Source organism: Gossypium arboreum, chromosome 5 (genome assembly GCF_025698485.1).
Source record: "Gossypium arboreum isolate Shixiya-1 chromosome 5, ASM2569848v2, whole genome shotgun sequence".
NCBI lineage: Eukaryota > Viridiplantae > Streptophyta > Magnoliopsida > Malvales > Malvaceae > Gossypium > Gossypium arboreum.
Window position 1 is genome coordinate 92,250,169 of NC_069074.1, and position 68,491 is coordinate 92,318,659.

The following is a 68,491-nucleotide window of genomic DNA, read 5'->3' on the forward strand; positions in this document are numbered from 1 at the left end:
TTGGGAGTCTACTCAACCCATCAACCACTACACTCCACCGTACCAGCCATACACTCCATGTGGGGAATAGCTAAACCCACCCAATCCAACACTCCACGATTGCGGCCTTTTGTGCTCAATTATCAAAGAATTGAGGCAAAGCCTCCAAGACGTGGACAAGCCACTTTCAGACTTCCTCCGTCAATATCCCAATCCCATGCATCGATAATAACAACATGGCATGCATAAATAACAACAATCAAACATGCATTTAGGTCAATTTAACCCTGGGGTAATTCGGTAATTTATCTACTAGGGGTAAAAGCGTAAATTTTCAACTTTTAAAGGTATTTCAGTAATTTATCTATTTTAGGGTTTTTCATGCATATTCCTACCTTTCACGTACTAATGTAATCACTACCGAAGGTTCTTACCGAATTGGGCCGTTGGCCCATCATTCCAATTTTGGCCCATTAAGCCCAAAAATATCGAGGGCACGTAAATCATGCACTTTGGTCCAAACATTGCAGCTTACCAAAAACATTAATCGATTTACCTCACGAGCATTCAGACACTCAAAATCTACAAAATACCGATTTTCGGCATTTCGCTTTTCGCTTTTGCCGATCCGGACTAAGAAAGAGGGTGTTAGTTACACACTGTTTGCAAGCGGTATCTTGTGAGATCCACATATGAACTGCCTACAATTGGATTACTAACACATTAATCTAACTATTCAAATACGAACTACGTATTAACCCCTTGCAATATTCAGCCAACCACATCTACAGATCATAGTAAGCTTATAAGAAAACAATAAGCAACTCATTAACAAATTTTTGTCAATGTTTACCACATAATCAAAATTTCACTGCAAGCTGTCTTCCTGAGCAACAATCACTAAATCATTTATAACTAGAGCTACGAAACTCCAAATCAAGTTCTGTTAATTTTCCCTGAAAATATACTCATATATCTTCTATGCATAAAATTTTCAAAATTTTTGGTTTGGCAATCAATACCAGATTTTTCTCAAAGTTTCCCATGTTTCACTGTTTGACTAATCTGACCACTCTTCATTACGAATCAAATTTCTCATTCTACAGAATTCAAAATATGTTCTAGTTTATTCCATTTGAAACTAGACTCATTAAGCTTTAATTATATAATTTATGCAGCTTCTAACTCATCTCCCACAATATATGGTGATTTTCTAAAGTCACGTTACTGCTGCTGTCCCAAGCAGATTTATTACCAAATCACTCTTTCACACCTAACTTGCGTGCTTGTTATTTAAACATGTATATCACCAATCAATCATCACATATCTATGATTTTACTTAAGTATAATCTCCATTTCATCATTTTAAAGCACAACATGTTAGTTGATTTTTCCCTTTAACATCTAAGGCACATGCATGCTCATTTGTTTGGCTTAACTTCACCTATCTTCCATTTTTTCATCAAAAGAACATGAAAGAAACAACAACCATTTCCTTCGTTTTAATTCATGACCAAATACTCACAACACAACCAAAAACCAAAATATGCTTCAAGAGTTAAGGTAGAATCAAGAAGAACTCATGAACCTCAAAATAGAAGCAAGGTACCAAGAACTTACCTTCAATTTCCCTCCTCCTAATGACCGAATACTCAAGAGCTTTCTCCTCTCCTTTCTCTTCTCTAACTTTCAGCTATGATGAACAAAGATGGACAAAACTTTGTTCTTTTCACCCCTTTTTCTTTTAATAAAACTTCATATTTCATCCATTTAATTCTTTAATACAAAAGACATGAAATTCTTATCATGAAACATTTACCTAACCCATTATCATGAAACATTTACCTAACCCATTATCATGGAACATTTACCTAACCTATTATCATGGAACATTTACCTAACCTATTATCATGGAACATTTACCTAACCTATTATCAATTTGTATCAATTTGTACCATAAATTATGGATATCAAGTGCTCATATTGTCTACAACAACATGATGGCTGGCCACTTCATGTAAAATGGGAGGTTTGTCATGCAAATCCTCCTATTTTGCACTCCTATTTATTTAGTCACTTCAATTTAGCCTATAACATTTTCAAACATTTTCACATAGGTTCTATTTCATAATTTCACCCCCTTTTTCTTATGGAACAAAAATTAACTAAAATTGTCGGGTTCTATCTTAAGTTTGGGCTTTCTAGAGGCCCATTAACATAATTAAACCTATGCCAACATTCACAGGATTCCCGAAAATTGGGGCGTTACATAAATGCATGTTTGACTATTGTTATTTACTGCATGCCATGTTGTTATTATCTGATGCATGGGATTGGGATATTGACGGAGGGAGGCTTTGCCTCAATTTACTGTTAACTGAGCAGCAAGGCTGCAACTGTGGAGTGTTGGGCTAGGTGGGTTGAGCTATTCCCCACATGGAGTGTAGGGCTGGTATGGGTGGAGTGTAGTGGTTGGTGGGTTGAGTAGTCTCCCCAAATAGGCTTGCATATGTTATTGATGTTGCATGTATTTTGAAATGGGCCTATGGGCCATACTATTATCTGAATAAGGGGCTAAGGCCCAATTTATTGTAATCTGAAAAGGGCTCTGGTCCAATACCACTGTTACCTAGATGGGCTTAGGCCCAATAGGCTTGAGCTGACTTGGGCTTTGAATGGGTTTTCCTTATACACTGAGTTTCCCCAAACTCACCCTTTTTATTTTCATCCACGCAGGTAATCCCCAACCATAGTGGGCTTGGAGCTGTGAGGGAATTCGAAGTGGCCACCCGTTCTGAAAGTTTGATTTTCTTCTGGTGAACTGGACATCCTTTTAATTAAGTTTGAGGTTTTAGGCTTTTAAATGTAATAAGGCCGCTTATTTATTTTTGATGGTTTTTATATGTTTTATTAAGATAGGTAATATTTATATTTAACTGTTGAAATTGGATAGCTTTAGGCGCGTTTTCAAAAACAAGAATTGATTTCAAAATAACACGAAAACAAGCAAAGCTTCCGCAATGAAAGTATTTTACAAAATTAATCACTTTTCCTAAAAATGACTTAATCAAATTGGTTTCCTAAAAATATCCATGACTTTAAGGTGTGGCAATGGCGGTTTGCATGTCTAGGATTGGATCCGAAGGGAGCTTGGTACTTAAGCAGTCCGATGGACTCACCACCTCTTTACCGGTTTCCTACCTGGTGCACAGCTTCCATTCACTTTAACCTATAATGAAATTATCTTTTAAAACACTAAGTAAGTTTTTCTGGATCAATAATATAAAATGTTTTGAACGCTTTGATGTGGCATGTTAGATCCGGCCATAACGTCTGGGCCGGGTTTGGGGTGTTACATATCATGTTGCATCTCGCCACACTGCAGCTAAAATGATGTTTAGCGGCAATCCCTTGCGGTGTTTACAAAAAAAAGGCCATCATATGAGCATGATATAGTGGTGTTTTCCCAGAAAACACCGTTAATTCACTCACATCACCAAATAATTTCAACATTACAGTAGGTAAAATATTATATATGTCTTTGTTTCTAACAATCGCTGGACATATGGTGGCGACCAAGTCTCAAACGCTGTAATTTATACAATTGAAAAATATAATTAACTTTTAAATTTTAATTTGTATATATTAGGGGTGTTTTAGTGAATGAATTGTGACTAATTTTGTTGCTACCGCTGTTTTTAATGTGATGGGAGACAATCTCATCACCTATAAAAAAGGAGCCTAGGTGTAGTCGAATAAAATATATTAAGCTCTAATTACATATTTTATTGTTATGAGAGAGAGATTAAATGCTAACTATAGACTAATTAAAATAGATTAAAATGGTTTCCCAAAATAAAATGGTACATTTTGAATATAGAAACAAGCACAAAAAAGTAATCAGAAATTATAGTATTTTAATAAGAGTTAAATATAAAATTGGTACCTGAACTTATTCATTTCTGGCAAATTAGTACTTACGGTTTTTTTTGTCCTAGATTGGTGCTCAAATTTTTCCGGTTAACTAAATTGATACCTGGATCTAATACTGTTAAATTTAAGACATGTGATAGAATAAAATTATGACATGTGACATAAATAACATCATGATGATGACATAATTTAAAAAATATTTTTTTTATCCCCCTTTTTTTATGTTCCTTTTTTTCCCCTTTCTTTCTTCTTCTCTTTCTCCTCCTTCTTCTACTTCCCTCAACCCAAGTTTCTTCTTGTTTGGCACAGTGACAATCAACAATTTTTTTCCACTAGTCTTTTCCTTCTTCAAACTTAAAACCCTTCTCTTCTATTTTTGTTATTGGTTTCTCGAGAAAAAAAAAACCAGATTTTTTATTTTTATTTTTGCATATACACTTGAAGAGATTGGAGGGAAGTTTTTTGTTGGTTCTAATAACTAATTGTGAAGATTTCTTTTTATTTTGTTGAAGTTTTGAGAATCTGTAAGAAAAATGGTGAACAAAGTTCAAGATATTTTGAACTACTGTTATGTTTTGATTCTTTTTTGGAAATAATTTTGTCTTTCTTCAAAATTTCTTATATGAAATACATTTGGAAGACAAAAGAGCTATGCAAGAAATTTTAATTGGTCAACTTTTTCCTCCACTTTTTCATTTGCTCTGATTTGTTTTCACAAACATTAATGCCTAATATTCACCTCTCTTTTCTCTCCCTATTATACCCTCAAACCCCAACACCAAAACCCCCAAATTCACCCATTAGCTTCCATTACAGCACCCTGCAACAACCTTCAAAACCAAACTTAGTCCCCACTCAACTATTCAATTTAAACCCTCAAAACCCTTTTGTGAAACAAGTTCCATGTTTGCCCAAAACAAAACCTATCGTCGTTCTCTATAAACCCAAAATGCCTCTTTTTCCAAACATATATTGAAAAGGGTTTTGATTAAACAGAAGGAACAAACAGAGAATAATTAGGAAGAAGAAACAAAGAAGATTTTGATTAAAAAAATTCAAAGTTTTTTAAATTTGAAAATCCAAGAAAAAGAGAAATGAAAGGAAATGAAGGAGATGAAGTTGGAGAAGCCAAAAAATTGTTGACTGCCACTCTAGTGCCATTTTTAGGCCAAAAAGGAGGCCAACCACTGGCGACGACGGAGGCAGCAACTTGGGTTGAAGGAGAAAAGTCAAAAGAAAAAAAGTTTTTTTTTAATTTTTTAAAATTATGACATCACCATGATGTCATTTATGTCACGTATCATAATCTTATTCTGCCACATGTCCTAAACTTAACGATATTAGACTCAAGTACCGATTTAGTTGACAGAAAAAAAAACCCATAAGTACTAATCAGAGAGAAATAGAGAAATTCAAGTACCAATTTTATATTTAACCATTTTAATATATTTACTTCTTTATCTAAGACACTCATTTAACTAATAAAAATCATTGCATATTTTATTGTGTAGTTAAATAATGAAAAATATTATTTATTTTTCTCATAAAATGTTATAGTAAAAATAGAGGCAAATTCATATTTTTTTTCTTAAAAATGACGGATTGTGTGTCCACAAAGAAACTAGGGAGCATTTTGATATAATCCCAATACAACTCTCGCTTAATTGCCAAAAGTTTTTAGAAGGCTTCCAAGTTGGCAAAAGAGTAAAATTTGTTTTAGTCTTGTCAAACTACACAGGGAAGAGTCTACATGTGTCACGGGTTGCAGTTCAAAGCCCGTGACCATCACACCAAATGCATCCAATGGAAGTCTATTGGTTAAGCGGGGATCATTTGACGCACAAGAACTAGCCCGATTCAGCAAGCTATTGGAGAAGCCTGTTAGATTGAAGCTTGGATAGCCCAATGATGTAAATATGACAACATAGGCTATCTTGGTAAATATGGGAACTAATCTTAGAAGATTGATAGGAATCATATCTTGTAAAGCTTAGATTAGATTTGATATTATGTAATCCTGTAAATCCCTAAATTTAAGGGATAGGCCAATCTCGTCCATCAATGTAATTTGATCTAGACCGTTAGTTTTGGAGGAGGTGAACTATAAATAGAGAGCCTCCCCCTCACTTGTAGGCTTTCGGTTATTCTTTTGTGGCTTCTTTTGGCATAATTGCTTTCGCTATACAAATTGGTGTCTTAGAGGAATTCTAAAGGAATCCTCACTTGTGGTTAGGCTGACTTAAGTGAGTTTGGAACGAATGGATCGCCTAAGGCTGCATAGATGTTAAGACGAAAGATATAGCCCCATGACACATGCACCTTGCTCCGGGTGTACCTTGAAAATGATGGCTTGCACCCAAGGTCATTCGTTGAGCATGATGGCCAACCAAAGTTTCTCAAAGGGCCATCCCCAAGCGCAATTGTTACCCAAAGTCGTTAGAAGGCCTCCAAGGGCCATGTCTCTGGCCTTTGAGTATCCGATGACAAATTTACCTAAGTTGTCAAGCTACGTTAGGAAGAGGCTAGACAACCTTTGCTCCTAGTGTAATAAAATCATTTCTTTTTTTTGTGTTTGGTTTCCATTGCTTGAGCCCACACTCGGCACAATTTGAAGGTACGAGGATAGTACAGAACGTCGTTAGGATGAAATTCTTGAACGATTCAAATCCGTCTCCCTTAAAGCACATATACTTTTCAGAAAAAGTTAATTGCTATATCTCAGTCTAGATCGAAAAAGAACCATTATGTTGTTTACTATTCTTCCAAAATACTAGATCCAACCCAATGCAATTAATGCACCAAATAAAAAAACACTTTTGTGAATTTTGTTTGCTTCAGATAAATTTCATTCATGTTTATTGGGCACTAAATATATTGCTTTTTCCGATCTTGCAACCTTGAAATTTTTACTAAGCAAAATCGAGACTAATCAGATGGATCCTTCTTCTTTAAGAAATTGATCTCGAAATTAGAGATAAAAGTGGTTGTGAAAACTCAATGGCTAACCACCTGCGATTGCCAATTTTGAAAGATCGTTCACCTTTAAAGGACAAATTCCTGGATGAAAACCTCTTCTCCGTTCACAAAATCTATCCGTCGTTTGCAGAAATGATAAATTGCCTAGTAACAGGTACACTCCTCACTAAATTAATTCGATCTGAAAAAGATAAAATTAAGTGAGAGGCTAGATATTATATCTGAGATGATCTATTCTTGTGGAAACACTATTCAGATAAGGTAATTAGAAGGTTTGTGCCTGAAACTAAGCTAAACTCCATATTATCATTCTGTGATTCTTATGCATGCGGCGACCATTTTAGTCCTAAACGAACTACTCATAAAATTTTAGAATGTGGTTTATTTTGGTCTGTGTTATTTCATGATGCTTATACATTCTACAAAACTTGCAAGAAATGCCGAAGGTTAGGTCACTTAAGTTGAAGAAATCTAATTCCATTAACCTCGATTTATTTTTGGAAAATCTTTAACGTATGGGGAATAGAATATTTCATGAGCCCTTTTATGTCCCATTCTCCTCCTTAATAGCCTCTACTCGTCTACATGGGAGTATTCTTAACTCTCTTACTTTTCAATATTTTCATTTCTACTTACATTGAGGACAATGTGGGCTAAGTAAGGGGGATGTGGTTGCTTATTTTTTACTGTCAATTTTTTCATTTTTGCTGCTATTCTTGCATATCTACCATTGAATGGGCTGGGTTTTTTTAATCATTTCGTGCCGATCAACCATTTCGTGCCCATGACTAGGCCTATAATCGTTACATGCCTTATATTCCACTTCTTCGTTCATGTTTATATCATTTGACATTGGTTTGAATTTCTACTATCTTTACTTCTTAGTCATATAGATGTATTGTAAATGAATACTCTTGTTTTGCACTTGAAATTTGGTGATTGATGGAATGAAGTTTAGATACTTTTTGTGTGCTAATGATCACTCCATGGATATTGGTGTTTATTAAAACTATTTTGGACACTGCTATGTGACAAATGTTGCTCAACTTTCTTTCTTCTTGAAACAAAAAGAAAAAAAATTGAGAAAGAGAGGTTAAATAATGATGTTGGTGTCTTAACAAGTTTGGTAATTGTTGATTTTCATGGAAATTAATTAAACATTGGATGAAACGATTGTGTGTGCTTAATGTTGGGTATGGGTCCCACTATGTAGGAACCCATATTTTCTGCCACAATCTTTTGCCTTTTTTTTTGTTTTGTCAAAAGCCATTATTTTGGGGGGCTTTTACGTTGGTGTGGGCAGAAATTTTTTGAGAGCCAAAAATCTCAAATTAAGACAGAGAGATAGAGAGAAGAAAATTTCAGTTTTTCAAGTTTAGTGCAGCAATGATCAACTCTTCGATCGAAGGTCCATCCGTGGTTCAATTGAGCTGATTTTTGGACAGCAGCTAGGCGATAAGGTGTTCTTGACTTTGTACGGTCGGATTTTTCATTCGAGTCTTGTAGCGTCGGAAATACCCGTTTTTCAGTAGCTGCATTTTTGGTGATGTTCTCTCATTTTTCTCTCTTTTGCTAAAGATTACATATTGTTAGCCTTGTTGGAGTTGAATGCTTGTTGTAGGCTTGATATTTTGATCTTGTAGTCGAACATTTGATGATAATGGAGCTCTTGATCAGACTCTAAAGTCCCGTGGTTTTTACCCTTAATTTAGAGGGGTTTTCCATGTAAAAATACCGGTGTCTCTATTTATTTTTGTTGTGGTTGCATTAGTTGATTTGTGGTTGATTAAGGCTGCTAGAGAACATATCTTGTGCTATTGTGCTTGCCATAATTTTTGACAGGAGTTATAGGGAGAGAAAGGATACCGGTTGTGCTTTCGCTTTGTTTTGGTTTTTCGGTTTCTTCCCAACACTTAATTGGAAAATATTCACATCTATTGCTTGGATTGGAAGTCTTAAGGGCTATAATTTTATATACATTCCTATTCTAACGAAATGGCTTTTGACTGGCAATAGCAGCGGTTAAGCATTCGGATACCTTTAAAGTATGGTGGTGAGAGTGTTGAAGAGAACGAGAGTATTGGCCTTTATTTGATTAGTTGTTTTATTTCTGCTGTTATGTATTCAGTTAAAAGGGATTTTGCAGAGTTAATTTTATTGACTTTGGTAGAGTTTATTGTATGCTGCAAGTTTTTGAAACTGAAATAGCTTGGATTCTCCATGGCCTTTTTCTGTAATTGTTAATGATTGAGAGAAAAATACTAAGTGTTAATTTCATTTTAAAAAGGTCGAAAACGTGGATCATAGACGGCTTGAATTTCAATTTCAGAATAGACTCTTTGGTTTTCTTCTTCATCTTGCGCCATTGACCTTGCTACTATTCTGCCAACTTTCTTTTTGTTTATTAAATCCTATTTATTTTTATTTCCTATATTTACTTAAGGTTGATCAATTCCGGTGATAGAGTTGTGAGATACGAATTTATATTTAATCCTTTTTGCTTTAGCATTCGGGTTTTTTTTTTTTTTTTTGCATTAAAGATAGATAGGATCATCTCACAATATTCTTTTTGGCATTATTTCGAGAAGGGCCCTTGTACGGTGTTGAAAATAATAGGTAATTGGTAAAAATTAGTTTGATTTGTAATTGTCGAATTAATTTATCAAAGAACAAGTTGAAGTGATTCAATTAAGAGTGTAGTTTGGTGACACCACGGGATTTAGTAATCTTATTTAAATGATTCACACAATTTAGATAATTAATTATAGTTGAGTTCTTCTAATTTGTAAGGCTACCAAGGAATTAAATCCTGGAAGATAATTTCTGGGTTATTTACTCAATAAAAGTTAATTATCGGGTTGTTCTCATCATTAATTTACAATTAAAATTAAATTGATGATTTAATATGTGAGAAGACATTGGTAGTATGTGATCCATTTTGAAACCCAAGTTTATTTTATTTAATTCCATGTTCACTCTTTATTTACTATTTTATTTCTAGAGATATTAATTATATCAAACAAACATTTGTTTGCAGACGATGAAATAATTTATAAAATCAACACATCAATCACATGTAATATATAATATCAAATAAATTGATATTAAAGTCAATGGTCAATATTCACACGAAAACAGAAACGCTGGGGGAGGAAACTTCCAATCTTAAATAATTAGACCAAGATTCTGTTGCGTGATCAAGATTTGTGTTCTTTTTAATATTACCACGGAGAAATCAATCATGTATTGGGACAATAAATTATTTCCAAGTCTGCGGGATTTCTCAGTATAAATGTTTGTGTTTTGATAATGAAAATGAAGCAACAATTCTGCTAGCTTTCATCTACATTTCGCCCCAGAAATTATAGTAAAGCAGAGACAATGAGAGGAACATCGGTGTTGAGTTGGATTCTGATCATTTGCCTCTCCCAAGTAGCAGTGCGGAGCCAATACTACTCATATACACTACCATATCATCCCAGGCCACCTAAGGTCACCAATCTTCACTTCTTTATGCACGAACATACGGGTGTTACAGCAGTCGTGCTAACCCAAGCTAACATCACAAGCAATAATTCATCAGTGCCATTTGCCACCCTAGTTGCCGTTAATGATCCCCTCAGGACTGGTCCTGAGCCTGACTCAGAGGTGATTGGAAATGTTCAGGGTATTTCCCTCTTAGCCGGATCAAATGCATCGAGCACGCAGTACATAGAATTTGGATTTAATACCGGTAAGTTTAACGGCAGCTCTCTAAGCGTATTTTCAAGGGGAGAACCAGGGCTTGCGGTGGTCGGAGGAAGAGGACGATTCATGATGGCAACAGGGACTGCACTATTTAACCCTATCCTTATAAATGCCACCAATGTCATTATGGAATTTAACTTTACTGTAGTTCATTACTAAGATGTTATTTACAGACTCAGTTCTCTTGGATTGTGAAAAAGTCATATGATTCTGCTCTACTTGGATAGAATAAATGTATGAGATTAACATTCTCATACTTCATCATTGTACTTTATTATTTTATTACAAATCAAGTTTAAATTCTTAGCTACAAAAAGAGACATGCAAATATAGTTATTCAGTATTTATCTTCATCTCTGATAGAGGTTGGTTTACGCAAAAGATGAGAAAACTTAACTTTGCTCAATATATCAACCAAACAATTATGAAATGGTGTCGAAGTCAAATATTACAAGGAAGCAGCAAGTTTACTTTGCTCATGAGTTGAGATGAATAAATCTTGAGACGTTGGAATGACTTCAATTCCCAAGAAATGATTCAAATCACCAACACCTTTACTGGAAAATCTCTCCACCAAAGTTTGAGCAAAGTTAAAAAGAAAACTTCTATTATTTATATTGATACAAAATTTTGTTTGAATCAATAAATTTGGATTTAACTATACTTAAGCCTCTAATTATCAATATATCCAAGCATAATGTCAAATTTAACTCTTAATATTTATATTTTTTTTACTCATTTTGGTTTTTATTCTTTTTTTTAAGTTAAATTTTAGCCTCAACATTATTAAAAGGGTCAAATTTGACCACCAACATTTAAAAAGAGTTGAATTTTTATTTTTTAATAGAAATACTTATTAAAACATTAAACTTTTAAACATGACACCCGCTTAGCAATCTACATGTAGTTCATGCTAATTTTATGAATTTTGATGAGCTCTTTTTATAATTTATAATTTATATTTTATACTTTGAATATTTTATAAATTTTAAATCATTTGGTGAGGTGACATACAAAACAAATTGTCATGTTTGTATAAAGTAAACATCATTAAAAAAATTAATGATCTTACCTGCACCAGTATATGGGACACTATTTGTCACACTGAAAGCATCCCGAGTGAGATGAGAAGTGGCCCTTGAATCAAGAAACCTGACATGCTTTCCAACAATAGCAGCATTCACAGAAGCAGAAGAACCATTAGTAGAAACAAAAGCACCTGCTACATTCTATTTGTTGTCATCATCAACATCACCCATTGAGCAAAGATTAGCACTTGTACCTCTATGGCCTGCATTAGGCTCAAGAAAACCAATAAAAGAAGTATCAAAACAATAATAGCACTTTTGTATACTGTGCCTAATTTTTCCACACAAATGGCATTAACATCTGTTTGAAAAATGGCCTCTGCCTCGACCTCGATGAAATGAACCTCTTCTGCCTTGATATCCAACTGAATCAGACACACCTTCTGTGGGTTGCTGATAACCCTGTGCACCATGAGAATTGGACTGACTTGTGACAAGATTAACAGTGAAGAGTCTAGCCATAGCACCTGACTTCTGCCTAGCTTCATGATCAATCAGCATCAAAGACAAAGCAGGTACATCATAGGCTTGCCTGCTACTGGTGATTAAGGTGACCATCGAATCAAATTCACTAGGTAAACCATTAAGAATAGCTGCAATATGCTTTGCATCAGATATCTTTTCTCCACATATACCAAGATTACCCTTAATCAATTTAAGTTGTCTCAAATAATCACGCATGTTTTGATCCCCCTTCTTTTGAAAGTATAAAGAATACCAAAGATTCATAACCTTGGTAATTGTTTTAGCAGAATACAACTGACCAATGACTTCCCAAATTTCAGCAACCAATTAACACATGACCAAATCTGGTAAAATCTCAAGACTGACAACAGAAAGTAATGAAGATGCTATGACTTTATCTTGTTTATTAAATGAAACTCTTTCAGGATTTTTAACTAGATTACCAGACTCATCAGAAACAAACTCAAGAGGTATAGCCTGAGTACCATCAATGTAAGACTCCAAACCATAACTCTCCAAAGCAAAAGATACCTACTATTTCCACAAAGGATAATTGATTTCATCAAGCTGAATATTGATATTCTTGTTAGTGAAGTTCTTGGAAACATTGGTGGAACTGCTACAAGAAACTTCTCGATCTTCTGCCATCACGAATTTCAAGGAAAAAAACTTTGTTGAAGTTGGCCAGTATGTCGCACTAGGATCAACAAGTAGCAGGCCATGCAGCCCTAGCCTAGCAGATCCAGTTGAAGAAACTGTTTCATTTTGTTTATTTTATTACTCTCAGTTGCTGATATGTAATTTAGTTCAATTTTAACTTGTTGCTGATGTATTTGATGTAATTAGGTAGTATTGAGCTGATAAATCAGCTTGTCAAAGCTTACGAGCAATGTTTAACAAGTTTCAATGTAACTTAATGGTGTTAGATGATAGTTTAGGTGAAATTTGTTCATTTTGACTAGCTTATGTCTAGTATATGTATTGGCATTACGCTAACTTCAATTGTTAATGAAATCATCAGCATTTTCATTCATATATACTCTCTTTTCTGTTCAAAAATTTCTTAAGTTTCTTAAGCAAATTTAGTTGTTTACTGTGCAAGCCTCGAGCCTTGAAGCTCAAGCTTCTGTCAGCTTTGTTACTTCTTCCGAATAAGTTGCTCTCAACACCAAAAATTGGTATCTAAAGCTATATTCTCAGTGGACCTGTCTTATTTCAACTTTTAGAACAATTGCTTCATCAGACTTCTCACCAGCTGCACCACCTGTCTTCAATAGAGAGGGATATCACATATGGGTGGTCAAAATGAAGACCTACCTGTTGGCATTCGACCTATGGAAGGTGGTCAACTCAGATGTTGAACCAGCACTACTCAGAGCCAACGCAACAGTGGCTCAAATTAGGTAGCATGCTATGAAAGGACTAAGAGGCACAAGACCATGTCCTGTATTCAAAATTGTGTGTCAAATGTGATTTTCACAAGGATCATGGCATGTGAGACACCAAAACAAGCCTAGGACAGATTGAAGGAAGAGTTTCAAAAGGTAGAGAGGACAAGGCAGCAACAGTTACTGAATTTGAGAAGGGATTTTGAGAATTTGAGCAGTATTCAAATAGAATCATGGCTATGGTTAACAGTATAAGGCTCCTTGAAAAGCAATTTATTGAAGCAATGATAGTGGAGAAAGTAATTTCAACCTTACCTGAAAGGTATGAGGTAAAAATATCCTTCCTCGAAGACTCAAGGGACTTGGCGAGCATCACATTAACAGAGTTGATTAATGCTCTTTATGCACAAGAGCAAAGAAGAGCCAGTAGACTGGAGAAGCACCAAGAAGGTGCCTTCCAAGCCAAAACTAAAACTGCCTCGAGCACCACTGCTTATAAAGGCAAAAAGACTTGGAGAGACAAGTCTAAGTCAGAAGCTTCAAGATAATGGGACCAGCCTTGCAGACATTACAAAAGACCTGGTCATCCAGAAGCTAATTGCTGGTTTAAACTAGATGTACAGTGCAAACACTGTAAAAAGATGGGCCATGTTGAAAGGGTTTGCAAAAACAAAAGCAAACCAAGGCACCACCATCCACAACCGCCAAAGGCTAAGGCTCGAATAGCTGAAGAAGACAGTGATCATGAGGAGCAAGTCTTTGCAGTCTTTTGCTCAGCTGCTCAGGAGAAAGTTTTAAATGGATGGCTCCTAGACAGTGGATGCACCAACCATATGTCACCAGATGTTGCCATTTTGAAGTCATTAGATAGAAGCTATAAAACCAAAGTAAAAGAGGCAATGGGCACTTTATCAAAGCAGAAGGTAAAGGGGATGTGTTGATATGCACTTCCATAGGTAACAAGCTCATTTCAAATGTGTTGTTTGTGCCTGATATTGACAGAAACTTACTCAGCATAGCTCAGTTGCTTGAAAAGGGCTATACTGTTATGTTTAAAGGTAAGCAGTGCCAAATTAGTGATCCAAGTGGATCTATGCTTATGACAGTTACTATAGCTGATAAAAGCTTTATTGTTAATTAGAATGAAGCCTCAAACTCATCATATGCAGCTTCTCTAGATGAATCCAAGCTTTGGCACCAAAGGCTTGGTCATGCCGACAATAGATCATTGGACTAGTTAATCAAAAGCGATCTTGTTGAGAACTTCATCAACTCATTTGAGAAGGAGGATGTTTGTGAAGTATGCCAGCTAGGAAAACAAGCCAGGCTTCCATTTCCTTCAAACAAAGCCTAGAGAGTTTCAGAAAGGCTGCAGCTTTTACACACTGATATGTATGGCCCCATGAAGATTCAATCATTAAATAGCAGTAAGTATTTCATCTTCTTTATTGATGATCATTCCAGATTTTGCTGGATTTTCTTCTTGAAGCATAAATCAAAGGTGGCCTCAATGTTTTGGAAGTTTAAGGCTGCTGTTGAAACTGAGACATGCTGCAAATTTAAGACCATAAGGTTTGATAATGGAATTGAGTACACTTCAACTCAGTTTCAAGCCTTTTGTGATGAAACAAGTCTCAAACATCAGCTCACACCAACACTTACACATCTCAACAGAATGGTGTAAGTGAAAGAAAAAACAGAAGCTTGATAGATATGGCCAGATGCCCCATGTTTAAGAAGAATTTGCCAAAAACCCTGTAGGCTGAGGCAGTCAACACTACTGTGTACATTCGAAATAGGTTTCCAACGAAGGCTTTGGCTCACAAAACACCATTTGAGGCCTGGTTCAGGTTCAAGCCATCATTGGCTCACCTAAAGGTCTTTGGTTACATATGTTATGCACAAGTACCAGCTGTACAAAGAGGCAAGTTGGATAAGAAAGCTCAAGCAGGCATTCTGGTAGGCTACAACACAGTCAAGAAGGGCTATAGAATCTTGGATCCTTCAACTAACAAACTGCTTGTCAGCAGAGATGTTGTGTTCAATGAAAAAGCAAGTTGGAATTGAGAGAAGAATGAGCCAGAGGTAGTTACTGAATACCTTGTGGCAGATCAGGCTGAGGTTGATCAAAATGGTCCTGAAATGGACATTGATGATGAACCAGTCAGGGGCACAAGACCATTGGCTGATATTTATGAAAGAGCTCAGGTGGCCATAATGGAACCAAGTTGCTTTGAAGAGGCTGAGGGTCATGAAGGCTGGAAACAAGCAATGGCTAATGAAATCAGCATGATTGAGAAGAACCAAATTTAGGAATTGGTTGAAAAACCAGCCAATAGGAAGATCATTGGTGTGAAGTGGGTCTATCGAGCTAAACAGAATGCTGATGGTAGCTTGAACAAACTAAAAGCTAGGCTAGTTGTGAAGGGTTTTAGTAAAAAATATGGCGTAGATTATTTGGAAACCTTTGCACTGGTGGCCAGACTAGACACCATCAGGCTGCTGGTTGCCTTAGCAGCACAGATACAGTCGGAAATCCACCAGCTTGAGGTCAAGTCAGATTTCTTAATGGATTGCTTGAAGAAGAGATTTATGTTAAGAAACCTCAAGGCTTCAAAGTGGCAGATAAACAAGACATGGTTTACAAATTGAAGAAAGCTTTGTATGGCTTAAAACAGGCATCAAGGGCCTGGTTCAGCAGAATCGATGGCTACTTGGTCAGTTTGGGGTTTGAAAGGAGTATTAGCGAGCCAACTCTATATGTCAAGAAGGAAAGAATCGAAATTAATCTCATTGTATCCTTATATGTCGATGATCTATTGGTGATAGGAGGAGACCAAGCAATGTTGGCTAATTTTAAAGCTAAAATATGGAGCTGCAGTTTGAGATGTCTGATCTTGGAAGAATGACCTATTTTCTTGGTATGGAGGTGTCACAAATTGAAAATGGAATATTCCTAAGTCAGAAAACCTTTGCCTCCAAAATTCTAACCAAGTGCACCATGCAAAACAATAAAGCAACAAGCACTCCTATTGCTATAGGAGAAAAGCTGTCGAGCCAAGTTATTTCTGAGCAAGTTAGTGAATTTGTCTATAGGAGTCTAGTTGGTTGTTTACTATTCCTGACTGCCACTAGGCCAGACATCATGTTTGGTGTAAGCTTACTCTTAAGGTTCATGCATTGTTGCAATGAGAAGCATTTTCAAATAGAAAAAAGGGTGCTCAAGTACATCAAAGGTACCCTGAGCTATGGAATGCTATATAGCAAGGCTGAAAGCCTAAGATTGGTTGGCTATACTGACAGTGACTGGGCTGGCTCGATGGATGACATGAAGAGCACCTCAGGGTATGCTTTCACCCTTGGTTCAGTCATCTTTTGCTGGAGCTCAAAGAAGCAAAGTATAGTAGCTCAATCAACTACTGAAGCTGAATATGTTGCAGCTGCTGGAGCTGTGAATCAAGCAGCATGGTTAAGAAAGATCTTAGTTAACTTGAATCTGCATCAAGAGGGAGCAACAGAGATAATGTGTGACAACAAATCTACTGTTGCAATTGCAAAGAATCTGGTTTTTCGCAGAAGAACAAAGTGCTTCAATATTAAGCTTCATGTTGTTAGAGAGATGGAGCAAGCTAGAGAAGTGGAACTGGTTCATTGTAGTTCTGAAGAGCAACTCGCTGACATTTTAACAAAACCTCTTAATGTGTCAAGGTTCAACAATTGAGAAAACAATTAGGAGTATGCAACATGCTAGCCAATGAGGAGTGTTGAAGTTGGCCAGCATGTCGCACTAAGATCAACAAGCAGCAGGCCATACAGCCCGAGCCTAGTAGATCCAGTTGAAGAAACTGTTTCATTTTGTTTATTTTCTTACTCTAAGTTGCTGATATGTAATTTAGTTCAATTTTAACTTGTTGTTGATGTATTTGATGTAATTAGGTAGTATTGAGCTGATAATCAGCTTGTCAAAGTTTGCAAGCAATGTTCAACAAGTTTCAATGTAACTTAGTGGTGTTAGGTGATAGCTTAGGTGAAATTTGTTCATTTTGACCAGCTTATGCCTAATATATGTATTGGCATTATTCCAACTTCAATTGTTAATGAAATCATCAGCATTTTCATTCATATATACTCTCTTTTCTTGCTTCTCTTTTCTGTTCAAAAATTTCTTAAGTTTCTTAAGCAAATTTAGTTGTTTGCTGTGCAAGCCTCGAGCCTTGAAGCTCAAGCTTCTGTCAGCTTTGTTACTTCATCCGGATAAGTTGCTCTCAACACCAACAAACTTTCAAAAAACCAGCTCAGATACCATATTAGAAGACTAGAAAAGAGATGAATAGAGAAGCCAATATTGTATTTCATATTACAAACTTACACATAGATAAGCAGCCATATATTTACAGGAAGAGAATCAAGAAAGTATGACAAAGATGAATAATTGTAGCTAACTAACTAACAGTCTAACAGATCGAGCCAACTATATATTTACTGCTAACACACAGAGACATTTATTTCTTTCTTTTATCTATTTCTTTTTTCTTTTGTTTAAAATGCTGTCGAATCTTCTAACACAATATGAGATGACAACTCAAGCACCCCACCATGGTTACACAATTCAATACATCTCTAAACAACCATTTTTCTCTACTTATGACACCGTGATTAGAGTAATTTATTGACTTGAAATATCACTCGACCTTTTGACGTGAAGTGAAATGACAATCAAAGCACTCCATGCATCCCGGTTACTCAATCTGTCACAACTCACAAGTTCTTACTCATAATTTAAGCTGTCAGTGAAGTATTCTTTTTTTTTTCCTTCTGTTTTCTCTTCTTCTTGATCTTCTTTTTTTTTTTTTGTGTCGTTTTTTCAAATGAGCAATTTGTCTAAGAGAGTACAGAAATTGTCAAATTCCATGAGACATGTATTAGAACACAATTCAGTTCCAAATTTAACAAATTCCAATAGAGAATTGCAAGAGTGTGGAAGATTTAGGCAAGATTGCAAGCCTCACATTCTCTCTCGGATTGATTAGTGTCCCCAAGCCAGAATAGAGTTTTAGTTACTCAAGAAAAAGAGAAAATTTGACAGAACGGTGGTGGTGAATTCCACAACCTGCTTTGCGCAAAAAACCAAGAAAATTGATTAGATCAAGCAGCTAATTAGACCATGTTTCTGATTTCTAATAAATTTCTACATTCGCTGTTAATTTCTAAAGGAGATTTAGAAAAAAATATTTCATATCAAACAAACATTTGTTGGCAGAAGATAAAATAATTTATAAAATCAACACATCAATCACATGTAATATATAATATCAAATAAATTAAATTCAATGGTCAATATTCACACGAAAACAGAAACGCTGGGGGAGTAAACTTCCAATCTAAAATAATTAGACCAAGTTTCTGTTGAGTGATCAAGGTTTGTGTTCTTTTTAATATTACCACGGGGAAATCAATCATGTATTATATAAAATGTTTGGGACAATAAATTATTTTCATGTCTGCAGGTTTTATCACTATAAATCTTTCTGTTTTCTTAATAAAATTGAAGCAACAATTCTGTAGCTTTCATCTACATTTCGCCCCAGAAATTATAGTAAAACAGAGATAATGAAAGGAACATTGATGTTGAGTTGGATTCTGGTCATCTGCCTCTCCCAAGTAGCAGTGCTGAGCCAATACTACTCAGATACACTACCATATCATCCCAGGCCACCTAAGGTCACCAATCTTCACTTCTTTATGCACGAACATACGGGTGTTACAGCAGTCGTGGTAGCCCAAGCTAACATCACAAGCAATAATTCATCAGTGACATTTGCCACCCTAGTTTCCGTTAATGATCCCCTCAGGACTGGTCCTGAGCCTGACTCAGAGGTGATTGGAAATGTTCAGGGTATTTCGCTCTTGGCTGGATCAAATGCATCGAGCACGCAGTACATAGAATTTGGATTTAATACCGGTAAGTTTAATGGCAGCTCTCTAAGCATATTTTCAAGGGGAGAACCAGGGCTTGCGGTGGTTGGAGGAAGAGGACGATTCATGATGGCAAAAGGGATTGCACTATTTAACCCTATCCTTATAAATGCCACCAATGTCATTATGGAATTTAACGTTACTGTAATTCATTACTAAGATGTTATTTACAGACGCAATCCTTTTGAATTGTGCTCCACTTGATTAGAATAATTGTATGAGAAATATATATATATATATAATATATATATCTTTATATATATGATCTGATTAAAATTTATAATTCTCATGTTTCATCATTGTACTTTATCATTATAAGAGAAATAAAGGTTAAATTCTTAGCTACTAAAATGATACATAAATATATCTATTCAGTATTTATCTTCATCTCTGATAGGGGTTGATTTACGCAAAAATTGGGAAAGTTTGTTGATAACAAACAATTATTGTGTTGAGATGAATAAATCTTGAGACTTTATAATTGTTGGTAATGCAAAAACTATTTTCAGAATATTTTCGGTTGAAGCCTTTTTACGGGCGAAAGCCAGAATATTCTTTTAGGGGTCAAAATGAAATTTTAATTTTTAATAGTCTATATCTTTATAATTTTTAAATGATTAAATTCAATTTTTATAATTTTAGGGGGTAAAAGTAAAATTTTAGTTTTACTAATTTAAAATTTTAAAATTTTTTAAAGGGCCAAAATAATAATTTTCCATTTTAGAGGAGGCCCTGCCCATTTCGCCAAATTTCTTGGATTCGCCTCTGGGCTTGTTATTTTTGGAAATTAACACTACTATTTTATCATTTTGTCCCTTCAGAAAACAATATAAAAGTTGGTCCTTCTTCTCATTTTACACAACACAAGCAAACAACAGTTCTCCTTTTTCTCTCGTTTGTTTCTTTTAGCAATACCAGTTGTGTTTCACCTTTTTATTCGGGTGTACGAATATTGAAATTCTGCGTTAACATTGGGGGACGATGTTCACTACACAATTACACCGGTCAAAACGAATTTACTTTTAAGACAATGGTTCTTCCATAACACAATGATTATTTCATTTGTTTACACTTAGTTTATTTTCCTTATCAGTGCTAACGATTTTATTTTGTAGTAGTATATTTCCGACAAGAATAACTTCAGTTTCCAAGAAATTATTCAAATAACCAAGAGCTTTGCTGGAAAATTCTTGGCCAAAGTTCAAACAAAGTTAGAGAAAAGTTTTATTATTTTTATCTATACCAAATTTCATCCTCAAATCCATTTAAGCTTTCAATAGATATATAAATTAAGGCATAATACCAAATTTAACCTTGAGCGTGATGGCCAACCAAAGTTGTTCAAACGGCATTGTCGCCCAAAGTTGTTAGAAGGCCTCCAGAGATAATCGGCCTCCAAGTTGCCATATGACCCAAATTTGTGTAAGTTTTCAAGCTACGCCGAGAAGAGGTTAAATGACCCCTGCTCCCGATGTACCCTAACTACTATGGGTTGTCTCCAAGGGCCATTTTGGAGCACGATGGCTGGCCGAAATTTTTAGACGGGCCATCCATGTTAATTATATACTTTAAAAATAATTAAAGGTGTTGTGGCTACTTTTCAATATTTCAAAATTATATTAATTACATGACATCTGATTTTAAGATAAATATCTCTCGAGATAGTAATTACATATAACATATTTTCACCCACATAGTGGGAGTTTACTTGGTAAATAAAATACTAAAACTTATACCTAAATTTATTGATACAATTAGTTATTTATACTTATATTGTCTAAGTAATTACATTTCACCATATTTGACAGGAAAGAAGTGGAAGAACCAAAGAATTAGTAAATATTAGGAATAGCTACTGCTCCACATGATCAAGGACACTACTAGAATGAAGTTATTTGGTCTAAAGGGAATTGCAGTACATACAATTAACAGAAAAGTTTATGAAGGTTGAGGAACACTAGAATTAATCTTCATATATCAAGAGAATATAATGTCGATTGATTGTATTCTTCTATTCTTGTTGCTTAGTTCTTATACATAGAATACTATTGTTTGATGTAGCAAATTATTTTCCTTTTCTGAACCAAATCCACAAATGGAGGTATTTGAACTTAAAACCTCAATGTTGAAAGAAAATCATATCAAGTCTATTTAATCCCTTAGACCTAGGAGGTTGGATTAGATTAGAATGTTGAAGACTTAGCTGTCAATAGTCCTTATTTACCTTAGTTGTTATTATTATATGGTATTTTAGCTTATATAGCTATTGTTTAATAGGGTTTCTGACAGATTTTCATAATGATAACATGTCAAGAAATCTTTATGTAATTGAGAGACTTTGCATAAATTGATGTGTTGATATTTTATAGCATTTAATATGTTCAAGTGAGGAACATTATTTGTAAAAGTGCATTTGATTGTAAAAATTTTGTATTGTGGTTTTACATGCAATGTTCTCAAGGGGAGAATTTAGTGGTGAGAAAATTATCTCTTGGGTGTGTTGGGATCTAGTGCCCTTAGTGTAGTATTGTCATCTATGTAGTTGTAATTTTCAAACAAATTGATTTAATAGAATATTCATCAGTTTCATTAACAACTTCATATATTATCCTTAATGATTTTTACACGCAAAGCAAAATAAAACAAATATTAACTCACTGATTATCTAACGCTTAACTAATACTAAGCAATATTACATATGGTCGACTTATAATATGAAAAGACAACTTAAATTAGTAAATAATCTAAACATGTCTTTGATTTTATCTTTGGTAGCAGAGCGGATAACTCCCAAAAGATAGGAAAATAAATGTAACTGATTGAACTGACAATACATTGTATAAGACTCAAGTTGAATAGATCTTAGATCCATTTAAATCAAATATAATTTTCCATCCTGTTCTCTTTTAGTTGAGTGGACCCAATCCAATTTAGACACAATTTTATTAACTAACCAACTTCCAATATTATATACATAGATAATTAATTACGTTAAGGTGGTGGAAAAAAAATTGTTCTAACACAGATTACTCTATAACTACCCACCTCAAACTTCATATCCTTAATTAAATTACCAATATTTAAAAAAAAAAAACCAAAATTAAACTGCATACCATAATTTATCTCCTTAGAAAAAAAACTATACAAGCCCAATTTTGGGCCCAAAACCTCTAAACCCACTAAGCCAATAACCCCAAAACCTACTAAACCCAGACCCAAACCCAAGCCCACTAAATACCCACTACACCCAAAATAAATAACCTACCCAAATCACCCCAAAGACCCAAACCTACCCATGCCCACACACACAACAAAAGAAAAAAGTTAAGGAAACCCTAGCCGTTCAGCACCTGCTCCCCATCCCATCCACCACCGACGTTTGCAAGCACTGCCACTGTGCCACCGCCCCACTTGCGCCTGCAACATTAAAAAAAGGAGAATAGACAGATATTAAAAAAGGGGCATGTAAATGGCTATTTAAAAGCCAAATCAAGGACCATTTTTACAATCGGTTCTTCTTGAAATGAAAAACATTATTAGATCTTAAAGAACACAAAACAAGTAACAGAGATTTCATCAACATCAAAAGCAGAAAAAACGAAGCCCAAGGAAGAAATCAAAACCAGAGATCGAAAGGTGTTTAAAATTTTCTAAGTTTCGAATCTGTTCTTCTTTCTTTTTTTTCTTGTTTACTTTTCTTTTCCTGATTACATGGTTGTGCATATATATATTATTAAAATAAAGAGGAAAATAAAAAAATAAAATAAAAAATACACCTTTTTCTCGCGGTGGCCGGCGACAGCGCCCGTGGCGGAGGACGGTGGCTGTTCGCCGGAGCCTAGACCGGACCAGGAGAACCTGCACAGAGAGAAAAGAAGCATTTTTTGAAAAACAAAAGGGAAGAATGAAATTTAAAAAAAAAAAAATTAGTTTATATAGAAGTATAAAACGACGTAGTTTTAAGGGGATTATGGAGACCTCAAAACGGCGCCGTTTGGCCCTCGACCAGCGCAGGCGACCCGACCCGCTAGGGGATCCGCGCGTTTTTGTCCTAATGGGATATTTTCTCAATAAGCCCCTCCGCTTTTCCCTGTTCTCGCAATTAAGTTTTTATTTATTTATTTCAATTATACCTTAAAATTTACTTTGGTTTCATTTTGGCCCCCATTCGAACGACGTCGTTTAGGAGGGCGGGGATTATTTCATTTTTGGACCCTGTATGCTATTCGCGCCTTCAAATCGGTCCCTTTCTTCTTCGTATATTTTCGAATCGGCCCCAAATTCTTTGTTTAAGTTCAATTTAGTCCCTAGTTTGGATATTTGACTCCTTTATTATTAAATTAATTAATTTTATTAATTTCTTGTATTATTATACTTTACTATTATAGTTATTATTATTTTCTTTTTACTTTCGTTACCACTTTATTATTATTACGTTATTGTTATTATTTTCCTTATTATTACCATTAAAGTTACATTTCCTTTTCACACCTCTATTCATACTTAGTTATTTGTATTATTATTTTTATATTCTTGTATCATTAATTTTATCTGTCATTATTACACTAGTTATTATTATTACTTTTATTGTTTGTTTTTGTTTTATTACTAATATTATTATTAACATTGTTACTATTAAATTTGTTCACTACCATTATCTCTATTTACATATTATTATTATTTTTACTACACTATCATCATCCCCTTTTTTTCACTAATATTATTGATAAGAACATATTTTAATGTATTATTATTCTTATTATCATCATTATTATATTCATACTTGTATTTATTCTAACGTCATTTTATTATTATTCCCACTATTATTAGTATTGCATATATATATACATATCCTTTTGTTATTATTTTTTATATACAAACATTTTGAATATTATTACCCTCTTTGTGAAAAATAAGAATTTGTGAAAAATAAAATAAAATAAAATAAAATAAATAAAGAACACACAAATTTTACGTGGAAACCCTTTCGGGAAAAAAAAACCACGGGCAGAGGAAAAGAAAATTCACTATGTCGAAAATTTGAATCAATACAAGAGGAATAGACTATGTCTATTTATAGGCTTGTAAAGCCATATTCTAGTAGGATTGAAACACCTTATCCTAATCAATATAAACTAGATGGAGTTTAATAAGGTTTAAAAACCTTATTCTAAAATAAAATAAAAGAAGTCTAATTCTATATGGATTTTACTTTTATTTTATTTTCCATCGTATTTTATTTAAATAAAATTTGGGTCACTTAATTCTAACACTCTTTTGTTAGACTAATTAATTCCACATAGTAATTATATCATCTTTTACAACTGTTCATATTATTGTTTTCGACACTATCGCACCCGTCATTATGTTATTATTCATATTAATTTGCTTTTATGTTTACTACAAATCACATTATGTTTTTACTCAATGCCTCAAAATAATTCTTTCATAAAAGTGATATTCCGTATTTGGTAATTCAAGATAATCGTGCCCTAACTTACTGGGTTTCGATTTTTCTCATTTAATCTAAATAACGGAATACTCTTTTAAATTGCTATACAAGTTTTGAAAATGCTCATTCTCGGAGGTACGAAGTGCTGTGCCCTAACTTTCCGGGTATGACATTTTGTCACCACGAAATATGAATTCATTTTAAAACAAAGGCAATATTCGGTGTTTGAGAATTCGGGAAAATGTACCCTAACTTACTGGGTTTCGATTTTTCTCGTTTACTCTAATTAATCGAATACCCTTCTAACAAATTAAAATACGTAAATTTTATATAAAAGGCAAGCTCGCTCTCAAAATTCAAGATGTCGTGTCCTAACTCACTGGATGTGACGTTTCATATTTTGAGACGAGAAGGTCTTTAACACTTGAACTTTTTTATAAAAAAGGGATCGTATTTCAAAAGTCTTTCAAGTTTTTAATCTACGACACTAAGACACTAATTAATCAACTAGGTACCAATTTTGGACGTATCAATGATGCTAATCCTTCCTCGTGCGTAACTGACTCCCGAACTCATTTTTCTGAATTTCGTAGACCAAAAGTTATCGTTTTAGTAAATCTTAACTTTTATTAAAATGATTAATTTAAGATGATCCAATCACACCTCATCAAAAAGGGATTGGTGGCGACTCCCGTTCTTTCATTTTCAAAATCCAAGTCGATTCCCGTTTTACCAAAAAAATGGGTACGACAAAAACTATTAAGTCTATTATTTTTAATATAATTATTTCTCGATATATTAATTATATACAACATTTTTCTCAACCACATTGCATGTGTTACGAATTTTAGTATTTATTGAAAAAAATTTCCAGGTAGACCAAAATATTAATTACTTTGTAGACCAAAATTTCTTATTTTTGTAAACTAATACTACTGAAGCAAGATGAGTTGATAGTTACTAAGTGACACTTGATAATGCCACTGTAGACTGCTTATGAGGTGGTTAAATACTTACCTTATTTAGTTTGATAATTTAATGAAAAAAAATCTTTGGACCTATTTAATGTAATGTGTTATTAAAGATACTATGGTTTATCTATGGAAACTAGTATATGGCTTTTGAGGATTTGATTGGATATGAGTGAATCAACCCAACCCGTGGAATGTGGAGATTCGATCAAGACTGCATTGCTATTCTGGAAATCATATCTTCGATTGATTATGTTTTGAAAGTTATAATTGTAATAGCTAGTTTCAAGGAGTTAAATTGTGTTCACTTAGATTCCATGTTAGCAAGGAGAAATTGAATATATAGGCTTGTCTAGGTTTTGTATGAGAGTTTATTAAGTATTCTAATCTTCGTGTACAAAAGTGAGATCTCTATATTTGAGGAGTGACAGAGTGTAGTTAAATATAGTGAAATTACTCACTGAGTTAGACTCTGCAGATATAAAGAAACCGATCTACGTAAAGAAACATTGATGTTCTTTATAGTTCTGTTTCCACAGTATTGGCATTTGGAAGTGCCAAGCCGTAGTGGCCACTACAATCTAGCACTACCATTTCAATTTTGTATTTTAGCAAGTAAACAATTTAAAGTAGCAACAGATACAGTTAATCATTTATACTTATATTGTGTTGGAAAATTACATTTCACCAAATTTGACAGGAAAGAAGTAGAAGGATAAACGAAATAGGAAAATATTAGAAGTAGTTCTATATGACCAAGGACACTATCGGACTGAAGTTATTATCATGACTCAATGCTCAATCCAATTAATTTTATTTCGTCCCCCCACTTATACCAAACAGTTCTCACGAAAAAGCTATAACGCAGACAGAACGTGAGCTTGCGATGATCGGAGGAAAAGCAAAATTTAGGATGTCGAAAGGATTGGCACAGCCTCAAAGTCACTTGGTAGATTTCATATTCGTCACTAAGTTTAGGATAAGGATGGCAAAAAAAAAAAAAAAAGAAAAAACCCCGAATCCAATGAGTTTCGACCCAACCAGGATCTCATTAGAAAAAAATGTATTAAATCTTTTTATTTTTAATATTATTATTTCTCGAGATATTAATTATATATAACAATCTTCCACCAACACTGCATGTGTCACATTACTGAAAATTTTATCGACGGTCATGGGAGTTTATTTGGAAAATAAAATACTAAAAATTATTTTGTAAACCGATACAATTAGTTATTTATACTTATATTGTTGAGGTAATTCACTTTTCACCAAATTTGAGAGGAAAGAAGAGGAAGGACCAAAGAAATAGGAGTAGCTGCTGCTCCATATGACCAAGGACACTATGAAAATGAAGTTATTTGAAAGCTGGGGAGTTCTAGAACTAATGGAATATAATATTGATCGATTGTATTATTGTATTCTTGTTGTTTAGTTCTTATACACAGAACATTGTTGGAATATAATAATTTAGTACGTAGATATAAAGAAAAAGAAAAGAAGACTTCATATCAAACAGACTTTTCTTAGGAGAAGATAGAATAATTTATAAAACCAACACATCGATCACATGTAATATATGATATCAAATAAATTAAAGTCAATGGAAAATATTGAGACAAAAATAAAAACGCAGGGCAGGAAGCTTCCAAACATTATATTTATGGATAGAATAGTATTTACAACCTTCACCATTCTAATTATGAAGTGAAGATATTCGTATTTATACGTATATAAATTATAAAAAAGGTATATTCCTATTCAAAAATCAAGCAGCTAATTAGACCAAGTTGCCGTTGCGTGGTCAAGATTTGTTTTCTTTTTAATATTACTAGGGAAAGATTAACCAGGAATTATATCAAATGTTTTGGGCAATAAATTATTTCCAAAGTCCACAGGATTTCTCAGTATAAATGTCTGTGTTTTGTTCATAAAAATGAAGCAACAATTGGCCACTAGCTTTCATCAACATTTCGCCTTCACCCCAGAAATTATAGTAAAGCAGAGACAATGAGAGGAACATCGGTGTTAAGTTGGATTCTGATCATCTGCGTCTGCCAAGTAGCAGTGCGGAGCCAATACTACTCGGACACCCTACCATATCAACCCAGGCCAGTTTTGGTCACCAATCTTCACTTCTATATGCACGAATTTACGGGCACTACAGCAGTCGTGCTAACCCAAGCTAACATCACAAGCAATAATTCATCAGTGCCATTTGCTACCCTAGTTGCCGTTAATGATCCCCTCAGGACTGGTCCTGAGCCTGACTCAGAGCTGATTGGAAATGTTCAGGGTATTTCCCTCCTAGCCGGATCAAATGCATCGAGCACGCAGTACATAGAATTTGGATTCAATACCGGTAAGTTTAACGGCAGCTCTCTAAGCGTATTTTCAAGGGGAGACCCAGGGCTTGCGGTGGTCGGAGGAAGAGGACAATTCGCGATGGCAACGGGGACTGCACTATTTAACCCTATCCTTATAAATGCCACCAATGTCATTATTGAGTTTAATTTTACTGTAATTCATTACTAAGATGTTATTTACAGAGTCAATCCTCTTGGATTAGTGTGAAAGTCATATGATTATGCTTCACCTGTTAGAATAAATGTATGAGAAATATATAGGTTTGTAGTATTAAAAATTAAAATTCTCATACTTGGTCATTGTACTTTATCATTATACGATAAATAAATATTAATTTCTTAGCTACAAAAATATATCTATCAACTACTTATCTTCATCTCTAATAGAGATTGCTTTATGCACAAATTTGGAAAGTTTGTTGACAACGAAACAATTATTGTCTAGTGTCAAAGTCAAATATTACAACGAAGCAACAAATTTTTTGGCCTCTTAATTTGGCGTCGACTGCAGCAAAGCCACCATGAAAACTTAAAAGAAACTAAAGTGGACATAAGGACATTGGTGTTTACTTTGCTCAATATATCATAACAAATATATTCTTGTGTTAGAGATGAATAAATCTTGAGATTCCCATGAAATGATTCAAATCACTGGAAAATCTCTCTGCCAAAATTTGGATAAAGTCAGAAATAATTATTTTGAGTCAATAAATCCGTATTCAGCAATACTTAGGCCTCTAATAGATCCATAAATCAAAGCATAGTTGTGAAGGTTTACATTTTTTTCAATCAATTTGGCTTCTATTCTCTCTCTCTCTCTCTCTCTCTCTCTCTCTCTCTCTCTTGTTAAGTTCGAGCCTCAATCTTTTAAAAGGAGACGAATTTGACAACTAATCTTTTAAAAAGAATCAAATTGGTTTTTTTTAAACTTAAATACTGACTAAAATGTTAAATTTTTTAAACATGATAGCTTTCATGAAAATCCACATATACTTCATATATACTAAATTTTTCTATGTTTTTATGAGCTTTTTATAATTTTATATAATTTAAAATTTATTTTTGAATATTTTAATTGTTAAATTATTTGTGGACATGGTATATAAAACAAAAATGTGTCATGTTAGCATAAAGTAGACGCAGATTGCTACGCCAACATCATTAAAGAAAATAAATATTAGTCATCATCACCGCTAAAAAAGGATTTCAAAGGTTAATGGCCAACTCAATTAAAAAAAGAATAAGGGTTAAATTGACAAAATTTAAACATTGAAGGCTAAATTTGACATTATGCAATAAGTCAACCTTTTGAACTTAATTCTAGATTTAGTTAAATTTTTTGGATTAAATTGAAAATTCAAATTAAATTCAGCCTTACGTTAAATTTGACAAAAGTTTAATCACAATATTGAAAAGTTAACAAAAGTTGAATTTGACTTTCTAATCTCCAACCGCAGGCCAAATGTGTTGAATTTTTCAGCTTACTACAATTTTTTTCTTTCATATGGAATAAAACATTAATAAAAATACTCTTAAACTTATAAACTCAAACATTCAACTATATTATTTTGGTGTAATATCATTTTCTTGTTTTGAAGATATAGTTTAGCAATTGACATTTATACTATTTTAAAAGAAAATTGTTCATGATCTTAAACCATTTTTTATTTTATGTTTTATGAACAAGATTATTTCTTTGATGTTGTTGAGACAAGATGTGAAGAATAAAGTTGAGTGCACTTGAAAGTGCCCACTGTAGGCTGACATTGAGGCAATTAATTACTTACCTTATTTGAGTTGGCAATCTACTAAATAAAATCTTTGGCCCTATTAATGTGTTGTTATATTGAAGATACTATGGTTCATCTATAGAAAACAATCCTTGGCTATTGATGATTGGATTGGATTCGAGTGAACCAATTCAACCCTTGGAATGTAGAGATTCGATCAAGATTGTATTGTTGATTTTGGAGAGCATGCCTTCAATTAATTGTGCTTCGATTATTGATGTTGTGATAGCTATTTTCAAGTAGTTACTTTGTATTAAATTAGACTTGATGCTAGCAAACTGAAATTGATATATACTTTGAGGCTTGTCTAGGTTATGTATGAAAGCTGATTAAGAGAACTTGAATATATTCATTAAGGAATTGTTTTGTGAGGAAGTGCAAACTAAATTGTAAACATTGTTGAGTGTTTACTTCCCAAGTTCTCAGGGGGGAGATTTGAGGTGAGTGTTCTAGTTTTTAAGTACAAAGGTGAGATCTCTATACTCGGGGAGTGATAGAGTGTGAATCACTTGTATTGTGGATTAAAGATAGTGGAATTGGTCATTGAGTTAGGCTTCACAGATGTAAGGAAATGAAACTATGGAAACAAGTTCTTTGTGTTCTTTGTTTTTTATTCCACATATTTCGTAGTGCTAAGCCATAGTGGCCACTGCATTCAAGCACTTCCATTAACTATTTTCATATTAAGCAAACAAAAACTATAGGTAGAAACTATTGGTATCAGAGTTTAATGTCTTTAGTGATGAATCCCAGTGTTTTTGTTTGCTAACAAAGGAAGGTTTTTCAATTACTCGTCGCCCTATGCTTTAGAATGGTAACTATCCCGACTAAAAGGCTAGGATGAATGTCTACATTAAGTCTATTGATGAAAAGGTAAAGGGTTCTGTACTAACAGGACGGCAAGCTCCAACTGTCGATTCTAATGTTGGAAAGGTTTTAAAACCTAAACTTGAGTGGACTACTAAACAAGAGAGAGTTATTACTACAAAATTTAAGGCCTTATATGCCATAATTTATGGTATTGATGTGAAAGAGTTCAAGCATATTTCCAAGTGCACTATTGCAAAGGAAGCTTGAGAAATTCTCCAAATAGCTTATGAGAAAACTAGTACTATCAAGCAATCCAAGATGTACATATTGACTACCAAAGTTGAAACATTGAGAATGAAAAATTCTAAGACAATTGGTGAATTTTATGCTAAGTTGTGTGACTTGCCTAATGAGGCATTCACCCTTGCTAAAGTGTAATCCAACTCTAAATTGGTAAGAAAGGTCTTGACGTCACTACCTAGAAGGTTTTCAATTAAAGTGGTTGTTGTTGAAGAGACCAAATATCTAGAGAGCTTGAAGATTGATTAGTGGGTAGGGTCCTTACAAACTTTCGAGCTGAACTTGGATGAATCCAGGAGGGTTAAATCAAAAGGAGAAAGAAACATTGGAATCCAAGTTGTTGATGAAGTGCCAATTACCAATGCCTCTGCAATAGAAGAACTTCAAGAGTAGGTTGCTCTACTTACTCAAAACTTTAATAAAGTTTTTAAGAAGCAAACTAGGAGGCTCAAGAAGTTCGAGACACCAAAAACCACTCAAAGATCAAGAGAAAAGGTGATGTTGTCAGGGAGGAAAATGAGAAAGAAAAGATGAAAGGCATCCAGTGTCATGAATGCCTTGGCTATGGTCATATTTAGGCTGAGTGTCCAACGTCGTCTTTAGTTACGTACAAGAAATTTGATAATAGAATAATATCAATTTCACACAACTCATGAAATTACAATAATTTAATATAATTTACATTTTATTTATTTTAGTCCCTATATTCAAAGTGCCCATATCTTTCGATATTTAGTATTGCATCAAAATCTAATTTCATATTCTTTCATTAGGGACCCCAAGCTTTTCGTCTATAAAATAATTTTTAACATCTTTCACTTTATTCAATTTAGTCCCTAATGTTAAAATTAACTAAATAATTTACTTAAATTTCTAATTAAATCCACCATCTTCTTACTAATTAACAAACAACACCATGCATGAACTTGAACTTTTAAAAACTAATTTTTCTCAGCTTTTTAACCATGAAATTTCACTCAAAACATCAATAATTCATTAATCTAAACATTGGATTGGTTTAAATCCAACTTATTAAAGCTTGAATCTTTAAGAAATTGTCAAAATAAATCTCATACCTTAGTTAATTTGTTGGACAACAACCAAGAAACGAAAAAGGAAAATTTTCATCCTAATGGTTTCAGTGATGAGGGAAGAAGGTTTGAAACTTTGCTCATCCACTAATATGTTTAATAACCTTTGAACTTTTAATTAACATATTTATATTAATATTTAAAAGTTCAAAGTTAACTTAAAGATTCTTAATAGTAATGGATGATAATAATCCAATGGTTAAATTACTCCAAAGTCCTTAGTTTAATTACTTATTAAGTCTTTAAGCATTTTCCGAATTAAAACTTAATAGCGATTGTACCCCTGGCAACCTCGATCAAAATGAATAAGTCTTTGAAATCCTTTCTAGCGCACATGACCAACTTTCTCATGCCACAATTCTAACTCAGAAACACTTACCTTATTACACTTCACAGATTGTAGGACCTTATAACAATTATCAACCATTGACAAATCTCCCTAAACCAAATAAAAAAAACTCATGCTTACGAGTCTCCATATACTGTTCAACCATAAATTTCCTCTTAAAAACATCGAGAAAGTAATTCTAAGTCAATCTATCAGAACAGTACCTCTTAAAAACAAGAAAATGATATTAGACCAAAATAATATAGTTGAATGTTTGAGTTTATAAGTTCAAGAGTATTTTTTATTAATGTTTTATTCCATATGAAAGAAAGAAATTGTAGTAAGCCGAAAAATTCAACACATTTGGCCTACGGTTGGAGATTAGAAAGTCAAATTTAACTTTTTGTTAGCTTTTTCAAGATTGTGATTAAACTTCCGTTAAATTTGACGTAAGGCTGAATTTAATTTGAATTTTCAAGTTAATCCAAAAAATTTAACTAAATCTAGAATTAAGTTCAAAAGGTTGACTTATAGTATAATGTCAAATTTAGCCTTCAATGTTTAAAATTTATTAATTTAGCCCTTATTCTTTTTATTAATTCAGTTGGCCATTAACCTTTGAAAAAATCTCAAATCATTTTTTAACGACGATGATGACTAATATTTATTTTCTTTAATGATGTTGGTGCAGCAATCTACGTCTATTTTATGCTAACATGACACCTTTTTGTTTTATATACCATGTCCATAAATAATTTAAAAACTAAAAATATTCAAAAAATAAATTATAAATTATATAAAATTATAAAATGTTCATAAAAATACAGAAAAATTTAGCATGAAGTATATGTGGATTTTCATGCAAGCTATTATGTTTAAAAAATCTAACATTTTAGATCAGTATATAAGTTTAAAAAAAAAACAATTCGACTCTTTTTTAAATATTAGTTGCCATATTTTTTTCCTTTTAAAAGGTTGAGGCTCGAATTTAACAAAGAAAGAAAGAGAATAGAAACCAAATTGAGTGAAAAAATATATACTTTGATAACTAAACTTGACATTATGCTTTGATTTATGGATCTATATTAGAGGCCTAAGTATTGCTGAATCCGGATTTATTGACTCATAAAAATAATAAAGCTTCTTTTTCTGACTTTATCCAAACTTTGGCAGAGAGATTGATTTTCCAGTGATTTGAAGCATTTCATGGGAATCTCAAGATTTATTCATCTCTAACACAAGAATATATTTGTTATGATATATTGAGCAAAGTAAACATGTCAAACGCGAAGGAATCAAACACACCAATGTCCAGTACTTTAGTTTCTTTTAAGTTTTCATGGTGGCTTTGCTGCAGTCGACGCCAAATTAAGAGGCCAAAAACTTTGTTGCTTCGTAGTAATATTTGACTTTGACACTAAGCAATAATTGTTTCGTTGTCAACAAACTTTCCAAATTTGTGCATAAACCAACCTCTATTAGAGATGAAGATAAGTACGGAATAGATATATTTTTGTAGCTATGAATTTAATATTTATTTATCGTATAATGATAAAGTACAATGACCAAGTATGAGAATTTTAATTTTTAATACTACAAACCTATATATTTCTCATACATTTATTCTAACAGGTGGAGCATAATCATATGACTTTCAAACTAATCCAAGAGGATTGACTCTGTAAATAACATCTCAGTAATGAATTACAGTAAAATTAAACTCAATAATGACATTGGTGGCATTTATAAGGATAGGGTTAAATAGTGCAGTCCCTGTTGCCATCGCGAATTGTCCTCTTCCTCCGACCACCGCAAGCCCAGGGTCTCCCCTGGAAAATACGCTTAGAGAGCTACCGTTAAACTTACCGGTATTGAATCCAAATTCTATGTACTGCGTGCTCGATGCATTTGATCCGGCTAGGAGGGAAATACCCTGAACATTTCCTATCAGCTCTGAGTCAGGCTCAGGACCAGTCCTGAGGGGATCATTAACGGCAACTAGGGTAGCAAATGGCACTGATGAATTATTGCTTGTGATGTTAGCTTGGGTTAGCACGACTGCTGTAGTGCCCGTAAATTCGTGCATATAGAAGTGAAGATTGGTGACCAAAACTGGCCTGGGTTGATATGGTAGGGTGTCCGAGTAGTATTGGCTCCGCACTGCTACTTGGCAGACGCAGATGATCAGAATCCAACTTAACACCGATGTTCCTCTCATTGTCTCTGCTTTACTATAATTTCTGGGGTGAAGGCGAAATGTTGATAAAAGCTAGTGGAATTGTTGCTTCATTTTTATGAACAAAACACAGACATTTATACTGAGAAATCCTGCGGAATTTGGAAATAATTTATTGCCCAAAACGTTTGATATAATACCTGGTTGATTTTTCCCTAGTAATATTAAAAAGAAAACAAATCTTGACCACGCAACGGCAACTTGGTCTAATTAGCTGCTTGATTTTTGAATAGGAATATACCTTTTTTATAATTTATATACGTATAAATACGAATATCTTCACTTCATAATTAGAATGGTGAAGGTTGTAAATACCATTCTATCCATAAATATAATGTTTGGAAGCTTCCTGCCCTGCGTTTTTATTTTTGTCTCAATATTTTCCATTGACTTTAATTTATTTGATATCATATATTACATGTGATCGATGTGTTGGTTTTATAAATTATTCTATCTTCTCCTAAGAAAAGTCTGTTTGATATGAAGTCTTCTTTTTCTTTTTCTTTATATCTACGTACTAAATTATTATATTCCAACACTGCTCTGTGTATAAGAACTAAACAACAAGAATACAATAATACAATCGATCAATATTATATTCCATTAATTCTAGAACTCCCCAATCCTTCAAATAACTTCATTTTCATAGTGTCCTTGGTCATATGGAGCAGCAGCTACTCCTATTTCTTTGGTCCTTCCTCTTCTTTCCTCTCAAATTTGGTGAAATGTTAATTACCTAAACAATATAAGTATAAATAACTAATTGTAGCGGTTTACAAAATAAATTTTTGTATTTTATTTTCCAAATAAACTCCGATAACCGTCGATAAAATTTTCAGTAATGTGACACATGCAGTGTTGGTGGAAGATTGTTATATATAATTAATATCTCGAGAAATAATAATATTAAAAATAAAAAAGACTTAATACATTTTTTCTAATGAGATCCCGGTTGGGTCGAAACTCATTCGATTCGGAGTTTTTTTTTTTTTTTTTGCCATCCTTATCCTAAACTTAGTGACGAAAAGTGAAATCTACCAAGTGACTTTGAAGCTGTGCCAACCCTTTCGACATCCTAAATTTTGCTTTTCCTCCGACCATCGCAAGCTCACGTTCTGTCAGCGTTATAGCGTTTTCGTGAGAACTGTTTGGTATACGTGGGGGGACAAAATAAAATTAAGTGGATTGAGCATTGAGTCATGATAATAACTTCAATACGATAGTGTCCTTGGTCATATAGAACTACTAATATTTTCCTATTTCATTTATCCTTCTGCTTCTTTCCTGTCAAATTTGGTGAAATGTAATTTTCCAACACAATATAAGTATAAATGACTAACTGTTTCTGTTGCTACTTTAAATTGTTTACTTGCTAAAATACAAAATTGAAATGGAAGTGTTAGATTGCAGTGGCCACTACGACTTGGCACTTCCAAATGTCAATACTGTGCAAACAAAATTATAAAGAACATCAAGGTTTTTTTACGTAGTTCAGTTTTCTTACGTCTGTAGAGTCTAATTCAGTGAGTCATTTTACTATCTTTAACTATACTCTATCACTTCTCAAGTATAGAGATACCCGAAGATTAGAACACTCTCGTACAAAACCTAGACAAGCCTATATATTTAATTTCGGCTTGCTAACATGGAATCTAAGTTAACACAATTTAACTCCTTGAAACTAGCTATTACAATTACAACTTTCAAAGCAGAATCAATTGAAGATATGATTTTCAGAATAGCAATACAATCTTGATCGAATCTCTACATTCCATAGGTTGAATTGATTCACTCATATCCAATTAAATCCTCAAAAGCCAAAGGCTAGTTTCCATAGATAGACCATAGTATCTTCAATAACACGTCACATTGAACAGGCCCAAACATTTTTTTCTTTAAATTATCAAACTAAATAAGGTAAGTATTTAACCACCTTAGAAGTAGTCTGCAGCGACATTTTCGAGTGCCAGTTAATTATAAACTCATCTTGCCTCAGTAGTATCAATTTACAGAAATAAGAAATTTTGGTCTACAAAGTAATTAATATTTTATTTTCCAAGTAAAGTCCCACGACCTGGAATTTTTTTCAATAAATACTAAAATTTTTAACACATGCAATGTGGTTGAAAAAAATGTTGTATATAATTAATATCTAGAGAAATAATTATATTAAAAACAAAAGATTTAATAGTTTTTCACTAAAGAGATAAATTATGGTATTTAATTTAATTTTGTTTTGAAACTATTAGTAATTTAATTAAGGATATGAAATTTGAGGGGGGTAGTTATAGAGTAATCGGTGTTAGAACAAATTTTTGCCACCACCTTGACGTTTTTAATTATCTATGTATACATTGGAAGTTGATTAGTTAATAAAATTGTGTCCAAATTGGATTGGGTCGACTTAACTAAAGGCCAAACACAATTAAAAATTATATTTCATTTAAATGAATATAGAATTTATTCAATTTGAGTCTTGTACGATGTACTATCAGTCTAGTCAGTTACATCTATATTCTTATCATTTGGGAGTCATCCCTTCTGATATTAAAGATATGGTATGTCACCAATTAGGCTAGATAGACAACATATTAGTATTCTAATCGATTTTCTCAATTCTGATTAGACTAATGACGTGTTTAGATTATCTACTAATATAAGTTGGTTTTTCATATTATAAGTCGACTACGTAATATCGCTTAGTATTAGTTAAGCGTTGGACAATCAGTGAGTTAATATTTGTTTTCATTTTGATTTGCATGCAAAAACCATGAAGGATAATATATGAAGATGTTAATGAAACTAATGAATATTTTATTAAACCAATTTGTTCGAAAATTACAACTACATATAGACAACAATACTACGCCAAGGGCACTAGATCTCAGCACACCCAAGAGACAATTTTCTCACCACTAAATTCTCTCCTTGAGAACATAGCATGTAAAATCACAATACAAAGTTCTTACAATCATATGCACTCTTACAAATAATGTTTCTCACTTGAATATATTAAATGCTATAAAAAATCAACACATGAACCTATACAAGTCTATCAATTACATAAAGATTTCAAGACATGCTATCATAATGAAAATATGTCACAATAGGTATATAAGCTAAAATACTATATATATAATAATAACAACCAAGGTAAATAGGGACTGTTGATAGCTAAGTCTTCAACCGTCTAATTCGATCCAACCTCCTTGTTCTAAGGGATTAGATAGACTTGATCTAATCCGATCTGATTCTCCAAATAAGCCACTCCAAGTAATATGATTTTCTTTGATATGCTAGATGGCAATAGTGAAGGAAGTAGGCACTTCCTCAATAACATCTTAGCGACTCCAAATATTTCAACAATATTTTTATAATATTTCAAGTAATATGATATTCTTTCAACATTGAGGTTTTAATTTCAATACCTCAATTTGTGGATTTGGTTCAGAAAAGCAAAATAATTTGCTACATCAAACAATAATATTCTATGTATAAGAACTAAGCAACAAGAATAGAAGAATACAATCAATCGACATTATATTCTCCCGATATGAAGTTTAATTCTAGAGTTCCTTAACGTTCATAAACTTTTCTGTTAATTGTGTGTACTACAATTCCCTTTAGACCAAATAACTTCATTCTAGTAGTGTCCTTGATCATGTGGAGCAGTAGCTACTCCTAATATTTTACTAATTCTTTGGTCCTTTCACTTCTTTCCTGTCAAATATGGTGAAATGTAATTACTTAGACAATATAAGTAAAAATAACTAATTGTATCGGTAAATTTAGTTACAAGTTTTAGTATTTTATTTACCAAGTAAACTCTGGTAAAATTTTTTTTTCAACAAATACTAAAAATTGATGACACCCACAGTGTGATGAATATAATTTTAAAATATTAAAGAGTAGCCTCAACGACTTTAATTAGTTTTAAAATATATAATTAACATGGATGGCCCTTCTAACAACTTTGGCCAGCCATCATGCTCCGAAATGGCCGTTGGAGACAACCATAGTTGTTAAGGTAGATGGGGAGCTAAGGCCATTTAGCCTCTTCTCGGCATTGCTTGACAACTTACACAAATTTGGGTCATCTGGCAACTTGGAGGCTGACAATCTCTGGTGGTCTTCTAACAACTTTGGTCAACAATTACGCTCGCAGATGCCATTTGAACAACTTTGGCTGGCCATCATGCTTAAGATTAAATTTAACATTATGCCTTGATTTATTAATCAGGCCTAAGAATAAAATTTGAACAAAAATTATTGATTTCAACAAAATTTTGTATCACTAAAAATAATAAAGCTTTTCTCTTTGACTTAGTCGAAACTTTTGTGGAGAGATTTTCGATTAAAGATCTTGGTGATTTGAATCATTTCTTGAGAATTGAAGTCATTCCAACGTCTCAAGATTTATTCATCGCAACACAAGAATATATCTGTTATGATATATTGAGCAAAGTAAACTTGCTGCTTCGTTGTAATATTTGACTTTTTCACCATATAATAATTGTTTGGTTGATATATTGAGCAAAGTATACTTTCTCATTTTTTTCGTAAACCAACCTCTATCAGAGATGAAATAAAAACTGAATAGATATATTTATGTCTTTTTTGTAGCAAACAATTTAATCTTTATTTGTAATAAAATAAGAAAGTACAATGATGAAGTATGAGATTCTCATACATTTATTGCAATCAAGTGGAGCAGAATCATATGACTTTTTCACAGTTCAAGAGAATTGAGTCAGTAGATGGCATCTTAGTGATGAATTACAGTAAAGTTAAATTCAATAATGACATTGGTGGCATTTATAAGGATAGGGTTAAATAGTGCAATCCCTTTTGCCATCATGAATCCTCCTCTTCCTCCAACCACCGCAAGCCCAGGTTCTCCCCTTGAAAATACGCTTAGAGAGCTGCCATTAAACTTACCGGTATTAAATCCAAATTCTATATACTGCGTACTCGATGCATTTGATCCAGCCAGGAGCGAAATACCCTGAACATTTCCAATCACCTCTGAGTCAGGCTCAGGACCAGTCCTGAGGGGATCATTAACGGCAACTAGGGTGGCAAATGGCACTGATGAATTATTGCTTGTGATGTTAGCTTGGGCTACCACGACTGCTGTAACACCCGTATGTTCGTGCATAAAGAAGTGAAGATTGGTGACCTTAGCTGGCCTGGGATGATATGGTCTGCTCTTCGAGTAGTATTGGCTCTGCACTGCTACTTGGGAGAGGCAGATGATCAGAATCCAGCTCAACATCAATGTTCCTCTCATTGTCTCTGCTTTACTATAATTTCTGGGGCGAAATGTAGATGAAAGCTATAGAATTGTTGCTTCATTTTTATGAAGAAAACAGAAATATTTATAGTGATAAAACCTGCAGACATGAAATAATTTATTGTCCCAAACATTTTATATAATACATGATTGATTTCTCCGTAGTAATATTAAAAGGAACACAAATCTTGATCACGCAAAAGAAACTTGGTCGCATTGTCTATGATCCACTTGTAAATTAATTTTAGATTGGAAGTTTCCTCCCCTACGTTTTTATTTTCGTGTGAATGGTGCATTGTCCATTGACTTTAATTTATTTGATATTATATATTACTTGTGATTGGTTTTATAAATTATTTTATCTTCTGAAAATAAGAGTTTGTTTGATTTTATAAATTATTTATTTGATACTTTCTTTTTGGGTATTTTAAGATTTATATATAACAAAAATAAAAAAATAGAAGTCAGCCGTCATAGAATATTTAAGAAAATTTTTGTCATATATACGTCTTAAAATACGCGCAAAACCTAAAAAAAAGTGGTTTCCTACAATTTAGGGTACAAATTTGCGAAATCGACACGACCTACCACATGGCCTTGTGGAATGTGTTAGCCTGTGTGGCTCATGTAGCTTGCTCTAATTTTTCATTCTTCGCTCATTTTGCTCCCAAATGCTCTATTAAGCATTAAAATATGAATTTAAAAGATTTGGATCATAAAATTCACCATTAACATCAAATAATCACCTAAAAACGAATTAAGAACGAGGGTAAAATATATTTCTTTTAGCACTCATCAAATATCCCCACACTTAAGCGTTTGTTTGTCCTCCACAATCAAGTGCACTTCCCTCAATTTATTGTTTTCATCGATAATGTCTCTGGATAATTCACAGATAATCAAGCATTGGAAATTCGAACTAAAATAACACTAAAGAATACAAGTAATCCAAGCAAAAAATTTCAAGACATAAAAACAAAGGCGTCTCTCCTATCTCAATAATTACATGAAATTCAAACTCAACAAGAATTGACATCTTCACTAAGGATCACTCAAAGCACTCAAAGTGTTTAAGGTTCAAATAATATGCACTCAACAGTTAAACGAGAAATGTTATTACCATAGGCTTACTTGAAAATTAGATCTCTACCACTAAAGAAATGAGATGACACACCTATTACCTCACATAAATACTAAGAGACCCTTAGTTTAATATGATCAGTAAAATGCATGTTTCACTAAGTAGAAGATCTGAAAGGACTTAGTTTAGTTTCTAAACTCATGAAAGATCAAGTGCCATGGAAAGTTTTCCGAACACTATTAAGCATGATGAAAATAAATTAAGTTGATTAATGTAATGATCCTAGTCTATACATGTTATTGATTGTTGAAGTTGTGTTTCTGTTGCTAAAATCTATTCATACATTTAGATTATTTTGCATACTTAGTTTAAAATTGCATTAGGGATCAATTTTGCATCCAGTTAAATTAATTTAGTTAAATCATCATTACTCACATTATTGTGTTTTTATACCAAATTGTGAATTTATAATTTTGCAAATAATCGATTAGCACACACAGTCCCTATGGAGATGATAACTCATTTTACTTACTTATTACTTGAACAACTGTATACCTTGCACAAAAATCCCATTACAAAGGTTCTTCATCTTCAAAAAGAGTAAGCTTTATGCATGTTATGGATGAGAAAAGTATGGCACTAGGTGTAGAGAAAAGGATAAACTTTTTAAGAGGAGCGACAACAAGAGAATCGATGTAGAGATTATAAGGTTTTGTAAATCTTCTCAAATATATAAAAATTATTTGACAAAAAAACCTTTGTCCTATAATAAATATATAGTGTGGCATACCTTAATCTTGAGTGGATGATGGACTATGTATGTGTGAATTATATACTTTGAGGTAAGTAAAAGTCTGAGTTCCAATAGGTAAGGAACCAAAAGTTGGTGAATTGGATATACAACTTCTGCAGTATATAACATCGTTCACAATAGTAGAATTCATTGCCCAACTAATGGGTAAATGATATCATTTCATCAACATTACATGATAGATGAAAATTAAACATGATCATGGATCATTTGTCTTTGTGATAAATGACTTGATTACTATTTGTCCTAGATAAATGATTGTGACCTCGTTACTCTTCTATCTATCATTTAATGCTAATGAGAGAATACCATTTACCCTTTAATGGGTTATGAATTCCATTATTGTGAATGTCATGCAAAAGTCGTATAACCAACATAACAACTTTTGGATTTTTAGTTGTTTTGAACTCATTCTTTCAATACATCAAAGTGTACGAGTCATGCACACATAATTAGTCACTTACTCAAGTTTGAGGTAAGTTACTATGAACATCACAAGTAAATTAATCAACAAACAAATCTAAGATTAATTTGAATTGAGTCTTTCTTTATGTATTATCAATCCAAACAATAAAATCTACGTCTCTATCTTTTGGAAGTCATCCGTTTCGATACTCAAGACAAGATATCTATCTAATAGAACTTGATAGACTGCATAATAATCCTTTAATTGATTTGCTCAATTTCGATCCAATGGACCTTTTAGATTATCTACTAATATAAGTTATCTTCTCGAATCGATCCAACCATGAAATGCAACTTAGTATCGGTTAAACATTAGGTAATCAATGACCAATATTTGTTGACATTTTACTTCTTTTGTGCTTGTTTTTATATTCAAAATTTACCATTTTCTTTTGCGAATTCATTTTATTCTATTTTAATTAGTTTATAGTTAACTACACTTAGACTCCCTTTGGATAGGTGACGAGATTAGCTCCGATGAGATTAAAACTAGTAGTAGCGATGATATTATTTACGATTGATGTACTAAAACAACTCTGTATAACCAAAAATAAATTAAAATTAATAAATTTTATTTGTTAACAACAGAATACCGCCAAACTCAAGAGGACGGCTCAATAAATGAAACCATTTTTGGCATTCAACGAGAGAAACGCCACTAATATATACAAATTAAAATTAAAAAATTAATTATATTTCTTAATTGTATAATTTACGGTATCTGAGACTTGGTCGCCACCATGTGCACTAATGTGTTACCCGCTGAAATGTTGAAATTCGCTGGCTGACGTGAGTGAATTAGCCGCGTTTTCTGGGTAAACTCCACTTATCATGCGCATAAGCCACTACAGGAGTACCTATGTGACACTTTTCTCTGTAAACGCCACAAGGTATTGCCGCGGTGAGTGGTGAGATGCAACATGATATGATCGTGGCTTTCTTCAAGTCAACTGGATGAGGTCGCATATAGGCAATCTTGCTCCTTTCTGTCATCCGCTGTGAGTGAGCTTTGTTCAACAAAGTGATCTGAGAGGATAGGTGCGTTTTCCTTGTCGTAAGGGTGGTGCGGCAATGTCTAACAACTATAAATTTTAAAATCAGCCAAAGTGTAAAAGACAGCACATAATTCATCAACTAAAATAATCTTATTCATAATACATAAAATAAAATAATTATTTTAAAATCATGCAAATTTTCTTTAAAATAATATAAATGTCAAATGCTAAATAATATCTTCAAAACAAGAAAATTATATTACACTAAAATAATACAGTTGAATGTTTGAGTTTATAAGTTAAGAGTACTTTTATTAATTTATTCCCATTCGAGTTAAGATTTTTATCAAACTAAAAGTGAAAATTTATATCAAACAAAGAAATTGTAGTAAGTTGAGTGTCAAATGGGTTTTTATAGAAAATATTGACAAAAATATTAATTTTTTAATGATGTTGACGTGGTAACTTACCCATACTTTATATAAACATGAACAATTAGTTTTTTGTATGTCACCTCATCAAATGATTTAAATATATAATATTTTCAAAGTATAAAAAATTATAAATTACAAAAAGAGTTCATAAAAATTCATAAAATTAGCATGAACTATGTATAGATTGCTAAGCAGATTGTTATGTTTAAAAGTTTAATGTTTTAATAAGTATTTCTATTAAAAAACAACAATCCGACTCTTTTTAAATATTAATGAATAAAAATTAAACATTAAGAGTTATATTTGACATTATACCTGGATTTATGAATCAATTAAAGGCTTTAAGTATAGTTAAATCCGAATTTATTGTTTCAAACAAAATTTTGTATCAATAAAATAATAAAAGTTTTCTTTTTTTCTTTGTTCAAACTTTGGTGGAGAGATTTTCTCGTAATGGTCTTGGTGATTTGAATCAATTCTTGGGAATCAAAGTGATTCCAACGTCTCAAGATTTATTTATCTCAACTCATGAGCTAAGTAAACTTGCTGCTTCCTTGTAATATTTGACTTTGACACCATTTTATAATTGTTTGGTTGATATATTGAGCAAAGTAGAGTTTTCTCATCTTTTGCGTAAACCAACCTCTATCAGAGATGAAGCTAAATACTGAATAAATATATTTGTATGTCTCTTTTTGTAGCTAAGAATTTAATCTTTATTTGTAATAAAATAATAAAGTACAATGATGAAGTATGAGAATTTTAATCTCATACATTTATTCTAACCAAGTGGAGCAGAATCACATGACTTTTTCACAATCCAAGAGAATTGAGTCTGTAAATAACATCCTAGTAATGAACTACAGTAAAGTTAAATTCCATAATAACATTGGTGGCATTTATAAGGATAGGGTTAAATAGTGCAGTCCCTGTTGCCATCATGAATCGTCCTCTTCCTCCGACCACCGCAAGCCCTTGTTCTCCCCTTGAAAATACGCTTAGAGAGCTGCCGTTAAACTTACCGGTATTAAATCCAAATTCTATGTACTGCGTGCTCGATGCATTTGATCCGGCTAAGAGGGAAATACCCTGAACATTTCCAATCACCTCTGAGTCAGGCTCAGGACCAGTCCTGAGGGGATCATTAACGGCAACTAGGGTGGCAAATGTCACTGATGAATTATTGCTTGTGACGTTAGCTTGGGTTAGCACGACAGCTGTAACACCCGTATGTTCGTGCATAAAGAAGTGAAGATTGGTGACCTTAGGTGGCTTGGGATGATATGGTAGGGTATCTGAGTAGTATTGGCTCCGCACTGCTACTTGGGAGAGGCAGATGATCAGAATCCAACTCAACATCAATGTTCCTTTCATTGTCTCTGCTTTACTATAATTTCAGAGGCGAAATGTAGATGAAAACTATAGAATTGTTGCTTCAATTTTATTAAGAAAACAGAAAGATTTATAGTGATAAAACCCACAGACATGAAATTAATTTATTGTCCCAAACATTTTATATAATACATGATTGATTTGTCCATGGTAATATTAAAAAGAACACAAATCTTGATCACGCAAAAGAAACTTGACAGCGTTTCTGTTTTCGTGTGGATATTGTCCATTGACTTTAATTTATTTAATATTATACATGTGATTGATGTGGCGATTTTATAAATTATTTTATCTTCTGCAAACAAATGTTTGTTTGATATATGAAATCTTTTCTTTCTTTTTTTTCTAATTCTCCTTCAGAAATTAACAGCTAATCTAGAAATTTATTAGAAATCAGAAACATGGTCTCTAATGAACTTTCTTTATTTTTTGCGCAGAGCAGTAGATTGTCATCTCACTTTGCGTCAAAAGGTCGAGTGATATTTCAAGTCAATAAATTACACTAATCACGGTGTCATAAATAGAGAAAAATAATTGTTTAGAGATATATTGAATTGTGTAACCATAATGGAATGTTTGAGTTGTGATCTCATTTTGCCTTAGAAGATTCGACAATATCTTAAACAAAAGAAAAAAGAAAAAGATAAAAGAAAGAAAGAAATGTGTGTGCGAGTCTAACTGAATGTTAGTTTTCATGAGAATAAATTCTTTGAGTAAGTCAAACATGATGATTCCTACACTTATTTTTTGAGTTAATGTCAGTTGAGATGTTATTGATATTACATCCCTTTACTTAAATTGAATAAGTCCATGGAATGAAAACTTTATCCGGGTTATTGTTAGATGACTCGAATGATTGAACAAAAGGTGTGCTTGAGAACAAGCATCAACTAAGTAGAGCTCAGTTGACAGATTTGCTTAATTTCCATTTAACTGCTCTTGTGCCCAAAATATTTGCCCAAAATATGATCGTGGCATTCTTCAAGTCAGCCGGAGGAGGTAGCATATAGGCAACTTTCCTCCTTTCTGTCATCCGGTGTGAGTGAGCATTGTTCAACAAAGTGATCTTAGAGGGTAGCTAGATTTTACTTGTAAGAGTGGAGTGACCATGTCTAAAAGTTATAAATTTTATAACCATATAAGCAAATGTGTAAGAAAAGCACATAATACATCAAATAAATAATCTTAAACGTGATACATAAAATAAATAAAAAATGATTTAAGGCATACACAAGAATTCTTTTAAATACTTTTAAATTTCAATTTAATCCCAAAAATTCAACAGAGTCTAGATTGGAAGTTTCCTCCCCCTGCGTTTTGATTTTCGTGTGGATATTGTCCATTGACTTTAATTTATTATTTATTAACATGATTGATGTATTGATATTATAAATTATTTTATCTTCTGCTAAGAAAAGTTTTTTGATATGTGGTCTTTTTTTTAATATAATCAACACCAAGAAATTTATTAGAAATCAGAAACATGATCTAATTCACAGCGAATTGAGAAATTTATTAGAAAAGATTGTTTGATATGAAGGTTTTTTATATCAATTTTCTTTGTTTTTTGCGGCAAGCAGGTGGTGGCCCATTTTTCAATTATTGTTTAATTAATTATAATTAAATAACTTGCGAGAAATAAAATCAATTAATTATTATGAATTTTTTAAATAAAGTAATTAAATATATTTTAATACAGAACAACTGTTTTAATTAATTGATATATTTGAGAAATAAAAATAATATTGAACTAGATAAATATAAGTGTTGAATAAAATTTCAAAATATATATATAATAATAGTACCCAATAATGCCCAAATTAGGCTTAGTTAAAGGAAGCGATGGTAAACACTATTATATTCTAAGCCAAGCCACTGCCCCCACCTATTCTACTTCAAGTAGAATTTTTATTTTTTTATTAAAATATTATCATTTGATTACATCTTATTTGAATAGATATTTTGTACTGTTTCTTTATAAATAGGGACTACAAGTTAAATTATTTATACAATTTTGAGAGTATTGTTAATCTATATGATAAACCTTAAAAGTAACATATTTTAATCCTATACTTGGCATATTTTTGGATGATTTATCATAAGATTTAGTGAATTTGATGCTCCTAATCCGTAAATTTCATGTTTTATATCTAGATGAGCATAGGAAAGCGAAAAGTGCAAGAAAAAGGCCGAAAACGGACAAAATATAGGTTTATTTCAGTGTTGCACACGGCCTAGACACTTCCACACTGGTAATCCACACGCCCGTGTGAGACACATGGGCAGACCACATGCCTGTGTGTAATGGCCGTGTCGACTTAAAACCATATCAGAATTGCACACGGCTTGAGAACCACTATACGGGCATGCCACATGGCCATGTCCCTGTCGAGACCTATTTTAATTCTACTCGAAAAAGGCTAATTTTGGGCAATTTTGGGCATTCCAAAGTCTATTTAAACACGCGAGAAGAGGATCAAGGGGGACACAGAGAGTGAAAGGTAGAAAATACTCAAAGACAGCCATTGGAATCAGCTCGGAAGCAGGAATTACTTCAAGACTAAAGATCTACATTCAATTTCTACCAAAGTTTTTCGGTTTCTTATGTTTTGTTATTTTCCCAATTTTGAGATGTTTTCCCCTATCGTTATGAACTAAACTCCCTAAATACCTAAGAGAGATGAAACCTAAGATAGATCTTATTATTATTTGAATTATATGATAAATACTTGTCTTATTCTTAATTATGAGTTTTAATCATTGCTTTAATATTCCAAGATATTAATTCAGGTTTTGATGTGCTTATTCAGTGGAGCAAAAGTCCCTGTTTAAGAGTAGATATTCTATAATTAAGCAGAGTTGCATGCAATCCTAGAGATAGGATGACATAAATCTGTCGGATTAGAGTCAAATCTAATAAGGGAGTCCACAGATCGAGTTAATGCGACAATAGGGGTTTTAATTAGAAAGAGATTTCGATTAATCAACCTAGAGTTAGTTGTTTTTAGTCTCGAAAGAGATATTAACATAAGCTAGGGATTCCTACGGATTAAGTCAAGTGAATAAAATTCAGAATTAATAAATGAAGTCTAGGTGGATTCTTTCTTGGGTATTGTCTTCTCCATCGGTTTTCCAAAAGTATTTTCCAACTTTAATCTCTGTCGTGTTCTTAGTTAATTAGATAGTTAATCTTAGTTTAAAAACATCCATTTAATTCTTAGGCTAGATAATAAAAAGATAGTAATTACTAATACTTTTAGTCATTGTGGATACGATATTTCCGGTCTCACCATAACTATACTACTGTTCGATAGGTGCGCTTGCCTTAGTCAAATTTTTAGTTAGTGGCCTTCCTCGCGGTCAGGCAACTCTTTCCTCGTCGGCAATCCCAATCACTTGCTGAGACAAGCTCTCCTCAGTGCCGCAGAAAACATTATGTCTCGCGATCTGGAAATATCTGCGGAGATGGATACTGAAACCCTCCGCGGATGGGTGGAGGAGAAAAAGGAGAACCCTAATGAATCCCCTAAAATCCCTCATTAGGGAACACCAGGCTTGAGTTTAAGTAAAATTTTAAACTTCCATTTTGCCTAAAAACTTTGTTTCTATATAGTTGGAAGAATCAAAACAATTCGTAATTGCCATATTCAGTGTGTTGAAGAACAAATTGACGTGACCAATTAAGTGAATAATTGTATTTGTCAAGGGAATTATTGATAGGTTTTAAACGACCGGCACAATAGAGTCTTCCAAAATAAAATCTCTTCTATTTGCTTTTAAGTCCTTGTGCCTTCCATGTTCGCACTTTTGGCACCATATTTGTCCCACGTTGCGTATTGGCTCATTTGATCTCCAAATTGATGCTTTTTCCCTTGAATTTACTTTTCACCTCCAATTTAGTCCCTAAAAGATAAATAGACATAAATAGCTCAAATTAGTAGGCTCAAGCTCAAAATAAACACATGATTAATATATAAAAACACGTCATTTTAGAGTATTATCAAATTCCCCCTACTTAGCCCATGCTTGCCCTCAAGTATCGTTCCTATCGACTGTGAAAGCTAGATTTTGCCATAAAAGAAATACCACTCCAAAGTTTCATAAAAATTAGTTAAAAATGCATATGAAAAATAAAGAGACCTCTAAGCTTGCTTTAAGTAAAACAGAAAAAGTATTCCAATTAATTCACACAAAAATTAAGATCGACTTGAGTTATGCTATTTAGGTAAATTACCAAACCTACTAAGACACCTTAATTATTTCCTCCTTTAGTCCCCGAAGTGCAACTTTATTAGTACTTATTTTTTTCTTCTTCTTTTTTTCTTTTTTTTTCTTTTTTTCTTTTTTTCTTTTTTTTAAAATTTTATTATTATTTATTTACTTAGGAATATATTAAACCTTTTGACTCGAAGAGAGATGACAACCCAAGCACCCCACCCCGGTTACCCAACATACTCCTAAAATTATTTATTTCCGGTTAGCAGAGTTTTACCCAATACGTCACACAACCTTTTGACGCGAAGTAGAATGACAACCCAAGCACCCTACGCCGATTACTCAGTCAGTCACGATTTAAGCCATACTCATAACCTCGGCTAGCGGAGTTTTACTTGTCACGTCACACAACCTTTTGATGCGAAGTAGAATGACAACCCAAGCACCCTACCCCGGTTACTCAGTTAGTCACGATCTAAGCAGTACTCATAACCATGGAAAACTTTTATTAAAAATTAAACGATATTTAAAATTCTTGAGAACTCAGGAAAGAAAAAAAATTTAAGTGTCAAAAATAAGTTTCATAATCACCTAATAGCCATGAACATTAATTAAGCATGCAATCATTTTAAATGTTCACTTTATATTAAACTTGATCAATTTTACGAAAAGCAATATAGAATTAACCCTATTAATCACAATTATTTTTAGCTTAATAAAAATAAAACAGTGGAGATGGCATCAATTATGGGAAAAATCATAACTTCCTTAGAAGGTAAGAATCATGCTTGTAGGTCAAATAGTAGGCAATTCCTGGTAAAATCTTGGGCATGAAAAGAGGCAAGATATTCCAAAAAAAAAAAATAGAGAGCCAGCAACAATAGCAACAATCAAACCAGCAGCAATAACAAAAATTCAGCAGTTAAAACAAAATGAATAACTTCCTCCCCCTACTTAAAACATATAGTCCTCGATGTGAAAGTAAAAGGAAAACAAATAGGTGGAGAAAAAAAAGTTTAGAAAAACTCCCCATGTAGTTACCGTCGGTTGGCGCACACGGTGGAGAAGAAGATGGCGAAGCAGCAAGAGGTGGAGACGGGGTGGGTGACGTGTGCAATGGCGGTTTGGCTTCGGGTTCTCACCATGGAGGCTAAGAAATCAGTAGTGGGTGGTGGAGGAGAGAGGAGCCGGTGGTTATGGAGAAATTTGGGAAAAAAATGTAAGGTTTGGGGGTTTTATTTGCTGAAAAGGGGTGTTTGGCTGCAGATTTTGGGGATTCTAGGGCTGGAATAAGATTGTTTAGCTGCAGAGATATGGCATTCTAGGCTGGAATAGAACTGTTTGGTACCATGGATAGGGTTATTTTGGTGCACACTTTCTGTCTTTTTTTTCTTCGTATTTTCGCTCCATTTCACCTAGATGGAAGAAGAGAAATTTATTAATATTTAACTAAAATAAAATAAAAAATAAAAAATAAAAAAGGAAAATAATAAATAAAAAGAAAAAGAAAAAGAAAAAGAAAGATTGGGTTACCTCCCAACAAGCGCTTGTTTAATGTCGGTAGCTTGGCGCCTCAACTAGAATTGGAATTGTTCCAAATGAATTCTTTCATTTGTATAGGCTTGGAAATTCTCATTTTTTAACACGTCCACCATATTTGGGTTTAATCATCCTTGCGCCTCTTTCTTTGGTTTCGTATTTTCCTCTAAGGGTTTGATCCTTTTTAAGTCGGCAATGGTCTCATCATTCTCTAAAAATGTGCATTTGATATGTTAGGGAAGTGGTTTTAATTTCAGATCTGGTGCCTGCACAACAGGAGGTAGAAGTTTAGTATTCATGGGAGCCAATAATTTATTAACAGATTCAAAATCATCAAACATCATTTTAGGTTTATCTCCATAAGTTGACTCAAAAGTTTTTTCTATTGATGAGTCAATTATGTTGACACGGTTTACGTCCAAGACTTCACTTGGGTGACTAATAGTGCCATAAACGTTAAACTTCACAAACTCCTCGTCAAACTCCATCGTGAGGGTTCCGCTTCGTACATCAATCTTAGTATTCGCAGTACTAAGGAAAGGTCACCCCAACAAGATGTCTGAAGACCCAGGAGTGTTATCCTCCTCCATTTTTATCACATAAAAATCTGCAGGGAAGATAAGCCCATTGAATTTGACTAATACATCCTCGAGGACCCCTTCGGGATGCACAATGGACATGTCTGCCAACTGAATGGTAACACCTGTCTTTGTCAAAAAACCCGCGTTAAGTGATTCATAAATAGAATAAGGCATTACATTTATGGACGCCCCTAAATCGTACATAGCCTTTTTAATTCCTAAATGGCCAATTTTGCATGGAATAACGAACATACCCCTATCTTTGCATTTAACCGGCATTTTTTGCTGTAGCACTGTGGAAACATTCTGACCAACACTTACCTTTTCATTACCTGTTAGTTTTCGTTTGTTGGTGCAAAGCTTTTTGAGGAACTTGGCATACCGCGGAATCTGTCTAATGGCATCTAACAGTGGTAAGTTGATCTCAACATTCCTGAATGTTTCGAGTATCTCCTTATCTTCCTTACGTTTTCGACACTGATTTAATCGTCCTGGGAATGGAGGTTGGATTTTCGGTAGTGGGGGTTTCGCTCGGATCTGTTCGTCGTTTTCTAGAGTTTCCTGGGCAAGTTCTTGACCAAGATTCTTGCCAAAAATTGGTTCGAGGACCTTTCTGCTTCGCAACGTTACTGCATTCGCATTCTGCCTCGGGTTTGGTTCTTTTTATGATGGTAGTTTTCCTTGAAAGTTTAATTTTTCAATTGATGTGGTCAACTCCCTTATGGATGCTTCAGTTTTCTGCTGAAAACCCTTCATTTCTCTTTGGAAATTGAGAGTTTGCTATTGAAAATCAAGGACATTAGTTGCTAATTTATTGACCAAAGTTTCTAGAGAATTACCTAAATCTTGCAACTGCTGTTGGGCCCGATTTTGGTATGGCTGGTTATATCGTGGATTAGCCCCATAATTAAAATTAGGGTGGTCCCTCCACCCTGGGTTGTAGGTATTGGTGTAAGGGTCGTATCGTCTTTGTGGTGGCCCAGGAAAATTTCCCACAGCATCTAAATGGGCCATAGAATCGTCATACAAACTAGGGTACGCATCAGTCGTATGTTCAGGTGTAGCACATATTCCACATACTCGGGCTGGTTTTGATTTTTCTGTAACAAGGGAATTCACAATATTAGTAAGTCTATCAAGTCTATCCTCAATGGTAGAATTACTTAGCTGGTGAACCCTTCTAGGGGGTTCAGGATTGGCTCAAAATTGCTGGGAATTCGCAGCCATTGTGGAGATTAAGTCTCTTGCTTGTTATGGAGTCATGTTGACTAACGCTCCTCTACTCGCGGCATCTACCATATTCATCTCCATGGGTTTTAAGCCTTCATAAAAGTACTAGAGCAAAGACTGTTCCATTATACCGTGTTGTGGGCAACTTGCACACAACTTCTTAAATCGCTCCTAATAATCGTATAGAGTCTCTGCGTCTTTTTGCCTTATGCCCATGATTTCTCTTCTTAACTCAGCCGCTCGTGATGCAGGGAAAAACCTGTTAAGAAATAAACGAGATAGATCAGCCCAAGTTGTAATGGATCCAAGAGGTAAATAAAATAACCATTCCCTAGATGAATCTGCTAGGGAAAAAGGGAAAGTGCGCAATTTAATTTGATCCTCAGTTATCCCCTGAGGTTTCATACTCAAACAAACCATATGGAATTCTTTTAAATGCTTGTGGGGGTTTTCATTTTGTAACCCACGAAAAGTTGGCAGTAGCTGAATCAAGCCTGGCTTTAATTCAAAATCAGTATCCATAGTAGGATAAGCGATGCATAGTGGCGGTTGTTCTGTCGGCGCTTCGGCCAGTTACCGAATTGTCTGAGCCATTTGCTACTGCGCTAAATTAAGGTTTTCGTCAACCCTAGCGTCAAGGACCTCTTCAGGTGAATCGACTTCTTCTTCTTTACTTTCTAACATTCGAGTAGGGTTTTCGTTAACCCTAGACTCTACTTCGTCGGTGATTCTAATTTCTGGCGGTGGATTGCTTTGAGTTCCAACCACCCCTGACTGCTTTTTCCTTAGTTTTGTTTCCTTTCGATTAGCTTTAGTAGTCTTTATGATTTCTGAGTCGAATGCAAGAGTACCTGGAGCAGATCTGGTCATAGAAAACAAAGAAAAACAAGATTAGTATGTTGCTGGTCCCCGGCAACGACGCCAAAATTTGATGGGGTCTTTGAGAGCACCAAAAATATCCTATTCCCTGTAAAATAACGAAAGAGAAATCGTAAAGGGCAAGTAGGGTCGAATCCTCAGGGACCGGATTATACGAATGCTTGTTTCTCGAAATCATAGGCAGAATAGTGCCCAAGAAAACCTGCGTTCCTGGAAAAAATAAAAAAATAGAATTTAAGAATTGATTTTGGAAGCAAAAAAATAAAATAAAAACAGAATTTAAAATTTACTGAAATTATGATTACGAAAATAATAAAAATAATAAAGAGAGTTTTAAGAGAAAAGAAATTCTTATGGGAAAGTTCCAACCTCCGGTTGTCTCATTCCGCCTTGGGCTCAATCCTTGGCTTTTGGATGATCCTTCTCGACTCAAGTAACCCAGTTATAGCGGAAGAGGACGCCTACGACCACCAGCTCCAAAGATTAGACTTACGATTTTTAGGGAACTTGACTCTAGCCAGTAATCTATGCTAGATCAATGCTTCTCAATGGTGAATCCCACGCCATTTTGTCTCTTTGGCTCGCCAACCTCTGACGTAGTAAGTTAACGAACCGACTATGCAATCCTTCCAAAACATAAAAAGTGGTCGCCTTTGCATATGCTGAAAAGCTTACTTAAGGGCCATGGACTAAGCGTCGGCCGGGTCTTGAGAAACGATGAATACTTGGTGAGAAGGCTAATCACGGATTCTAGGCCTCAAGAACCCTTTTGAGGGAAATATTGACAACTTTTGGCTAGAAGGGTTTTAGTGGCTCATGATAATGGTGGAAAAGAAAATAAATATAAAAATGGAAATGAGAATTTTATTGAAAGAAAATATGAAGAAACAAAAGCCTAGACTTTCAGGGGGAGAGTGTTTACAGAAAAAGATGATCCCAAATAAAGTCACTTCACCCCCTATTTATAGTGCTAGGGAGATAGTCTAATTGAACTTAAATTCTAAAAAGATAAATACATTTAATTAAAGATAAACAAAGATAATTAAAATAAAATCCTAAATTTGAATAATCCTAATAATTATCTTAATATTAATTATCCTAATAAAATAAAATAAAATAGAGTCTTCCAAAATAAAATCTCTTCTATTTGCTTTTAAGTCCTTGTGCCTTCCATGTTCGCACTTTTGGCACCATATTTGTCCCACGTTGCATATTGGCCCATTTGATCTCCAAATTGATGCTTTTTCCCTTGAATTTACTTTTCGCCTCCAATTTAGTCCCTAAAAGATAAATAGACATAAATAGCTCAAATTAATAGGCTCAAGCTCAAAATAAACACATTATTAATGTATAAAAACACGTCATTTTAGAGTATTATCAGAATTATTGATAGGTTTTAAACGACCGGCACAATAGAGACCTTTGATTCAAGTCGATTCCATCTTGTTTGCATGGTTAACGAGGAACTAAATCGTGGAAGTCAATTTTATGGTTGATTACTTCATAAGTGTTACATGTCGAATTGTTCTCGCATTTAATTTACATACAAAAAGGCAAGTGGTTAGAGGTTTTTCCTCAATCATTATAATTGACTTATCGGTTGGAGGTGAAAATCTATTGCCGTGGATCAACTTGAAACCAGGGCCAAAACTATTCCTAAAGTTAGAGCGTTGTCTCATCAGTTTACTCAATTTTGTTTTCATAATGTTTGTTTTACTATATAGTTATTTATTTATGTTATTTTATTATAGTCAGATTTAATCCCTCTCTTCTATTTTTCATATAGCTCGACACACGTCATGGGCATGAAAGTTGCCTACCACACGTTTTGGTTAAAATGGACAACAATTTTAGATATCTCAACCCCTGTAGGATCAACCCTACTCTTTGTATTGTTGATTTACATTTTGTTTAGGCATGAAAAGTTATATTTTATGGATTCGACACCCATCAAGCGATGTATTCTCCACGTAAGCAACCACATTATTTACTCTAAGTAGGACTTATTCTCTCAGTCGAACTCTGATTATTTTAGGGATATTTTAGTATGATTAGAACTCTAATCTTCACCTATTTAAAGGGTCCATTGTATCCCTATTTTGAGTGACCAAAAAACTAACAAGCCAATCAACAAGTGCTTTTCTTTAAAGGCGACAAGATGTAGTCGCATATGATTTTTTGTGAGAATTTCGTAGTAACTATGTAAAGAATTTAGTTTCCAAGTTAGGACTTTATTTTTGGGGTTTGGGTTTGTACGTTTAGTACACTTAGGTTTATTTTCTCGATATTGTCCTCTCGTTTGTTTACACATTTAGTGGAAACTTGAAGCCTCATTTGTCCATGGTTTTTATCCTCTTCGAAGGAGTTTTCCATGTAAAATATTTGTGTGTTCGTTCTTCCCTATTTTCTATAATTGACTTAATATTAATTTCTCCAATATGCAATCCCTTAGGTACGATTTTCAAAATACTTATCGATGTTTCGTTATAACACATACTTTATTAAAATTTGACCCATAAGCTTACCGACACCGTCAGATTTTTTTATTATATTTTTGATGTGTTATTTATACTATAAACGGTAACACGTTTATAGGCGGTCAAGAATGTTTTATGTATTGAATCGTAAAATAGATTGAATGTTGGTACCCTATTAGTTGTTCGAGTTGTATCAAATATAATTGGCATGCTATAGGATTGGTTTGTGTACTGGATTATGAGCTTATGCGTCAGGATGCACCTCATGTGCCAAGATACACTTCGTGTGCCAGTATGTACTTGCACTTTTTACACCAAAATGCACTTTATGTGCCCGGTTTGCCCTGCTTCGATTTATCCAATGATGCTCTTCGATGCCAGTTTAGTATGCTGGTTGGACATTTTGTGTATCTGTTCGAGTCCGAGTCATGTTAATAGGGTTATAAATGGTAAACATGACAAATGATATCATAAAATGAAATGGTTTAATAATATGGTCTCACTTATTTTCCTATGTGAATTTTGATAAAAAGATCATTTAAGTATTGAGCAAACCATTCGAAAATGAGCCCTAAAGGCTGAAACTATTGTGAATGAGCAAATTGACTTAGGAAAAAGGATTGAATGGTAGATGTTAAATAAATATGAAATTGAATGGCATGTTGTTTAAGTATATAATTGTATTTTTCATTCATAATTGATGTTTTGCTAGAGAATAAGTTAATGAATGATGATTGATTAATGAATTGGCTTATCATTGCGATAGGTATGTATATATGTATTGGAAGATGATGAAAAATGATTTGTATTTGTAGGACATGAAATGTTTAAATATAGATTGTTATGCATATGCAATTGTATTAAATCATGGTATTAATGTTATGTTATACTATCTTGAAGCATGAAAATACCACTGAGCCCTATCGCTTAGGATACGGTTTAGTTGTTACAGGCACAGGTTCAGGTTTTCCTCAAAGCCCTAGGAAGTTAAGTTAGCATCTGGGCTATTGTATTCAACTCAACTGAGTTTGTATAGTTCATTTCATTTTGGTTAAATGGCATGTACCTAAGGCTATCTTGATAAATGTTGAAAATGGTCAAACTAATGTACATGAATGGTGAAGATATGAAAATGATTTTGGTCATGTATTAATTTTATATTAATTACTTAAAATGGCATATTAATCATATCTATATGTATTGGAAGGATGGATGGGGCCTTAGGGTCAAACTGTACCTGCATATGCTAGGTTGGTATCTTTCTCAACTTGAATGTCACGACCTCAGGCCATCTCATTGTGACGTCCCTTGCTTGAGGTCGTGATGTCAACCCTATTTTATTTTGGAAGTTTTGCAATTTGGTTATCAGGTTTGGAAGTTTGGCTACTATCTTTAATGAGGAGATACCCACCAGATATATTTTGAAAACTTTTCAGTTCAATCCTAGTTCAACCTTGGGATGGTATTGAGCTTTCATAAGCTCATATATGACCCGAAATGATTATATATTGTGTTTTAAGCTTTTAATACTTGTAAATAAATGATTAACAATGAAATTTGTATGTAATAGATCGAAGTTGCTCCGACAACGAATGTGGCATTCTATATCTCAGACTCGATTTTCGGGTCAGGTATGGGTGTTATAGATAACTTGGTCGACTTCCAGTCGAAAAGTTAATTTCTCTCTATGAAAAACTGAAAAACTCTGAGATTTGTTGAAAATAGGATTTATTCTTATAAATATCTCTTTTTTAACGAAAATGATGACAAAAAGAATAAATTTTTAATGATGTCGGTATGACAATCCACATGTACTTTATATTGTTATGATATTTTTTATTTTATATGTCACTTCAACAAATAATTTAAAAATAATAAATTATAAAAAGTAAAATTATAAAAATTTCATAAAAATTAAAAGAAAATTAATATAAAGTACATGTGGATTGCCATGAGGGCTATGATGTTTAAAAGTTTAACATTTTAGTTAGCATTTCCAATAACAAAACTACAATTTGACTCTTTTTGAAAGGTTTGAAGTCAAATTCGATTCCTTTTAAAAGGTTGCAGCTCAAATTTAGCTAGAAAAAGAGATAAGAGCTAAATTGAGTAAAACATGTAAATATTGAGAGCTAAATTTAATATTATGCCTTAATTTATCGATCTATTAAAGGCCTAAGTATTGTCGAATATGAGTTTATCGAATCCGACCAAATTTGGTGTCAATAAAAACAATAAAGCTTTTCTCTCTAACTTTGTTCAAACTTTGGCCGAGAGATTCTCTCGTAAAGATCTTAGTGATCTGAATCATTTCTTGGAAGTTAAAGTCATTCCAACATCTCAAGATTTATTCATCTCTACACAAGTATATACTTGTTATGATATATTGAGCAAAATAAACAAATAATTGTCAAGTGCCAAGGAATCAAATACATCAATGCCCACTTTAGTTTGTTTAAGTTTTCATGATGGTCAAGTTTTGCATAAAGCAACCTCTATAAGAGATGAAGATAAATACTCTATAGATATATTTATATGCCTTTTTGTAGCTAAGAAATTAATCTTTATTTGTAATATAACAATAAAGTAAAATGATCAAGTATGAGAATTTTAATTTTAATCAAATCAACATATATATATATATATATATAAACATACACTTATTCTAATCAAGTGGAGCAAAATCATATGACTTTTTCACAATCCAAGAGAATTGAGTCTGTAAATAACACCTTAGTAATGAATTACAGTAACGTTAAATTCAGCAATGATATTGGTGGCATTTACAAGGATAGGATTAAATTGTGCAACCCCTCTTGCCATCATGAATTGTCCTCTTCCTCCGACCACGGCAAGATCAGGTTCTCCCCTTGAAAATACGCTTAGAGAGCTACCGTTAAACTTACCAGTATTAAATCCAAAATCTAGGTATTCCGTGCTCGATGCATTCATTCCGGCCACTGACGCAATACCCTGAATATTTCCAATCAACTCTGAGTCAGGCTCAGGACCAGTCCTGAGGGGATCATTAATGGCAAATAAGGAGGCAAATGGCACTGATGAATTATTGTCGTTGCTTGTGCTGTTAGCTTGGGCTACCACGACTATTGTAACACCCGTAGTTCTGTGCATAAAGAAGTGAAGATTGGTGACCTTAACTGGCCTGGGATGATATGGTAGGGTCTCCGAGTAGTATTGGCTCTGCACTGCTACTTGGGAGAGGCAGATGATCAGAATCCAACTCAACATCCATGTTCCTCTCATTGTCTCTGATTTACTATAATTTCTGGTTCGAAATGTAGATTAAAGCTATAGAATTGCTGCTTCATTTATACTGATAAAACCCGCAGATATGAAAATAATTTACTGTCCAAAACATTTTATATAATACCTGCATGAGTTCTCACTAGTAATATTAAAGACAACAAATTTTGACCAGGCAACACAAACTTGGTCTAATTGGCTGCTACATTTTTAAATAAGGATAACTTCACGTAAACACCATTCTGCCTATAAAATTAAATGATCCACTTGCTTTAAACCAATTTTTAGATTGGAAGTCTCCTACCCTGCTTTTTTTATTTTCGTTTGAATGGTTTGTATTGTCCATACATCTGCTTGATCTGCTGATGTTATAAATTATTCTATTTTATGATTGATATGTGGATTGGGTCCACTTAAATATAGGTTGAAGATAACCAAAAATAATATTATTTTTATAATCTCAGTACTGTTACTAGGAGGGCAACAATACTCCCTCTCGAACCTTGGGTGTTGCCCATCACACATTGGATAAGCTTATTGGGCCTATCTCATATATCGTACATATATCTGAATATTTAATCAACCCATATATTTTAGTTAATATTTTTTACTTTCAAAATATTATTTACTTAACTAAAATAAATTTAATTCATCTATTTAATTAAATTATTTTTAAACCTAATTAAATATTTGAGGTTAAATTTGTTATTATACTAATAAAAATTGTCACCGTTAATGATTTAATGGAGTCGTGACTAAAATATTAAATTTCGATAATGTAACTAAAATAGAAAATTTTAAACCTGAATGATCATAATTGAAACAGGCTAATAATTAGGCGACTATTTTTTGAGTTTACCCTTGTTGTACTATGATAAGAACAATCGAATTTGGCAAGGCATATAGTTAAAATTGTCACATTGCCTACATAAATTTTCTATACAATGCTTAAAATACTCATAAACCTCATAAATTGGAGATAAAAGCACTTAAAGGTGTTGAAACCCACATCCTACTTATTGTTACAACAACAATAGTAACAATTGAGTTAAAGATCAATTAGCAATGTTTCTTTTTCTTTTAAAGTTGCATAACAAATGGTTAAAATCTAAACAATGAATCAAGCCCCAAATTGTGGTCTATTGATCGAGTATCTATTTTCTATAAAAATAGCATAAAATCGAGTCATCAATGCACCTATAACAAATTATTAAAATTTAAATAATGAAGCAATCGCAAGTTGTGATCCATTGATTGAGTGTTTATTTTCTATAAAAATAGCCTAGATTCAAGTCACCAATGTACCTAAAGAAAAAGTGTAAGCAAAGAACCAAAGTTTTGTATTTTTCAAAAATATTAGAACCTGACCACCAGCTATAGAAGATTAGACTTACGATTTTTAGGGGACCTGACTCTAGTAATCTATGCTAGATCAACGCTTCTCAATGGCGAATCCCACGCCATTTTGTCTCTTTGGCTCACCAACCTCTAATGCAGTAAGTTAACTAACCGACTATGCAATCCTTCCAAAACATACAAAGCAGCCACCTTTGCATATGCTGAAAAGCTTACTTCTTAAGGGCCATGGACTGAAGCGTCAACCCGTAGTGCGAAGAAATGATGAATACTTGGCGAGTAGGCTAAGTACAGATTCTAGGCCTCAAGAACCCTTTTTGGAGAATATTGACAACTTCCGGCTAGATAGGTTTTAGTGGCTCATGATAATGGTGGAAAAGAAAATAAATATAAAATTGGAAAAAAAAAATTATTGAAAGAAAATATAAAGAAACAAAAGCCTAGACTTTCAGGGGAGAGTGTTTACAGAAAAAGATGAACACCCCAAATAGAGTCACCTCACCCCCTATTTATAGTGCTAGGGAGATAGTCTAACTTAAATTCTAAAAAGATAAATACATTTAATTAAAGATAAATAAAGATAATTGAAATAAAATCCTAAAATTAAATAATCCTAATAATTACCTTAATATTAATTATCCTAATCTAAATAAAATGGAGTCTTATAAAATAAAATCTCTTCTTTTTAAATTTTTAGTCCTTGTGTCTTCCATGCTCGCACTTTTGGCACAATCTTTTTCCTGTGTCGCATATCAGCCCATTGTATCTCTAAATTCGCACTTTTGTCTCTTAATTTTGCTTTTGCCTCCAAATCAATCCCGAAAAGATAAAAAGACATAAATAGCTCAAATTAGTAGGATCAAGCTCAGAATAAACACATGATTAATACATAAAAATACGTTATTTTAGAGCATTATCAATCTTACATACAAAAATATATTTATATCAAAATATAAGTTTTAAAATTACTAATTAGGTTCAATAACTTAATTTAATAATTGTATTTTAAGTTTAAATATAAAATTTAAAATATTTAACATAAAATAAAATAAAATTTAGGTTTAAAGTATTAAAATTTTATATTGATGTCCACTAAATTAACTAATAAATTTAATAAATTAACTAAAATAATTATACATATCAATTAATAGTATAATTATATCGAGTAATTTGTTGTGGCAAGTTAGAGTATTCTCGGCCAGCTTGTTTTGTTATTCTTTATTTGTAATATAATAATAAACTACAATGATGAAGTATGAGAATTTTAATTTATTCTCGTACATTTATTCTAATCAAGTGGACAAGAATCATGTCATTGTCACAATCGATGAGAATTGAGTCTGTAAATAGCACCTTAGTAATGAAGTACAGTAACGTTTAATTCAATAATGGCATTGGTGGCATTTTTAAGGATAGGGTTTTCGTGTTTTTCACATGTTATTGATGTGGTCATTATAAATTATTGTATCTTCTGCAATTCCCTTTAGACCAAATAACTTCATTCTGGTACTGTCCTTCGTCATATATTAATCCACATTTAATAAAATAAAAAAATTTAATCCAACAAATGTTTATGATAGTTTTCTATTTTTCAAAATATTAATTAATTAATTAATTCAATTATTTTTTCAATCGAGTTAGATATTTGAGGTCTAAATTTGTTATTATGTAAATTAAAAAATGTCACCATTAGTAATTTAACGGAAACGTGACTAAAATATTAAAATTTGGTAACATGACTAAAATAGACATCACCATTAGTGATTTAACGGAGGCGTGGCTAAAATATTAAATTTCAATAACATGACTAAGATAAACATTTTTAAATATGAGTGACCAAAATTGAAAAACAGTAATAATTAGATAATCATTTTTAGCGTTTACCCTTGTTGTACTATGAAAAGGACTTTTGAATTTGGCGGGGCATATAGAGTTAATAATTGTCACATTGCGTACGTAATCTTTTTTATACAGTGCCGAAATTATTCATAAACCTCCCACACTCATAAAATGAATGATAAAAACATTTATATGCATGCTTAAACCTATATCCTCTTTATTGTTGCTATAATAATATGTTAACAATTGAGTTAAAACTCAATCAACGATATTTAAAAAAAAAAGAGTCGCATACCCAAATGGTTAAAATCTAAACAATGATCGAATCCCATGTTGTGACCAATTGACCGGATGTTTATTTTCTCGAGAAATAATCAGGATTTAAATAATTGATGTACCACAAAAAAGTTATAAATAGGAAACCAAAGTTGTATAGTTTTCAAAAATATTTGTCTGCGCATATCCTTATTATACTTTATGGTTAAAGTATTTATGGAGTATAATAGTTAAAATTAAAATTTTAATAAAATTTGTATATTATATTAAAAATAATTTCAAATATATATTTTGCTAGGATAGTTTAGTTAATCATTTTAATTAATCAGTATTTATAAAGTTAGTATGAAAAATATATTAACAGTAGGTTGGGTAATAAAATCCGGAAAATCATTAAATATAGTACAGGAATTAAATTGTAAAACTTCAATCGTAATTTAATTTTAATTTAGAAAACGCTCAAAGACCCAATTAGCAATTATGCAAATGGCCTAAAATGGATAATAAACTATTGTTATTATATGGAAGTTTATGATGACATCCACTTAATTTCATTAATAAAGGTTAATTAATAAAGGAAGCATGTTTAATTGTTAATAATGTAAGTCAATTAAGATTAATATTAGTAGGATATTTTGGTCTTTCATTTTTAATAGCTAATTTAGAAGTTATTCTAGAAACAGATAAAAGGTGTGTTAAGGAAGAAACAAAGTAATAGTAAGACATGTTATATCCTCAAACATGAAAAGGTGTGTTAAGGAAGAAATATGCTAGATCATACCTTAGAGGTGATATTGTTGTGAAGGTAAACAACGAACCTCAAATGTGAACAGAAAAGCAAACAAAAAGAATACCAAGAAAGAAGAAAAAAGGGATCATGGTACAGGTAAATATTGATACCAGTATATTTTAGTGTACCATTTTGGATATATCAATTTTTTTACATATTTAATTTTATTGTTTAAATTTTAATTTTATTGTTGTAAATTATATGTTATATATTCAAAAAAATTACTTTAATTACATCAATTGAAAAATATTTATATTCAAATAGCTTAACCATGGATCTTTATTTGTAATATAATAATAAAGTACGATGATGAAGTATGAGAAATTTAATTTTCACATTCGATGAGAATTGAGTCTGTAAATAGCACCTTAGTAATGAATTACAGTAACGTTTAATTCAATAATGACATTGGTGGCATTTATAAGGATAGGGTTAAATAGTGCAACCCCTGCTGCCATCATGAATCGTCCTCTTCCTCCGACCACCGCAAGCCCAGGTTCTCCCCTTGAAAATACGCTTAGAGAGCTGCCGTTAAACTTACCGGTATTAAATGCAAAATCTATGTATTGTGTGCTCGATGCATTCATTCCAGCCATTAGCGCAATACCCTGAACATTTCCAATCACCTCCGAGTCAGGCTCAGGACCAGTCCTCAGGGGATCATTAACGGCAACTAGGGTGCCAAATGGCACTGATGAATTATTGCTTGTGATGTTAGCTTGGGCTACCACGACTGCTGTAACACCCGTATGTTCGTGCATAAAGAAGTGAAGATTGGTGACCTTAGCTGGCCTGGGATGATATGGTCGGCTCTTCGAGTAGTATTGGCTCTGCACTGCTACTTGGGAGAGGCAGATGATCAGAATCCAACTCAACATCCATGTTCCTCTCATTGTCTTTGCTTTACTATAATTTCTGGGGCGAAATGTAGATTAAAGCTATAGAACTGTTGCTTCATTTTTATTAACAAAAAGGAAACTTTTATACTGAGAAAACCCGCAGACATAAAAATATTTGATTGCCCAAAACATTTTACATATTATAAAGAATTCTTTTCTTTACCACGCGACAGAAACTTGGTCTAATTAGCTGCTTGATATTTAACTAGGAATAATACATGAAAACATAAGAATAACTAGACGTAATAATTAGAATGGTCAGCGTTGTACAATCATCCATTTGCTTTAAATTAATTGTAGTTTGGAAGTTTTCTTCAAAACAAATTTTTAATTTGGCAGTTTCCTCCCCTGCGTTTTTCTTATGGTTTGAATGGTGTGCATATCATTTATATAATTTTATGCATACAATTCTATTTCATGTGGCTAATAATATTGAAGGGTAGCACAATATCTTTGATTATTTTTAATGCATATGTATTAAGTATTCTTAAATTACGTATTTGTATAATAAATCTTATTAAAATTTGATAAAGTAACAACAGTTAGCAAATTGTCTCTTTGACCTAGTTCATTATCTCTATTTATAGAAAAAATATTAAGAGTCATAGTTGAACAAGAGGTAGTAAAATAATATTTTTTAAATAAAAAAATATGTAACACTCCAAATTTGACCGGAACAACCTGACTCGGAGGTTGGTGGGTGCTAATCGGACCTCCAACACACGACACATAAATAGGTTTATGTGTTAACTGTTGAAAAGTCAACAAAGGTAGGAAGCAACTTGTTAAAAAGGTGAAGCAAGTTGCATCGAATGTTGAAAAGTTGAATGGGATAATTGCAATTTTGGTCCCTAATTTTTTAGGCCATTTGCAAGTTAGTCCCTGAACTTCAACTATAAATAGACCTTCTCATTTTTCATTTCAACCATCCCAACCAATCTTTCTCTCTTAGTTTTCTCTCTTCTCCCATTTGAGAATTCTTAAGGAATTCTATTTGTTTGTAATATTTTGGAGATAGTAAAGTTATCATCTGGTGTTAGTGCCTGAGGACGTAGGTATAATTTACCGAACCTCGTTAAAACTCTTTTGTTTTTCCTTGTCCTATTTTTCTTTCAATATTTGAGGATATAATAGTAGTATTTAATTGTGCTATTAAATTACTATAGAAGGGATATTCTGACTAAGGAAAAACTTGGTATTTAAGAGATCCTTGTGATCCACCTCTCTTCCCTGGGAATTGAACTTTGTGTGATTTTTTAGTACAATAATTTACACACTTTCGACCCTATTGGAACAACAAGTGGTATCAAGAGCCGAAGGTTAATCGTAGTATGCTTTGTGGTTGCAGTTTAAACTGATCTTCCACATCAGAAAAGATTTCCTTAGGTATATTGAAAGATTATGGAGAAAATGGTCGGTGTAGGAGCTTTAACATCGTCTATGTGGACAAGACCGACAGTTGCAAATGCAAGATTGGCCGTGGAGATCTTTGATGGCACAGGCCATTTTGGTATGTGGCAAAGCGAGGTTCTAGATGCTCTTTTTCAGCAGGGTCTAGACATTGCCCTTGATGAAGAGAAACCAGATGATGTACAGGAGAAAGATTGGAAGGCGATCAATCGGTTGGCATGTGGCACAATTCGATCATGCCTTTCTTGAGAGCAGAGGTATGCTTTTTCAAAGGAGACTTCTGCAAATAAGTTGTGGGTGGCACTTAAAGAAAAATTTTTGAAGAAAAATAGTCAAAATAAGCTCCACTTGAAGAAAAGACTGTTTCGCTTCACTTACGTCCCAAGCACCACAATGAATGATCACATCACCAAATTTAATCAGTTAGTCACTGATTTTGCTAAATATGGATGAGACATTCAAAGATGAAGATTTGGATTTGATGCTGTTGGGGTCACTTCCTGAGGAGTTTGAGTTCCTAGAAACTACTCTACTTCATGGCGGAGTGATATATCTCGGCGAAGTGCATGCGGCCTTATCTGATTATGAGCAGAGAAAGAAGGACAAACAGAAAAACTTAATCAGAGATACAGAAGCTTTAGTAGTCCGAGGTCGTTCATACACTCGGAAGAAAACTCAAAAAGGGAGATCAAAGTCAAAGTCCAGACTCGGGAAAGATGAATATGCCTTTTGTCATGAGAAAGGCCACTGGAAGAAAAATTGTCCAAAGCTGAAGAATAAGGGAAAAGCTGCTGCAGATGCTTATGTTGCAAAGCATGATACCAGTGACTCTGAACTATCACTGGTTGCATCATCATTGTCGTTCCATTCAGATGAGTGGATATTGGATTCGGGTTGTACCTATCATATGTCCCCTAATTGGGAGTGGTTCTCTGATTTAGTAGAACTAAATGGAGGAGTTGTTTATATGGGCAATGACAATGCCTGTAAAACTGTTGGGATAGGTTCAATCCAATTAAAGAATCAAGATGGATCAACCGAGTTCGATCGATGTTGATGCGTGCCGGTTTGAAGAAAAATCTCATCTCATTGGGAGCCTTGGAATCCAATGGTTCAGTTGTTACTATGAGAGATGGGATTTTGAAAGTGACATCTGGCGCACTTGTGATATTGATGGGCATCAGGAAAAATAACTTGTATTAATACCAAGGTAGTATAGTTATTGGAGCAGTCGCTGTAGCTTTTGGTAACAAAGAATTGGACTCAATGTAATACCCCGAAAATATTTATAGTAAAATATTATCCGTGATATAGTAAAATAAGGAAATAAAGTGACAAAAAGAGAAATTTTGAGTTATGTCAATATTGGGAAGTATATTATGACATATTGATTCAAGAAAGGATTAAATTATAAAAGTGAGAAAAGTTTTGTGGCCCAAGAGTAAATACTCAAAATTTGAAGGATTAAAGTGTAAATATGAAAAGTTGAAAGACTAATAGTGCAAATATTTTAAGGGTGGAATGATCTAGAAACCAAGGAAAATTGATGAATTAGGACCAAATTGAATAGGTGAAGAATTATGAGGGACTAAATTATAATTTTACCAAAATAAGTGATGACTCAGGATTGGAATTTTAAAAGATCACAAAGGGCAAAATGGTCAATTGGAAGAGAGATTAATCTAGAGCAATGATGATGTTGGAGATATTTTAGATAAATTAAATAAATAAATATTAGTTTATTAATACTTTAAATTAATTTTTAAATGATATTTTATTATTTTAATATTATTTTATTTAATATATATATGTAAGGAAAGAAAGGGGAGGATGATCACCTTTCTCATGCAACTAACGTGAGAAGAAGAAGAAGAAAGAAAGTTTTCCTTTTCTTACAATTTAGTCCTTCCTCCAAAAATTCATTATTTTCACCTAAAAATTGAAAGAATTTCCATAGCCATCAAGAGAGAAAGATAGCAAGGAGATGATGGGGAGCAAGAATATCAAGTTGGATTCAAGAAATAGAAGCTGGAGGAGAGAGAAAAATAAAGTTAAAGATTGAAGTCAATAAGAAAACGTAAGTACATTAAGATTTCAATATGTTTTTAAGTTTGTTATTATTAACAAAGCATAGAAATAATGTTATAGTAGAGTTTTCTTACATAATGTCCTATGTTCTTGATATGTTAGTGAAGAGAAAATAAGAAAAAGTGATGAGAAATGGTGTAGAAAAAGAAAATAAGGGTGTTATAACATGGAAATTAATATCTTGCACTAAAACAGTTATGGACAGCAGCAGCAGTCTAAATTTGAAAAATCACCAAAAATTGTAGAAATCTAATTATAGGATGAATAAAGTATGATATTA

General features: G+C 33.2%; 8 protein-coding genes across 8 annotated transcripts; 3 read left to right on the plus strand and 5 right to left on the minus strand.

Annotated features, from left to right (window-relative positions):
* The first annotated feature begins 10,168 nt into the window (after nt 1-10,168).
* LOC108486897 (dirigent protein 4-like) lies at nt 10,169-10,952 on the plus strand. Its single transcript, XM_017791057.2, has one exon. The coding sequence runs from the start codon at nt 10,271-10,273 to the stop codon at nt 10,793-10,795; it is 525 nt and encodes a 174-aa protein (XP_017646546.1). The 5' UTR covers nt 10,169-10,270; the 3' UTR covers nt 10,796-10,952.
* An 8,147-nt stretch (nt 10,953-19,099) lies between these two features.
* On the plus strand, nt 19,100-19,732 carry LOC108487999 (dirigent protein 4-like). Its single transcript, XM_017792321.2, has one exon. The coding sequence runs from the start codon at nt 19,188-19,190 to the stop codon at nt 19,710-19,712; it is 525 nt and encodes a 174-aa protein (XP_017647810.1). The 5' UTR covers nt 19,100-19,187; the 3' UTR covers nt 19,713-19,732.
* Nucleotides 19,733-27,886: 8,154 nt separating this feature from the next.
* Nucleotides 27,887-28,694, plus strand: LOC108452527 (dirigent protein 4-like). The gene has a single exon (XM_017750326.2). It carries the CDS (start codon nt 27,987-27,989, stop codon nt 28,509-28,511), a length of 525 nt encoding a protein of 174 aa, XP_017605815.2. The 5' UTR covers nt 27,887-27,986; the 3' UTR covers nt 28,512-28,694.
* Nucleotides 28,695-34,171: 5,477 nt separating this feature from the next.
* Nucleotides 34,172-34,995, minus strand: LOC108486346 (dirigent protein 4-like). The gene has a single exon (XM_017790361.2). The coding sequence runs from the start codon at nt 34,877-34,879 to the stop codon at nt 34,355-34,357; it is 525 nt and encodes a 174-aa protein (XP_017645850.1). The 5' UTR covers nt 34,880-34,995; the 3' UTR covers nt 34,172-34,354.
* Nucleotides 34,996-39,510: 4,515 nt separating this feature from the next.
* LOC108486179 (dirigent protein 4-like) lies at nt 39,511-40,282 on the minus strand. Its single transcript, XM_017790074.2, has one exon. The coding sequence runs from the start codon at nt 40,185-40,187 to the stop codon at nt 39,663-39,665; it is 525 nt and encodes a 174-aa protein (XP_017645563.1). The 5' UTR covers nt 40,188-40,282; the 3' UTR covers nt 39,511-39,662.
* Nucleotides 40,283-44,668: 4,386 nt separating this feature from the next.
* Nucleotides 44,669-45,467, minus strand: LOC108485585 (dirigent protein 4-like). Its single transcript, XM_017789447.2, has one exon. The coding sequence runs from the start codon at nt 45,348-45,350 to the stop codon at nt 44,826-44,828; it is 525 nt and encodes a 174-aa protein (XP_017644936.1). The 5' UTR covers nt 45,351-45,467; the 3' UTR covers nt 44,669-44,825.
* Nucleotides 45,468-58,982: 13,515 nt separating this feature from the next.
* Nucleotides 58,983-59,635, minus strand: LOC108487789 (dirigent protein 4-like). Its single transcript, XM_017792148.2, has one exon. It carries the CDS (start codon nt 59,551-59,553, stop codon nt 59,023-59,025), a length of 531 nt encoding a protein of 176 aa, XP_017647637.1. The 5' UTR covers nt 59,554-59,635; the 3' UTR covers nt 58,983-59,022.
* Nucleotides 59,636-64,063: 4,428 nt separating this feature from the next.
* On the minus strand, nt 64,064-64,859 carry LOC108484395 (dirigent protein 4-like). The gene has a single exon (XM_017788171.2). The coding sequence runs from the start codon at nt 64,705-64,707 to the stop codon at nt 64,183-64,185; it is 525 nt and encodes a 174-aa protein (XP_017643660.1). The 5' UTR covers nt 64,708-64,859; the 3' UTR covers nt 64,064-64,182.
* Nucleotides 64,860-68,491: the final 3,632 nt, after the last annotated feature.

What these genes read in the sequence shown, in the direction of transcription:
- LOC108486897 (XM_017791057.2), top strand. Translation starts at nt 10,271, where the DNA reads ATGAGAGGAACATCGGTGTTGAGTTGGATTCTGATCATTTGCCTCTCC.
- LOC108487999 (XM_017792321.2), top strand. Translation starts at nt 19,188, where the DNA reads ATGAAAGGAACATTGATGTTGAGTTGGATTCTGGTCATCTGCCTCTCC.
- LOC108452527 (XM_017750326.2), top strand. Translation starts at nt 27,987, where the DNA reads ATGAGAGGAACATCGGTGTTAAGTTGGATTCTGATCATCTGCGTCTGC.
- LOC108486346 (XM_017790361.2), bottom strand. Translation starts at nt 34,879, where the DNA reads ATGAGAGGAACATCGGTGTTAAGTTGGATTCTGATCATCTGCGTCTGC.
- LOC108486179 (XM_017790074.2), bottom strand. Translation starts at nt 40,187, where the DNA reads ATGAGAGGAACATTGATGTTGAGCTGGATTCTGATCATCTGCCTCTCC.
- LOC108485585 (XM_017789447.2), bottom strand. Translation starts at nt 45,350, where the DNA reads ATGAAAGGAACATTGATGTTGAGTTGGATTCTGATCATCTGCCTCTCC.
- LOC108487789 (XM_017792148.2), bottom strand. Translation starts at nt 59,553, where the DNA reads ATGAGAGGAACATGGATGTTGAGTTGGATTCTGATCATCTGCCTCTCC.
- LOC108484395 (XM_017788171.2), bottom strand. Translation starts at nt 64,707, where the DNA reads ATGAGAGGAACATGGATGTTGAGTTGGATTCTGATCATCTGCCTCTCC.